We start from the raw sequence: 72089 nt of genomic DNA on the forward strand, positions 1-72089 counted from the left end.
GCTCTTAATTGAACAACTACCTATACAAAAACCCTATAAACAGGGAAAGAAATAAGCAGGACCTTGTATATAAAAAGTATTATATTCTTTATTGCAGCATATACAAATAAATTTGTAGACATAATCATGTAAAATGAATTGGCGCAATGTCCACAAACGCCATACTGAGTATGGATCCCAAAGCACCCACATGCTCCCACAAAAGATGGAAATACATGTACATAACACAAAGGTAGGTAAGCCTGGATCCAAATCAAATATCAGGAAAGGATATCCAATCTACAGACAGTAGCAAACCTAATCTACAGAGGGGATGACGTCAGACCCACGTCAAAGGATTAACCACCCCTAAGGTCACTGTAGGAAAAGGAGAACATAAGGAAAAAGAAAAAAACGAATAAAATAACAAAAACAGAGGCCAGAACAATAACCAACTGGTGGACATATTTGAGGGAGCCGGGTGCAAGAACACACCTTGCCATGGCTTCATCAGGAGGCTTGCACTGGCGCTAAGCCTAATAGACACCACTTCTTGGTCTGTACAGATCCCTTTTCAGCAGTCATGTTTTAATCATCACAGGAAGCATTACAATAACAGACTGGCTGTCTTGTCTACTCTGCTCTGCTCACCTATGCTTATATTTAATGACTCCGATCTCTATTGGGTATTATCTTTGCTTATTTGTATACGATACCAACATCTATTATATTCCCTTTGCCCATCTTCTCCTACACCCCTCCTTGTTGCATAATTGTTCACTTAGTATTGAGTTAAGTATAATCCTTTTAAGTTGAAAATGTGAATTTTGCACCCTCCAGGATACTCTGATGGACCAGTCCGACACTGCAGACTAGGTTAAGCAAGTGCCCAGCAGCGTGATGCAGGTCCAGGGTGAATACAAAAAAGAAAAAATGTCAATACTCTGCTAAAGCCCATAAAAAGTGACTAATTCAACCGTGTACAGGCAGCATTATTTCAGTCCTATTGGAGGACTTTTTCAAGCAGTACGTTACAGGTAGTGACTGGTAAATCTACTTGAACTGTTAACATGAATTAAAGGGGTTGGCCGGCCTTGGATCTTACAACCCATCTCCCGGACCTGTACCCCTGAACATATAAAGCAGACTCATCTACTCATGGTCCAGGAAGGAGCTGGGTCCAAACACAGTCTCAGGCGTCATAACCCTTGAATGTTATGTTACGGCTGTTCAAGTCGATGTGACCATTGAGGGCCTGTGATTGGCCACAGTTGCCACTAACGGAGCAGTGGCGGAACCACGTTTATGTCAGAGGCACAGGTAGGGACAATAGGGGTGATCGGCTACAAATCCGGACAACCCCTTAAAGTAATAATCATATGGAATGCAAGTGAATACATAAATATACAAATTATATACCAGTCATTATAATAAATAATACAGTATTTAAAAAAATATATAATTAGAAGAGATAAAAGACTACATTTTGATATATAGCACACACACACAGAACCAGTGCACTTAATCTTTGGCATTCAAACAGGGATTGACCGAGGGTCAATACAAAATCTTACATTTTGCCATAATCAGAAATCAGGTGGATTTATTCTAGTTATGTTTGTAAAACACATCTATCTAGATGTATACACATTGTGTGTATAATTCTTAATGTAAGCTTTCCCTTTAAAAGGAGTTCTGATGTCTAGCCTCTATTAGTCATCTACCCCTGAGCTGTAAGTGTGGGATAATCATGCAGCTTAGGGACAAAATCAAAGGATGTGTGCCCGGGGTGAATCTATAACTCAGCATGCCATAGCTTGCCCTGAGGCGGGTCAGACAGTGAGAGCAGGCCAGCACCGCTTTATGTCTGATGACTTTTGGCCCTTTCTTTACAATGCCTGTGATTTGCATTATAGTGATCTGTTCATAGTGCTCCAGCTGATCGTCAACGTCTCATTCTCAGGAAGACAATGGTGACCTCCCTCTCTCTCTCCTGCAGCTCATTCCTCCTTGTGTCACTAGCTGCTCAGGTTACTGGAGCGAAGAGAGTAAAGCTTGAACTGCTCTGTCCAGACCTGCGCACTGAGAAAGGATGGAGGCGACGCCGCAGCGCAGGCGTGAGGAGGGGAGAACTGGTGGCAGGAAGTCCAACACAAGCCTTGGCGCTGCCACTCTCTGTGGCCAGGAAGGACTACATAAGATTATTATTCTTTTTGACTATATTTATTTTAATGTATACACACACAAAATCAGAAAATAACGATTTTTTAACACAAACACAATTATTTCTAGTGCCATTGATTAGTTCTATGCTGCAGAGTCTTTTCCTTTGAGGCCAGGTTACTGACAACATAGCAGGCTTGCCACGTATAGGCCCAATCACTATAATAAATAGGTAGGTTACCAGTTTCATAAAATTAGGCACTAAAAAGAAATAAATTCTACAGATAACTAGAAGAATGATTATGCGGGAGTTAGGAATAATCAGTAACAATGTATTTGAATGCACATGTATGAATGTTGTGGTTTCTGCTATATATATATATATATATATACAAATTTTTAGTTTCAGCTATGTATGTTTTGTTACCATGTATGCATGCTGTGGTTACTGCCATATTTGCAAGTTATGTATGTTGTTTGTTTCTGAAGAGAAAAGTCATGTAGAAGAAGTGGTCCTAGAACTGTGTGTGAAATAAATTATTCAGTTGATGTATTACGCCTCCGTTTGTATTTAATATTTATTAGTGTCACCATTCTCCTATGGTGATTTTTATTTTATTTTTTCATGTAGTCTGTTTTAAGAGTTGCACATTGTAGGTATAGATGATATATGTAAATATATATATATATATATATATGTAATCACACACCTTTCTTCAGTTGTAAAGAAAGCACCTGTTTGCTACAAGGACCTGAGTAAAAAAAATGTCCTAAGTAGAGAAAAAGGGAATTTTGACTTTGTTGATTATCAACATGTACTCACTTGTGATGAAAAGTTGTGTGAGTGTAATTCATCAGCATGGAAATGGATGCTTAAGAATTATAGTACATTTAAAATTAGGGGGGGAGAAAAAAATAAATGACCCAAGGACCAGAATGGAATGTGTTTTTATCATGATAAAAAAAACAAACGCACACATACACTCCAATACAACAGATTGTTTGACACATTAACATCATCATTTATTTGCACAATCTTTATTAGACAAAATAGAATCAAATAAAAACGTAAAATATAATTGTCAGGCTACAAATATATTGACTGCTATGCCAGAAACGAAAATCTAATAAAAGCTAGTATCACCTGCTGACGGACGTTACACAAAGTGTATAATACAGTATTTTGGTTTTCACATTCTAGTCAAGTATCTGATAAAATATAAAGTGCATACAATCTTTCGGAAAACAGACATGATGATTTTTTTTTGAAATTAAGAGATGCTTGAAACTAATATCGGTAGTGCTTTCCAGGATGAAAGGTAAAAATAGACCGAAACCACCAGACAGAAGTTTCTATTAAAATTTTATTTTAGTTAGCCACTGGAAAGGTGGGGTGAGCTATAAAACAGCATAAATGGACATATCAGTAGTTGAGTGCATAAAATATAGCAAAATGGCTATAAATACTCAAAACACATACAGAAAATAGGTAACAGGAAATATGTATGGTCTATTTATGGTACTAGGATAGTACTCCAGGATAAAAAGCTACGGCAGCTCGAAATAGTTTCTTCCCATCTATAATACTATTTAAAATAACCTAACAAAAATAAAAGAAATATATCTTAAATTCATGAAGTTATTTTCCAGCTCCATTACTGCTAGCAGTAACACACCCTTGGTAGTGCAAGATTCTCACGTCAGCCTTCCAGAGGATGAACTTTATGCAGAACCTCAAACTTTGGTTTACCCTTGGGTCAACACCTTCCCCCCCATTAAACACTGTCTTCACTATTAGGTCAGATGTTCTGGTAAGGATTTAGAATTGCACTTGGGCGTCTATGCAGCAGAGGAATAATAGGCTATTCTGGAGCTGATGGGGCCAAGACGGTCTTCCACTTATCTCTATGTTCTTCCGCAGGTTTGCAACCATGTAGAAAACGACTATCATGTTTTGACCCCCAACGTTGAAGATGAACTGTTGAAGGAAAACAGTAAATAAAAAACAAATATGAAACAAAAGGGAGAAAAAAAAAAATATATAAATCCAGAGGTCCGAGGTAGCTATGCTATAAAAAGGGGGATGGGAGGAGGAAATTTGGTTTTCACAACACACTCAAAGGCTGAGTAGCAGAGGAGAACTTTAATTATCTCCCTTCAAAAAGAGAGACAGGAAATTTGGACTTTTAATTAGCCATTTGGAGTGTGGTTGGATTTTTTTTTTTCTACCAGATAATTTAAACGCGAATAATTCAAGTCTGACTAAAGAAATTCACATAATCAGAATGCAGATAATTGAATTTCTACTGCATCCATTAATTTCAGTGTGGCGGTGTGCGAGGACTCTTATGAGAAGAGCTGTCACAGCTCAATAAAACTCTAGTCACATATATTTTTTCATTATCAGAAACACCCACAACAGAAATAGACGGGTCTACACACAAGACATGACAGTACCCTCTCACGGAAGTACGTGACAAACTTGTTTGTTCTTCCTCCTCTGCAGGAACCGCCGGATCGACGGTGGCAAACATTCATGAACTGGCTTCGGAAACTGTGTACTTGGTCTGTCCAGAGGCGCAGGCTTCAATTTCTTCCAGAGAGAGTGAGTTTGCAACGGACAAGGAGAGGCGACTGTACCGAGAGGCAACACTGGGCACCTGCATGACCCTGAAAAAACAACAGTGGAAGTCATACGGGGCAAGGGGGCACTTTCTGCCGGGTGGTACTATAATGACTCAAAGCCTGCAGGAAATGAACAAGGCACAGGATACGGGCTTCTTAAGACAGTAATTAGTTCACAAGTATTAAAATAACCAATACGAAGAGGTAAGTAGATTCACACTACAGCGAAAATAATTAGCGCCATGTCTAGAAATCACTAATAAAAAGTTTTTTCCCAATTTGGCCTTTAGTCTAGTTATCATTTCTAACTCTTCATACAGCTACACAGTTCAAGAAGTCATCACCCCCCACAAATTAACACTTTTTCTGCCATGCATTGCAGTTGTTTTTTGTATTTTTTTTTTATTGATCACTCTATAGGTTCACAATTATCCGAATATGAACTAAGTCTTCATGACGAGGACAGAAAGGCCCTACTAGAGTATACAAGTAATATACATAATGGTATCAGCAACTCATGATATTCCACAGTTAACCCAGAGGGCTTATTAGCTGTATATATAACTGGTGGTGGCTGGGTACTTGAAGCCCACGCCATTGTTTAGATATGGCACAGGTTTAAAAGGAATGTTTCATCAGAAAATTATTCTTTGTTCAAATCACGTTTTTATGTTAAACACATTTAAGAATTTTTTATGATATTTTACATTTTTCCATGTCAATATCTATATTTAAACAAAAAATAAATAAAATTGTCCTGCCGTTTTAACACTGGGCACTAGGCCTAATGGGCACCACTTTTTGGTCTGTATAGATCCCTTTACTGCAGTTATCTCCTTATCATTACAGGCAGGATAAGAATGACAGGTAAGACAGGATCCACCATTCACAATAGGTGATTGTCAGAGCTCATCCTTTCTTTCCTTGTACAATGACCTCTGCACAGGTCACTGAGAGAATGCCTAGAAAACTGTCCCATAGAAGTCAATGGGGTCCCTCCTGTCCAATGTGTCTATGGACCATGGGGGCTGCCGTAAAGCAATTTGCTTAATGCTTTCTAAAAGCGGTTAAACTGCTCAGCTCACGTTCTGGAAATAGAATAAACAAATCTGTAATCCGAAAATAAAAACCGAGTTGAAACAACAAGGAGGAGATCGTTTCACTTACTGGTTTTAACTGGCAGAAAAAAAAAAATGTTTAGCGCCACATTCCCTTTAAGCTGTATATTGGGTGCCTTAACAGTCACCCAAGTTCTCCGGGGACCCCGGAGAAAAGGCAGAAGTGTTCTTCCTCCGCTTCTCTCTTTGCTCTCAGGTGCACAGCGCTCCATGTCAATGATCGCTGGGATTAGGGCTGCAGGAGTACTCGATTAAATAGAGTAATTCACCACCAAAAAATTCCTCAATGCAAATTTTTTGCATTGAGGATTCGTTGTGTCACATGACCACGGAGCGGGAGTGAAGCACTTGCTATTATTACTCCCGCTCCGTGGTCTCCCGCAATGCGCTCGGAATACTCCCCTTTCCAGCAGGGGGCCTCCGTACACTCCACAGCATGTCCATGGTCCCGCACTGCACTGACCTGGTGACGTACTCATGCCGTGACCCGACACGCTGTGTGACGTCAGGCCAAGAGCAGCCCGGAACGATGGAGTGTCGGGTGGCGCCCCTGCTGGAAACGTAAGTTGGTGACACCGAGGGATGGGGGTCACGGCCTAAGGCCGGGCGCCCAGAGTGCACAGCCGTCATAGCAACCAATGACGCTGTGCACTCCGGTGGTGTCAGGAGGAGGGCAGGCTGGGCTTTCACGGACGTGTGTCTGCGTCTTAACTTAAGTGTGGCCAGCCTTAGAGAGAGATGGCACAAGGGGGGAGCAGAGACAATGGCACACAGGGGGAGAGCAGAGACAAATGGCACAAGGGGGAGAGCAGAGACAAATGGCACAAGGGGAGAGCAGAGACAAATGGCACTTGGGGAGAGCAAGACCATGGCACCATGGGGAGAGCAGAGACCATGGCACAAGGGGAGAGCAGAGACCATGGCACAAGGGGAGAGCAGAGACCATGGCACAAAGGGCGAGCAGAGCTAAATGGCACTGGGGGGGAACTGATGCACTTGGGCTGATCAAACAGGGGGGAACAAAGGGGTTGGGGGACTGATGGCAGGGGGTCTGAGTTTTATAAAGGAAAACAGTCTATTAATTAATTTTTTCTTATTAGAGTACTCTATTAATCGTAAAAAAATAATAATAATAAAAAAAAAAAGGTAGAATACTCGATTGCTAAAATAATCGTTAGCTGCAGACCTAAGGGTACTTTCATACTAGCGTGTTTTTTTTTTTTTCCGGCACAGAGTTCCGTCATAGGGGCTCAATACCGGAAAAGAACTGATTAGTTTTATCCCCATGCATTCTGAATGGAGAGCAATCCGTTCAGGATGCATCAGGATGTCTTCAGTTCAGTTACTGAACAACCTGCGGATTATCTCCGTCCAAAATTCCAGATCAGTTGCCGAATCCGGCATTAATTTACATTGAAATGTATTAGTGCCAGATCCGGCATTAAAAATACCGCAATGCCGGATCCGTCCTTTCGGTCTGCGCATGCATGTAAAAATGTGAAAATAAATCTTTAGAACGGATCAGTTTCTCCGGATGACATCCGGACAGATGGATCCGTCTTGCAATACATTTGTAAGGACGGATCCGCATCCGAATCAGTCTACATATGCTGTCCGTTTGCATGCAGATTGCCGGATCCGGCAGGCAGTTGCGGCGACAGAACTGCTTACCGGATCACTCTGCCGCAAGTGTGAAAGTACCCTAAACTGGGATGCCGGTAGCAGATGGCTGCCTGCTGAGACTAAAGAGACCGAGCACAGCCCACAGTGACTGTCACTCACTACAACAGGGCAGATGTCTCCTGTTGTGGCATTGCCACTGACTATTCCATACACAGTATTCATTGACATCACAAGTGTGACATCAATCAAGGCAGAAGGATGTGCTAAAAACCCAGGGCACCATGACTACTCCCTCTCCAGCTCAGCCCAGACGACTACTGGAAGCAGCTCGCCGTGGTATTAAAACCTTTTTCTCTCTCCTAGTGAAGCCAACAATGTCAACGGGAGGCTCTCTATAGGGTATTTACAAGCAGCATAGCAGCCAGTTTAATGACAAAAACTCTGCTGACCGGTTCCTTTTAAAGTGCACCTACTATTCCATTCCTTTCATCAGTAATGTTACCATTTTTTGGTACTAATGGCATTTAGCTTCTATTAACATGAATACAAAATGCATTCAGATGAAAGCTCAGGCACTGGAAGTAGCCTTCAGCAATTTTGAGAAAAATACAAGCCATGCTCCCCAATACATTAAAGGTGTCCCAACATATAGCGCTAGTGCTTTTATGCAGATAGTAACGAAACACCAAGAACGCTCACGGGCCGGGATGTTTTGAAGTCGCGAGTTTCCCAGTGCATCAGTTAACCCTCTAGAAGGCAACACACCAGACTCTGCACCCATAGCAGGCCTGGAATTACATAATATGAGGCCTCTAAATCAGGCCAACAAGCGCTAAACCACAGCAAATAATACCGCAATAGAGATTAAATGGGGACAGATTATTATGTAGGAATGCGCAGTCACCTAACATGTCCTGGTGCATGGCTGAATGATCTACTCCATACACTCAGGAGGGTCATTTCCGGAAACAGATGTATATCTGGTGCAGATTTTGTCGCACACCATGTTGCGGAAGGATCAGCTTACACACAGGTCTTAAAAAAAAAAAAAAAAAAGGGGGGGGGGGGGGGGATAGCATGGGCCTCTATATAACTTCAGCAATCCACCGCCAGCATAGGGGCTTATTAAGACTATTGTCTAATAAATGTACCCTAATAATGTAGATCTACAGAACCAAACGTTGTATCCATCATATAGAAGAGGACAAAGCAGCAACCCATCAAATTCCACCTTTTATTTTCCAGATGAGCTCTAAAAATTAAAAAGAGGGAATCTAATTAGTGATACGGGCAACTAAGCCAGTTTTCCTTCATACCGCTTTGATAAATCTCCCCCAAGTGTTTTATCCAATATAGGGCAAAGGGAACCATGAAGCTTTGTTACAGGATACAGTCCAACAGAGGAGCACAAAGCCTACCAGAAAAGTTATGAAAAGCACCAAACTTAAAATGCAGTCTCGAAAGTACAGGTTTCATTACATAACAACGTCAGGGGCTCTCCCATCAGAACAGCCTTGATACAATAAAGCATCCAAGACATAGATGTTCTGATCATATGATGAATTGGGAGCAAAGAGAAAGTTGCCCCATGTGTACAAGAGCCAAGGGAAAAACTGAGATACATGAAGAGCTTGACCTGGTTAATAAGTTCCATGTATCCTGGATTTCATTCTTCAGCATCACCTGCCGCTATATGGTGTCACTGCAGAGCCGGTCAATACACCACATGAACAAATGACTATAAATGATTCTTGCCGTGTAATGGTTCTCTTAAGACATCAAGGGTGATATTTATCATGTAAATTTATACAGGAGCAAATTATCGGAGCTGTAGAGGCTTCTGGTGAATAATACTTCTGTCATCGCAACTACACTGTAATCTATATATCTACTTCAGATAAATAGTGTGCCCCATAATAACAAGCAGTCACTTTAAAAACAAGTATGGGCAAAGCCTGGTCTAAATCATTCTAACAGCCATGTGCGCCAATAAATCGGAGGCAGGACAGCAAGAATTTGGAGCCTGGAGAGTCGGGAATGAGAGGGAGATCATTTACCAGTCACCAATAGCAATCCCCAAGACTCACATATACACCGACAACTGCATGTGGCAAGCTGGAAGCAGAAATGACCATTCATGATGGGAGCGTACCATGGTAAGAGACCACATGTACAAACTGAAATATCCCCTGTAATCCATCCATGTCAGGTCAACAATCCATGATTTCTCCTCCTGGGTCAAGTTTTAATCATTCTATTCAGCAAGTTTCTTAGTTGCTTCCAACTTCTAGAGGTAGGTGGTAATCAATATGGGCACAGGGCCCTCGCCCAGCTTTCCCAGACTCCTTAATAGCAAATCTGCAGGGATACACGCTCCACTCCGCTATCACCGCATAACCATTAGTGTCCAGAAATTCGACAATCCATGTAGAGGCCATAGTGGTTGACAACTACTACAGTGTTTTGGTTATTTTTTGTTTTGTTTTTTAAGAAAACTTCAAAAGCAATAACTAGGATCAAATACTGTTCGAATAGGACTCAATAAGACTTTACACGAACCTCTTTGGGAACCTCAAGTATACTTAAAGGGGTATTTTTATCTGAAACATTCATGGCATATCCACAGGATAGGCTATATATGTCTGATAGATGCACTGCCACCTCTGGAGACCCAACACCCACACAAATTATTCAACTGACCCAAATGAGATCTGAGGGCTCGGCAGACTTCAACCATTATGACCGACTAGGACTTAGATTTTCCAAAGCTTTCTATTTAAAAGGGGTTGACTAGGATTAGAAAAAAATAAAAAAAAAAAGGGCCCATTACAATAACTGGCACTAAAAGAGTGTTCTTATGTTGTCTGTCTGACAGCATGGGTTACCAGTGCTACTCCATGAAGAGGCAGAAAGCGAGCGAGCGAGGCAGAGAGCGAGCGAGCGAGGCAGAGAGCGAGCGAGCGAGGCAGAAAGCGAGCGAGCGAGGCAGAAAGCGAGCGAGCGAGGCAGAAAGCGAGCGAGCGAGCGAGGCAGAAAGCGAGCGAGCGAGCGAGGCAGAAAGCGAGCGAGCGAGAGAGGCAGAAAGCGAGCGAGCGAGAGAGGCAGAAAGCGAGCGAGCGAGGAGAGGCAGAAAGCGAGCGAGCGAGAGAGGCAGAAAGCGAGCGAGCGAGAGAGGCAGAAAGCGAGCGAGCGAGAGAGGCAGAAAGCGAGCGAGCGAGAGAGGCAGAAAGCGAGCGAGCGAGGCAGAAAGCGAGCGAGCGAGGCAGAAAGCGAGCGAGCGAGAGAGGCAGAAAGCGAGCGAGCGAGAGAGGCAGAAAGCGAGCGAGCGAGAGAGGCAGAAAGCGAGCGAGCGAGAGAGGCAGAAAGCGAGCGAGCGAGAGAGGCAGAAAGCGAGCGAGCGAGAGAGGCAGAAAGCGAGCGAGCGAGAGAGGCAGAAAGCGAGCGAGCGAGGCAGAAAGCGAGCGAGCGAGGCAGAAAGCGAGCGAGCGAGGCAGAAAGCGAGCGAGAGAGGCAGAAAGCGAGCGAGCCTATTAGGGACTGACTTCATTCAGCAGCATCCATTTTATGGATGCATTATGGTAAACAAACACAAAAGGTACAACGTGAAAAGAGTAATATGTATACAACATACAATTAACCCCACTCACATCTAGCGCATACTACTGAGCATACCTGACCTACACATTCCAGGAAACTACTCCCGCAACTACACAGAATGGAAACCGCACTAAAATGTCAAAATCAAGTACTGCTTAGTGTAAAGAAACATGTACTTATAAGAATGAATCTGAAATCTATATAATGGCAGTAAAATATTAGGCAGAGCTTCAGGATCGTCCAGGGCATTTACACATTAGACTAATTATATCCTGCCAGACAGCACGGACTGGAAATTATTACTCTTTCCAGGGAGGAGGCCATTGACAATTGCCAGGAAGAATCTATTCACTACTCGTCTGGCAAATGCAGACTACTGCACATTCGAACAAGACCTCTCAGTTTAGGCACCGTGAGGAAATATATAATATGGGAGGAGTTTTAATTTTTTGTAATCCTTTACTGATGAAGTGACATTTTTTTGTACAACAGTCCGGTCACCTGGGGACCTGTTTGTGAGAGAAAGTCCTAATCATGACTTCACCAGCTCTCCACCTCAAGTGAGGTCAATGATTCTTAGTGAATTTGTCCTATGTTGTCCCAGCTGAGGGCTTGGGCTTAAAAGGAGTCTGTCACCTCCAGGATCAGTTTCAAAGTAGGCATACACCAGTCCTCTAAGGGATCATGCACATGACCCTTGTTTTGTGGTACGCAAAACACGGAAACCGGCTGAATGCATTCTGCGGAATCGAACGCCCAGCCCCTAATAGAACAGTCCTACCTATCCTTGCCCATAAAGCATCATGGCTTGCTATGACGCCGTGCGCTCCTGCAATGCCAGTCCAGTATCTCACGGACCGTGTTCCAGGGACATCTGCATGAGGTTTAATGTGGACAATAATAGGACGTTCTATTTTTTTGTGGAGCGGACACGGAATGCACACGGGGTCTTTCTGTTTTTATGCGGCCTTATTGAAGTGAATGGTTCTGCATAGAGGCAGCAAACAAAAAATAAAAATAAAATATGTTCATGTGCATGAGCCCTAACCCTGAGAAATGCTTCATTTTATTTTTATGCAAATACGATTTTGGGGCCGCTCAGTCTGGTGCACCATTGCCGTACTAGTAGTGATGTGCCTCCCCATCTTGTCTGATACAGTCCCTGAGATTTCACAGAAGTAGCCATGATGCAGGGGAAGCAAGGTGCACCAAACAGTAAGAGGATGAAATCAGTGGTGCAGACTGGAAGATGCAGAAGGACCATGACAGCAAAAGGAATGAGGAAGGACAGGCATAAGACCCCAATTTTAATAAAAAGAGACGCTATCGGTCAAGGCACAATGCCATGATAAGTGTACAGAGAAGGGATGACATAGAGTGCACACTGGTAATAGCATTGCGCACAAGAGCTTCATAACCCTAATTCCACTGCCAGAGAACCTCTACAATCCTCTTTTAAGTATGATAATTGGAGTAAAGTAGACAACATGACCGCTGCTTTCTCCTAAAGACAGGGCCACACCTGTGCAGTGGAGCTGAGGTACCAAGAAAGCAGCCATGTCCTTCTAAGGCCTCATGTACACCACCGGATCAGTTTTTACAGTCTACAAAAACACTGAAACTGACCGCAAGCATCCCGCAGGTCCCACAGTGTATTACAAATACCTATTGTTCTATTTATTTATTTTTTTTGCGGGGGCGTGGAATAGACATATGGACACAGACTGCACATGGTACATGGTGTGCTGTCCACACCTTTTGTGGCCCCATTGAAATGAATGGGTCGCATCCAATCCGCCATTAGAAATAGTCCAAAGTCTACATTATGGCCATGCCAGCACATGCTGAATACCGAAAACCTTACTGTAAAAGTAACTGCAGCTGAGCTCGGATCAGTCTTTTTTTTTTTCATCTTTACACTCGCCCTCATTTCTCCACTGTTTACCTGAGAATGTGAACATAAAGGCTCATTCACACGACCGCATGCCTTCCGTATTTTGCGGAATGGAACATCCTTCTCCATGATTGAAATGCCTATTCTTGTCCCAAAATATGGGCAAGAATAGGACATGTTCTATCTTTTTTGTGGGGCCACAGAATGGATATATACGGCTGCGCAGAGCACATCGTGTGCTGCCCACAGCTTTTGCGGCCTTATTGAAATGAATGGGTCCGCATCCAGTAACATAGTTTATAAGGCTGAAAAAAAAAGACATCTGTCCTCCAGTTCAGCCTGGTTATCCTGCAGGTTGATCCAGAAGAAGGCAAAAAATAAATAAATAAAACCCTGTGAGGGTAGAAGCCAATTTCCCCCACTTTAGGCCTCTTTCACACTTGCGTTGTCCGGATCAGTCGTGTACTCCATTTGCCGGAAGTGCCCCGCCGGATTCATAACACCACAAGTGAACTGAAAGCATTGAAGACGGATCAGTCTTCAAAATGCCTTCAGTGTTACTATGGCAGCCAGGACGCTATTAAAGTCCTGGTTGCCATAGTAGTAGTGGGGAGCGGGAATGCAGTATACTTACAGTCCGTGCGGCTCCCGGGGCGCTCCAGAATGACGTCAGAGCACCCCATGCGCATGGATGACGTCATCCATGCGCGTGGGGCGCCCTGACGTCACTCTGAAGCGCCCCGGGAGCCGCACGGACGGTAAGTATACTGCTCCTCCGCTCCCCACTACACTTTACCATGGCAAACAGGACTTTAGCGTCCTTGCAGCCATGGTAACCATTCAGAAAAAGCTAAACGTCGGATCCGGTAATGCGCCGAAACGACATTTAGTTTAAGGCCGGATCCGGATTAATGCCTTTCAATGGGCATTAATTCCGGATCCGGCCTTGCGGCAAGTGTTCAGGATTTTTGGCCAGAGCAAAAAGCGCAGCATGCTGCTGTATTTTATCCGGCCAAAAAACGTTCCGGTCCTGAACTGAAGACATCCTGATGCATCCTGAACGGATTTCTCTCCATTCAGAATGCATTGGGATAATCCTAAACAGGATTTTTCCGGCATAGAGCCCCGACGACGGAACTCTATGCCGGAAAAGAACAACGCAAGTGTGAAAGAGCCCTTAGGGGATACAAATTCCTTTCAGACTCCAATCAGGCCAATCAGAAAAAACTCCCTGGATCCAAAAAATTGCGGAACAGATGCGGACATAAATATACGGTCGTGTAAATGGTCCCGATGGTGAGGAATCCAGGACTTGCCCCTTCTATGCAACGCACGGCCAGTTTTTTGGGCGCAGAGCGGGGCAATGGGACGGGGGGGGGGGGGGAGTATAATAGATAAGAATTACTGATTTCAAAGCCCAGCCCTCTATAGACTATTCATCTTTATGGTCGTTTAGAGGGTGCTCTGAGATGACAGATTGCCTTTAAGGGGCATTCTTCATCAGTACTATGGGGCAGAGCTGCGCCTAGGCCATGTGACCGGTGAATAGCTGCAATGAAGACCGTGGCATTGCTGCGAGCGCCGATGCTTTCTCAAACAGCTGATTGGTGGGGGTCCCTGTTGTCGGAACCCCTGATCAGATACTGAGGACCTAACCCGAGGTTAGGTCAGTTAAAATATATCAGAAAACCCCTTTAGCATGAAAAGATAAAAAGCCGACTTGGAGAATGAACATACACGTTGCTATTCAGAGCCTCAGTTTATCCCAGGCAGTCCTTTCACAGCATTACAAATTGGAGAATAATAGGTGATGTGATTCTAGATCTCTAGGGGGAACAAAACTATATGTGCATTTATTCTCCTTGTAACAGACATGCATACAACACTCTGCAGCATTATCAGCAACCTCGTCTAAAACACATTGTCCAAGGAGCTTAGATGATGTCATCTCTGAGAAAAGACTAGACGTGAGCACAAAGTCAGACAGCCTCTAAATAAACGTGCAGAGTGAACAGGCAGTGTTTGCTGCCCTCTACTGGGCATAAATGTGTATTGACTTGTGCTTCAAACACACCCAGATTTATACTCTTGATATAGACCCCCTGGGGCACTTGATAGAGGGAACACATAAAAAAGTGCCAAAAAATAAATAAAATATATTTTGGAAGCTGCTGAAGCTTCTCGTTTACTTGGAGTATTATAAAGGATTTGTAACATGGCTAAATGTGAAGCGCTTTTTCTAGCAAGTCAATGGGAGGGCGCAAAATATGGAGCACATTTTGCATGTTTCTGCAGTCAAAATGCAAAACTGAAGATGTCCAATAAAAAAGTTTACACCTGAATTTCAGAGGATAACTTCTCTTGCATACAGTAAATAGGATAAACTATATTTACATCTTTCAAGTGCATCTATTTAAGTGCACATACTGAATTATACCAGAATTGAACCAGAAGGGACCAAAGGTTATTACAGACATAGTTAATGCAAACAATGTTTCAATCTTTCATCTTACTCTTCCACTTTTCTTAAACCTCCTGAATTACCCCAACATCTGTTCACCCAGCAAGGAACTATTCATCTCTCCCTCCCATCTTACCTTCTCATCTGACAGCTTGCACAAACCTGTTTGGCAACGTAAAACACTTCCTTCCCAAACACACACACACACACACACACACACACACACACACACACACACAGATACCTCATGCCCTCTCTTATTCTCACCTACTAACACTTTCTCTGCTTCTCCTCATTACTGGTGAAATCTCTCCAAATCCACCCCCCCCCCCTTAAACCTAATAACCATTCCTCTGACCCCCGCTCCTTTGTTTCCTCTTGCAAGAGCATTATGTAATGCACGCTCTGTCCTGTAACAAACTGTCCTACATTCATGTTCTTTTCATCTCTCGAAAACTTTCCTTTCTGGGTCTCACAGAATCATGGCTGACACCTCCTCCCTGCTGCACTCTCATATAGTGGATTTTATTTCACTCACTTACCCTGCCCTGGCTGCAAACATGTTGGAGGAGTTGGTCTTCTATCCGACCCCTGCTCCTACAGCCCAACTCCACTGCCAACTCCATTATGCTCACTTCATTTAAAGTACACTCTGTTCGCATCTACTCTCCCTCCAACCTCCAAGTAGCTGTCATTTACCACCCCCCAGGCCCAGCCACCATCTTTCTTGACCACTTTAACTCCTGGCTATTACACTTTCTTGCTGCCGACATCCCCACTATCATCATGGTGACTTCAACATCCCTATTGACACCTGCCACGCAGCCACCTCTAAGCTCCTATCACTCTCTTCCTCCGTTCGGCCTCTCACAGTGGGCTTCCGCTCCCACCCACAGAGATGGTCACATTCGGGATCTTATCGTTAACCGCCTCTGCGCCCTATCTAACCTTTCTAATGCACCGCTTCCCCTATCCGACCACAACCTACTCACCTTCTCTTCATTGGTTCTCTTCGGCTGCTCCACCGGTCCACACACTAGCTTATAGATGACCCTAGGCCTCAAAGCTACTTGATCAACATGTCCATTCGAACGGGTCCCTCACCTCTCGCCTCCTGCTCCCTCTTTGACCGGGCTACAATCTGGGCTTCCGACCCTACCACTCGACAGACTGTCCTTACCAGAGTCTCCAATGACCGGTCCTCTGCCTTGACATCTGGTGGAACCACTCCCTTCTGTTGCAAACTCTCATCTCTTGGCATCACTGACCTTGCCCTCTCCTGGATCACATCATACCTCACAGACCAGACGTTTAGCGTCTCCCACTCTCACGCCACCTCCTCATCTCATTCCCTCTCTGTTGGTGTCCAACAAGGCTCTGTTCAAGGACCCCTGCTCTTCGTCTATCTACACTTTCGGTCTGGACAGCTCATAGAGTCCCATGGCTTTCAGTATCACTTTTATGCTGACAACACACAAATCTACCTCTCTGGTTCAGACATCACCACCTTATTATCCAGAATCCCACAATGCCTATTTTCCATATCATCCTTCTCCTCTCGCTTTCTAAAATGTAACATGGATAAAACAGAATTCATCATCTTTTTCCCCCATCTTGCTCAACCGCCCCAACAGACCTATAACGATCAATGGCTGCACACACTCCCAGGTTAACCAAGTCCGCTGCCTTTGAGTGACCTTGGATTCTGCCCACTCCTTCCGACCGCACATCCAAGCCCTTTCCATGACCTGCCGCCTCCAACTCAAACATCTCCCGCATCGACGCTTTCCTCAACTTTGAATCTGCGAAAATGCTTGTACATACCCTCATCATCTCCCGCCTAGACTACTGCAACATTCTCCTCTGTGGCCTTCCATCTAGCACTCTCGCACCCTTCCAACCTATCCTCATCTCTGCTGCCCGACTAATCCACCTCTCACCCTGTTTACTCCTCTGCCAATCCTTCACTGGCTCCCCATTGTCCAGCGAATTCAGTTCAAAATACTAACAATTACATACAAGGCCGCCACAACAACCTGTCCTCTCCCTACATCTCTGAGCTACTTTCCCGATACATCCCCACACGCTATCTCCGATCCTCACAAGACCTCCTGCTCTCCTCTTATCACCTCTTCCTACAATCGCCCGCCAAGATTTCTCCCGTGCATCCCCCACACTCTGGAACTCGCTACCCAACATATCAGACTCTCACCTACAGTGGAATCCTTCAAAAGAAACCTAAAAGACACCTCCCCTCTTCAGACAAGCCTACAACCAGTGACCCTGCTGCTCTATACCACCATGGCCAGCTTCACCCTCACCTACTGTGTCCTTCTCCCATTCCATGTAGATTGTAAGCCCTCAAGGGGGCAGGGGCCCTCTCTCCTTCTGTACCTCGTCTTGTTATGCTTAGTGCAATTGTCTGTATTATGCATGTGCACCCCTTTTCATACGTACAGCGCCATGGGAATGAATGGCGCTTTAATAATAAATAATAATTTCCATTCATAACATAAAAAGGCTCAGCGCTGGTTGTGCCCTTGCCGATTCTTTTAGCGCCAGCAGACAAAATCTAAAATATAGGTGAAGGTAAATTTATTGGTCTCAAATACAATGTCTTTCAATGCCCTTTCATAAAGTCCAATGCTACATGTCACCTAACTTTCATCCTTACCTAATACATACATTGTCACTATATTCTGGCCTATGAGTTGCTCTGCTTGTTATTCCCTATTATAGTCTTTTTTTCTTCTTTCCTTTTTGCCACAAATGCAAAAGAACAGATCTCCCAAATGTGATGTGCAAAGAAATAGTCAGTGCCTCTGCATAGAAGTAGATTGTGGGCCTTTTCCTGTCTCCTTAAATACTCTTGTTTGCTTACAAATACGATTTTTATAGTTTTCCATGACCATCTGATAATCTGGCACATACCAGGTCTGAAATTAAAGGAATTTTACTACATACAGCTGCAGAAATTCTAAATGAAAGCAGAGTATAAATACTATAACAAACTACTAAATTCAATACACCTATTAATGAAAATCATCACCCATCACACGGCCTCGTGGACTAAAGGGTGTATTACACACGGAGATTTAACAGACGACTGTCGGGAATGAAGTGTGCCTTCCCGGCAATCTTCTGCTCACTAGCAGAGGACAATGCTGCTATTACATGCAGCAGTCTCCTCCTCAGTATAGGGAGGAGCAATCGTTATACCATCGGCTCTTCCTGTACTAAATCATTGTTCACTAGCTGCAGATTAAGACATCACAATCTGATTTTAATTGGCCCGATGAACGAGCAAACACTCGTCCATTGGGCAACCTGCAAGCGAGCAATACTACGAACGCTCATTTGCGATCATCACCCTCTCTGAATAGGTGTCCTTGCTGCCCATTGTAACCAGAGTTCGGCTTTAATTCCCATTAATAGGATTCCATTGTAATAGCAGAAGGTAAGACTGAATTTTATCAGACAGTCAGCCTGATGGAGTTCAAGCTCCCTAATGGGAATAAAAATAAAACGGTCAAGGATTATTATAAAAAAAATATCCAGAATCCCGAAATAATAAAATGTTTACGAAACCTTATGTAACCCCATGGTACCAAGGAAGATGTCAACTCATCCTGTGAAACAAGCCCTCACAGTTACATTGATGGGGAAGAAAAAAAAAAAGAATTTATAAAAAGTTTTATAAAATGTCCCTAATGCCATGAGTAAAACTTTTTCTAATATAATTTAAGGCATTTTGTATTTTTCATACACTCATACACGTCCGCTTTTAGCTTAGCAAAGCAGGCACAGGCAGGAGCCCGCTCCGCTCAGCTAATTCTGGCATAGCACATGGGTACCCATGTGCTATGCCAGGAGTTAGTAAACCTCCAGGGGGCATGGGCAGGAGCAGCAATACGCGCTCCTGCACGTACTCACTATGCTGTGGCCCCATTCATAAAAGTATCCGTACACCACTGAGCAGTCAGCGGTGTACAGAAATGTCAGTTTTAAGCGCACAGGGAATGGTGCGCTTTAGGAGGGGGGGGGGGGGGCTGGAGTTCATGAAAAATACAATATGTCTTATAGTATATTAGAAAAAGTTTTACTATGGCATTAGGAACAAAAGTTTAGTTACTCTTTAAAGGGTTTCTGTCATCATAAATAACGTTATGTAGGTGACTGACATTAGTGATGGGCTAGTGTCAGCAGTACATAAGTGTGCTTTATAACTCCCTGCCTGCCGCCGTTCTCTTAAAATAAACAGTTTTAAAAAATGCTAATGAGCCTCTAGGTGCTATGAGGGCGTTGCTTCAGCACCTAGAGGCTCGGTCTACTCACCCTTTGGCATGCCCAGGTCCAGTTGATCGTGTGCATGTAGCCTTATACTGATGACTAGTGTTGAGCGAACTTCTGTTTTAAGTTCGGCGTCTAAAGTTCGGTTTCCGGTTAGCGGAGAATCCCGATATGGATTCCGAATTCCGTTGTGGTCCGTGGTAGCAGAATCAATAATGGCCAATTATTGATTCTGCTACCACGGACCACAACGGAATTCGGAATCCATATCGGGATTCTCCGCTAACCGGAAACCGAACTTTAGACGCCGAACTTAAAACAGAAGTTCGCTCAACACTACTGATGACCTATCCCAGGATAGGTCCTCAGCATCTCAATGGTGGCAGTCTGACAACAGGGACCCCTGCCAATCAGCTGTTTGAGGAGGCCGCTGAGCCCCAGTGAGCACAGCTGTGCTTGGTATAGCGCTCAGACCATTCACTTAAGTGGTCCTAGGCCACGTGATGATGAATGTGCCTTCACTGATCTAGGATAAGTTGTGAGCAGAGGGGGTGTCAGTCCGGAGTTGGACCTCCACCAATCAGATAAATCCCTTACAAAAAAAAAAAGCTGATTGATAATAGTTTTGTGGGAAAATATCCGGTGTATGTTGTATTATTTTGCTGCTTATTCTGGGCTTTGGAGTCAAGTAGCGATCCTATCCGTGACTGACAGCCTTCCCTCTGTGGACTGTGTATACAGGGATAGCTGTCAATCACGATAGGACCGCCTCCTAGACATCAACACCCAGAATGAGCAGAAATGTAAATGAATGAAATACAAAATATGCTGAATCTTTTCCCGAAATCTATACATCAGTCTGCTCATCAACTCAACTTTCAACTTTATAAAATCTGCCTGCAGATTACACTGCATTTTCAGTGTAAATAGAAGCAGCACTGCAATACCATCCACGGCCACTACCAGTGTATGGAGCTGTGTTGCCCCGATGCCTGTTCTGGATATGGATGACCTATCCTAAAGACAGGTTATCAATAATAAAGTACGGGAAAAAACTGCACTAATCCCAACTGAGGAAAGTGCAAAAAAACTGAGGAAAGTGCAAAAACTTTAGAGCTCGTTCCCTCTGCGGGATCTCTTTTGGGCAAGAAATGGGACCGCGGGGAAAGCTGACCCATGTATGCGGCTCCCATTCCATTCTTTGGGTTTCAACACATCAAAAGTCTTATAAGCAGTTTAGATTGCAAGGATAATAACCTGAATACTGTTGCTTTTAGATAAAACCAGGTTCACACTGATTTTGGGCCTATTACAAAATTAGTGTTTGAACAAGCGCCAGATCCACCAAGGTTATTCCATCGGTCACAAACCTGTTTATACAGTACAAAGGGAGTGGACAGCTATGGACTCGAGCCTTAAAGTAGTATTCTAACCTAAAATATTAATCACCAATCTAATGTTAGATACAATAGCTAGAACAGTGGTCCTCTGTAGGGTCTATGGCCAGTCTGCCCAGTCCCTGAGCCAAAAAATGCACGCTTGCCCTTGTCACTTACAAGCGACTACGTATTTCTACAAGCAGTAACTGTCAAATGATTTTTCATCTCTAGCAATAAACGTTTGTGTATAGCCCGCATCTTATACGCGTCACTTAATATCCTTGTACTTTGTATCCGGAGGGATGCGGCTTACATAGTAGAAACCCGATCAATAGGACTGCACTGAAAAGAGAACCTGCTTATCTACATATATCTTTCTTTTACATGGGTTTGAAACAAGGACATCGGGTTAAACAAAGGACAGAAAGCACAAGACAAGAAACTGCAGCCCACCTACTATACAGACAGAGGATCCACAGTGAACAATGAGAGAGGAGGGGAGAACAAAGAAAAGCATGACGGCAGCCACTAGATGGCTCTGTTACACAGGACTTGAATTTTCGGTGATCACTTCCCTCAGTACTCACTTATTCAAGAATTCCTGCAAGCCGCGGACGCGCTGCTCCACATTATGTGCATTGCTAATGTTAAAGAAAGGGATTTTGGGTGGCAGTTCTGGTAGTGCACTGGTTAAAAAAATAAAATAAGGGAAAAAAAGAAAACAGTTATTTTTTCCTTATAATACAAAATGAATATGATTAGTTATCAAAACCAGGAAAATATTTATATAGAATGCACCATACCCAAAGGCTTCTATTGTGCAGACCTACGCCAAACCGTGTCTTTTCAAGTTACCAAAAGTGTAGGCTACTATTACTGATGAGTAGATAATATATTTAGAAAAAAATGTAAAATGGATCCAGGGAAGAAGAAAATAAATAAATAAATAAAAGTTAATGGGTTTTACAGGAATTAAATATTGATGACCTATCCTCAGGTGATACTTCTTAGAACAGAGATTAGAGGATGCTCCGATCACAGAGGTCCATGGATTCTGCAAATGCACTCCGCCCGACGGTTGAAGACCTAGTGACCCAACTAGAGACTATAGGACACATCTGCAGTCGGCCCTAGACAAAAGGACCACTGGGCTTCATGTTTAGTAGGCCCGCTGATGGGCAAGCCTTTGTCATGGGTACAGACTAGAGCACAATTTATTCACATACAGGAGTACACTAACACACGTTTAAAATATGTTGATTAAAAAAATAAAAATAAATTATATATATATATATATATATATATATATATATATATATATATATATATATATATATATATATCTATCATATAACATAAAAAAAAAAACAAAAAAAAAAAAACACACACACACACACACACACACACACTTTATGCTGATACATTACATAAAACTTCAAATCCTACAACCCCCCATAAATTACAGTCATTTTACATGCATCTGTTCAAAAATGAATAAAAATAAAATATGCAAAATATTTCAGACCTAGTCATTTAAGGGTTAAGGATTAAAACAAATTCATAAATACAATATATACAGCACACAAGACGCAGTCGCTTACGTTAGGATGGCATTGCTCTGAAATTTTTGGCGCAGCCACACAAACTCTCTAAATCTTCTTCGCACCCGGGAGGTTTTCAAAGTGAAGCACATACTGTTTGTCTGCAGAGAGATTTTAAGTTCTATAAATGGGTGTGTGTGTAATATATATATATATATATCTATCTATCCATCATCTTTCACTAAATGAATACAGTTAAAACCAAGACCCATTCCACAAACAGATCAAAAGAGCTGAATAAAGTACATATTTACTGCAACTTCTTAGCGCATGTATTTGTGTTAAAAATCTTTATCCCAATGCTCACATGTACCACATGAATGTTACAATACAGAAGCCAAGAAGAGTCCAGACAGACTTACATGGATGCAGATTTCATAATCCAGGTAGGAGTGCCAGTCTTCTTTCTGTATTTTAGGGTCTCGCACCCAAACGCTGATGGTCTCCTGTAAGAGCATAATGTAAGATCACAGCACTGCACGACGTAAACCTCACGAGGAGCAGCTCAAAAATGCCAAGTTACAAGAGGAAGTAGACTTCTAGGACTACACCGCACAAGAGGGGGGAAAAAAACCCTCACTGCTGAAATCACCAGACTACACGCGACTTGGAAATTCTGCCTTAAGCTTGGAAAGTCTTCACATGCGGACATGTGTCTTTCCAAGATTGCTTCAGGACTGACCCTATGAACGATGAGCTTTCAGGGAGGAATCTGCGAACACTGGAGAACTGTTTCGGAGAGAGCAGGACTGAGGGCTCATTCACACGGCAGTATTTCACGTTCCGTATTTTGATTCTGTATATGGAAACCATTCACTTCAATGTGTCCGCAAAAGATGCGGGACAGCACTCCGTGTGCTGTCCGCATCAGTTGTTCCGTTCCGTGACCCCGCAAAAATTATGAGACATGTCCTTTTCTTGTCCGTTTTGCGGACAAGAATAGGCATCTCTATAATGGGCCTCCTGTTCCGCCCCGCAAATTGCGGAAGGCACACGGGCGGCATCCGTTTTTTGCGGGTCGCTAATAAAACGCCACGTTCGTGTGCATGAGCCCTTAGTCTACGTTCACACTGCAGCTTATTGCAGACCCATGCTCAGTAAAAACTCAACCAACAGTTTACCATTGATTTCAATGGGAAAATGCGACCATGTGCATATGGTCACATTTTCTTATGCAGCAATTTTCAACTATGCTTGATAAGTCGCAAGTATCCTCTTCAAGCATATTTTAGCTTTGTTCCCTATTGGAGTCAATGGGGAAAAACTAAAATGGCTAGCGTTACTGATCGGCCAATGGTTTTGCTCACACAAATGTGCACCCAGCCAGCAAAACCTTAGGCCACCTGCAGACAAGTGCGGGTGAACGCACATAAGATCCGCACGTAATTCCGTGCGTTTCTGCACCATATCCACACCAAAATCCAATGGGAGTCAGGCTACATGCACAATACAGTAAAAAACAGCCAGGACGTTTATAATAGCAGTTTTTCTGAAAAGAATCAGAGGGAGTTTGGCCGTTATTTTTGTGGTGTGAGTCTTAGCAGTTTTTTTTTTTTTTTTCTATTGTTGGCAATCTGAAAAAAGCGCCCGGCACTGGGATGCATTTTCAAATTAGCTGCTGAAAAAAACTATGGCACCATAACTGCAAGTTGCGTACATGGCAGTTTTTTTTTTTAAGTCAATGGGAAGTTGTTCATGGAGCTTTAAATGTGAATTACGCACCAAAAAAAAGTCCAGTTTCCCCAGCCGCAAATTTGAACCATGTGAAGAAAGACTGCTGTGTTGTGGCCGCTCTTCAATTTAGTACCGTGCAGGCCATACATATTGATGATCTATCCCTAGGAATAGGTCATGAATAACTGATCGGCAGGGGTCAGACACCCACACCGCTCAGCGCTCCATGTGAGCGCCGTTTCCTCTTCATTACAGTACCCTGTGGTGTAATGTATGTAAGCGAGTGACTACCTGTACTTACACTGCAGAGCCAAAATTTTCAACACGACGGGCAGTGTAATGAACAGGAGCGCCGCCTCCTCTTCAGACAGCTGATCGGCAGAGGTGTCAGGTGTAGGACCCCCACCGATCAGATATTGATGACCCATCCTGAGGTCTGGTCATCCATACGTATGGCCTGCACAACCACTTTAATTAAGCTAATGAAGACCACACTGCTTAGTCATTCAGCATGGCTAAACTGCCTGCACACGAGTTCAGGAATGCAAATTTTTGTACGGATTTATGTGCATTTCTGAAGCATATCCGCACCAAAATCTGCAATTTCTAACATCAGTTTTTGGTGTAGATTAGATGCGGTTTCGCCGCAGATCTCACCCTTTATTGGAAGAGGGTGAAATCCGCAGCTTAAACCGCAAACATAATTGACAAATTCTGCAGGGCAGGTCAATTTCCGCTGATACTGTATTATGCTGCCGCGTGTGGTAAAAACACACATATTCCTGTGGCCCTCAGGGCCACGCTGCACCCACGACATCGCCTGGCCATTAACAAGGCAGATCAACTAAACAGTGTGGTCCTATTTTGTTTAATTTGGGTCTGCTGAGACCTGTACGGCAGAGCGGTACGCAACCTCAGCGCGGCAGTGGTGGTCATCTGTGACAGCAAGCATCAGTGTCCCAAATATATGGTCATTGAATAGCTCTTCATTTGTTGACTCATTTCAGTAGATAGGACGGAGACCGGACTTTATGAGGACTGCCCTGCTTTCTAAGGTAACCATGTCTGCTTCTATATCACTCAAGTGATCTCCAGTTCAGCTCCGTACTTAGGCACGTCATTGCTCTTCAACTCAACAAAAGGTAATTTATAGTAGTGTATAAAAGGTAATCATTAATAGTGTCCCGCATGAAATGTGCCACCGCTGCATCTTGTCCCTCCACTTTTTCTAGGAAAAGTAAATTTGTCCTGATTCAGAGACCATATAGCAAGTTCCTGACAAAGGAGTCACGTGCAAGGTACACAGTCCGAAAGTAGACTGTATGTCAATCTCTTGTAGAATCTGTAGGAAAGAAAAAAAAAAACATGGGTGGCACTGGCACATCTACATGCCATGCAATGAGGCACTTTGGGACTATGCATTTTGATACACTAACTCCATCAAGGGAGCTCTTGAGTGGGTACCTACTGTAATTTTGGTGTACCACCACATGGCAACCAGCAATGCTCAACACAGCACCTGAAGGCGGTGAGACCCAGAAGTGCAACACCCTGCTATAAGACTAAGCCCCCGTGGCACAGCATCACATCATCTGCCACCGTGCAATGTGAACAGATCTCAAAAGCTCGCCTTTCCATATGGTCTCAGAAACCAGACTGAGACCATAAAGCTAATCCTTACGAAGTGTCCTGCTAATTTAACCCCTTCAGGACAGAAGGCGCACACAGCAGACACTAATGTCCTTGATTAGCGATAACCCCGATCACAGGCATTTAACATCTTAGAAGCTAGGGTCAATTGTCTTCCCTGAAAGCACTGCGCTAACGGGGCTCAAACAGCTCCCCCTGTGTGGATATCGGGGAAGCAGTTTGTTCCATGGGGTAGCCTCAATCCCCTTGAAGGATCCGAGGCTACCACAGCAATAGTACCTTTGGAACCCTACCTGTGGAACACAGGAACATAGTGTGACGCCTATAAGCTGCAGTGGTAATTCATGGCAGTCTATGGACAAACAATCTAATGACCACATGTTCAAGTCCCTGAGGGGACTTAAAATATGCATAAAAAAAGTAAATAAAAATAAGTTTTTAAAAATAAAATATATAAAAATTCAAAATCGCTCACTTTTTCCATAATAAAAAAAATCAAAACTAAAAAAAATTAAGATCATTTACCCACTGCATCGCAAAACGCCCATACTATTAAAATATAAACGTGATCACGTCTGCCTGGCCTTGACCATCAGAGTGTAGAGGGTGCAGCAGTTGAACAGAGAGTAGAGCCTCTAGGTGTAACGGCAATGCTCATTTGCATACAGTACAGACCAAAAGTTTGGACACACCTTCTCATTCAAAGAGTTTTCTTTATTTTCATGACTATGAAGGCATCAAAACTATGAATTAACACATGTGGAATTATATACATAACAAACAAGTGTGAAACAACTGAAATATGTCATATTCTAGGTTCTTCAAAGTAGCCACCTTTGCTTTGATTACTGCTTTGCACACTCTTGGCATTCTCTTAATGAGCTTCAAGAGGTAGTCCCCTGAAATGGTCTTTCAACAGTCTTGAAGGAGTTCCCAGAGATGCTTAGCACTTGTTGGCCCTTTTGCCTTCACTCTGCGGTCCAGCTCACCCCAAACCATCTCGATTGGGTTCAGGTCCGATGACTGTGGAGGCCAGGTCATCTGGCGCAGCACCCCATCACTCTCCTTCATGGTCAAATAGCCCTTACTTTCAAAGTTTTCCAAATTTTTCGGCTGACTGACCTTCATTTCTTAAAGCAATGATGGCCACTCGTTTTTCTTTACTTAGCTGCTTTTTTCTTGCCATAATACAAATTCTAACAGTCTATTCAGTAGGACTATCAGCTGTGTATCCACCTGACTTCTCCTCAACGCAACTGATGGTCCCAACCCCATTTATAAGGCAAGAAATCCCACTTATTAAACCTGACAGGGCACACCTGTGAATTGAAAACCATTTCAGGGGACTACCTCTTGAAGCTCATCAAGAGAATGCCAAGAGTGTTCAAAGTAGTAATCAAAGCAAAAGGTGGCTACTTTGAAGAACCTAGAATATGACATATTTTCAGTTGTTTCACACTTGTTTGTTATGAATATAATTCCACATGTGTTAATTCATAGTTTTGATGCCTTTCAGTGTGAATCTACAATTTTCATAGTCATGAAAATAAAGAAAACTCTTTGAATGAGAAGGTGTGTCCAAACTTTTGGTCTGTACTGTATATAAAAACATAAATTTATCCAGCAATGTGGGCACATATGAACATAGGACCAACTCCAATGCCTTTAGCTGCCAAGCGCACATGCAACAGGTCAGCCAGTTTCATAGGAACAAATCTGCTGACAGATGCCATTTAGGCAAGTGACCCAGCTCTTTGCTGAGGGATTCCATTACCAATTTATGATGCCTCCAGATAGATAAAAGCAGTGAATATGCCTGTTTTTTTTTTTTTTGTTTTTTTTATAATTTGTGCAAATCTTCTGACATAATTAAAGGGTACTTTCACACTAGCGTTATTCTTTTCCGGTATTGAGTTCCATCCTAGGGGCTCAATACTGGAAATGAACTGATCAGTTTTATCCTAATGCATTCTGAATGGAGAGCAATCCGTTCAGGATGCATCAGGATGTCTTCAGTTCAGTCTTTTTGACTTTTCAGGACGGAGATAACACTGTGCTGGCATTTTTCCCATGGAAATGCATTAATGCCGGATCCGGCCCCCAGTGTTCCGGCAAAACGGATCCGGCATTGCCGTCTGCGTATGCTCAGACCGCAAAAAAAAAAGTGAAAAAAATAAATGCCGGATCCGTTTTTCCGGATGACACCGGAGAGACGGATCTGGCATTTCAATGCATTTGTCATAATGATGTCTGACAAATGCCTTCAGTTTAAATGCTTTTTGACGGATCCGACAGGCAGTTTCAGGCGATGGAACTACCTGCCAAGTTTGAAAGTAGCCTTCTACATAAACGAAAATTACGTCAATGGACACTTAGTCCTTGAAATAAGTGCATATTACAGCCTTAATGGAATACTTTATTCTTAATGGACACTTACCCTTTTCTGGTCCTTAGGCAGCATACTTCACGCAAGTCAAGTGTGACAAAAAAAATAATAACCTAGAGACAAGAAAGCACTGTATAAAGTCATTGAGTGTGACACATTGTACACATACAGAGAATGAAACCTTGTTCCTGCATATCTTATGCAATCCATGAATGAAACAATCAACACTGAAGAAAAATCTACAAAACCAAACCACTCAGAAAGAAATCAGAATGACACACAGACACAGCACGGCTATTCCGTACGGTCACACGATCATGGTCAAATGATCGGGGTCTCGATTAAAGAAGGAACTTAAAATACTGTTACTTGCAGTCAAATCTAGGTGTTCAGCGAATCGAGCTTCAGATGCTTCATCCGAAGTCGCTTCGTTCAAAACTTCGGAATACTGTACGGAGATCAGTCTCTAGTATTAGAATGTATGGGCTCCGATGAGCCGGAGTTAGTTATTCACGAAGTCACGCGTCACTTCATTCAATATCTTCGGCAGTTGATTTTTTAAAACCACTTTAAAAACTTGAAACCGAACTCTGCTTCGGTTCCAAGCTACTGAAAAGTCGCCAACTTGCAGGGGTGCCAGTAGCTGGACCTCCACTGATCAGATATTGACGGCCTATACTAAAGGATAAGCCATTAATGTAAAAGTCCTGGACAATCCTTTTAAACTTTGAGCATTTCTCTTTAAACGTGTTTTCCGAGGTCATCAATATCTAATCGGTGGAGGTCCGACACCAGGGACTCCTGCTGATCAGCTGTTTGAGAGGACAGCGAAGCTCGCAGTAGCGCCGTGGCCTTCTCTCTGCTAACCAAGCACAGTGCTGTAGACTGTAAAGCGGCTGTGCGTTATCGCAGATCAGCCTGATTGACTTCAATGGAGTGGAGCTACACTTGGGCCATGTGACCGATAAAGGTGACATTACATGGCCTAGGAAAAGCTGGAGAATACCATGGCACTATTGCAAGCGTCGCTGACTTGATTGGTGTTGTGCATGGAGGCATTTATTTATTTTTTAACCACTGTAGAAATGTCCGATCCTTGTCCACAAAATGGAGAAGAATATGCGTTCTATTTTTTTGCACGATGTGCTGTCTTGCATCTTTTGCCGCCCAGTTTAAATGAATGGGTCCGCATCCGATCCACAAAAGATAGTCCTGTGCATGAGGCCCTAAGTGGAGGGAGGCCCTAGGGAGAATTTCGCAGATTACCCTGTTCTCAGAAGTGACTGGTTATCAGAAAAAATAGCTTTTTCTCTGAGAACCTATGTTCCCTTTTTCACTTTCAATGTTAAAAAGTGTAAGTGTCGATATTGTGTAAGGACAGAGACGTTAAACATTTTTGTAAAATATTTAATTTGAGATGTTTCTTTCTACTAGCAAGCATGGTGTAAAGGGGCTTCCTAGAAAAGCTCTAACAGCGCTGGTAAGGAAAATCTGTCTTCGGTCTGCAGAAGCTTCCAGCCGCCTCTTGTCATTACCTCAGTCCCTGACTATGGACATGTGGCCTAAATATCACTGCCCATCACCCGCCTATCTGACTTGTTACACACAGGCGTCTTCAGTGCGCAGTAACACGCTGAAGGACTGACTCTTAGTTACAGCTTTGATAGAAAAATCTTTAAACCAGAAACAACAATTACACGTTAACATTCAGGGCATGTATATAGTCTAAGGCTACTTTCACACTAGCGTTTTTTTGCAGGATCCGGCAGGGACTCATCAAAAACGCTTCCGTTACGATAATACAACCATCTGCATCTGTTATGAAACGGATCCGGTTGTATTATCTTTAACATAGCCAAGACGGATCCGTCATGAACTCCACTGAAAGTCAACGGGGGACGGGTCAGTTTTCTATTGTGTCAGAGAAAATGGATCCGTCCCCATTGCCGACTGCCTGCGCCTGTTCTATAATACGGCTCCTGAAGGCAACAGCCTCGATAGTTTCACTGGACTCGGCGCATGCCCAGTGACACTTCTGAGGCTGTTGCCTTCAGGAGCCGTATTATAGAACAGGCGCAGGCAGTCGGCGATACTGCGGCTGCGCAAGATCTCTGGGGAAAGAAAGGAGGACGCAAGGATGGTGGGGTGAATAAATTACATGACGTAGCGGAGGGGGCAGCGCCGTTCAGGAAGGATGTAGGAGTACAGTTTAATATGCTCAAACTAGGTGACAGATTCCCTTTAAATCTTCAACTGCCATCAGCTCTATCTTCTGTTAGAAGCTGTGACAGGACACGTCCCCTGAGCTGCCAATCTGAAATAAATGTAGCAGAAAATTTGGAGCAATGAATTGAGAGATCTCTGGATCCATGGAAGGTACAGGGCTGATTCGAGCTTTGATAGAAAGAAAGATTGTCATGTCCTATATAATGTCTGATTTTAATTATTTACATCAATCACAGCATAGCCCCTTTAAGGCGGGGATTACTTGTATATCTGATATTGCCTTCCTTGGTCAATATTGAAGGAGATACTAGGAAAACTCTGTATAATCATAAAGAGAACAATAAAAGCCACCAAAAATTTTCAAAAGACACATTCAGTCTCCTGCACATCAGAAATAAACAGCCAGCCCTCAGAGACACCAGACGGGCACAGTGGACCAGATCCTCCCCCCTGAAGAGCAGATACACATACACACAAAACCCTAACATACCGAATCAAAAAGCCTAATACGCAACAGAAGATCAAAACTGGTCATTCTACATAGTTCTTCCACCAGTTCATGAAGCAAACTAAAGACTCCAGGGAGGAACATGATGCAAAGAGCACCAAGTCCTCAGAAGGCTCCATTCAGACGTCCGTAGTGCATTGCGGATACGCAATACACCCGGCCGGCACCCCTATAGAAATGCCTATTCTTGTCCGCAATTGCGGACAAGAATAGGACACGCTCTATTTTCTTGCGGAGCTTCGGACCGGAAGATCGGGGCCGCGATCCGGAAATGCGGAGAGAGCACATAGTGTGCTCTCCGCATCCATTACGTCCCCATAGAGAATAAATGGGTCCGCACAATTGCGGAACGGATGCGGACCACACTTGCGGACGTGTGAATGGAGCATAAAAAGGTGTTCACATTACATACCTCAGATAGGAAGAGGCGTCTGTAATCGGTCAGCTTGACCGGCAGCTGCTGCATCTGGTGAATATCGACATACTTCAAGGTTTTACTTCCTCATGCACAAGGAAATGAAAGGGCAGTGTTGCTTCAGATACGGAAATTCCTAAGGGTGTAATGCAATAATTCAGGTGAAGGGAAATCCCTAACTAGTCTGAAAACAAAGGGGAAGAATACGAGCTCAAAGACTGCAGGTGGGTCTGTATGGCTGGCAACATATACGTGCCTGTCGAAACCTGTATGTGTTCAGAGACATTAAATAGGTTTTCATTTAAATAATACTTCATTTGTGCAAAAAAAAAAATAAAAAAAAATTTAATTTCTAGGAAACCCTTTATAAAGAAGTTTATATGGATGATGTTCTTGTGGTTCTGCAGGTATAGCTATAAGGGGTACCAAGGTAAGAGTCACACCCAGGACGTGGTGCCCAAGGGTGACCAAAAGCCCTCGACTTCACATCAGTATTATTAAATATACATGGTAAGTGGCGGGTTCCGTTATGGATTTTGGTTGGTACGCAGGAACTTCAAGGTAATTCCTTTCCCCTCTGCTAACATACAGTACATCCAACCTCGCCTTGTTAGAAATAGGCCATGACAGAAAGGTGATCACAAAGGGGGAGATTTATCAAGACCGGTGCTTTCTGTGCTAGTCTTGATATCCCCTGCCGGAGGATGCGTCTAAACTATCACAAGGCGCACGCCTCGTCATACGTTAACCACATCCTCCAGCAGTCTGTGCACCTAAACAGAAGAACATGGCAGCTCAGAGCGGCCGTAGATTTCCGCCTTCACTTGGCCTAACTGAAGCTACATTTGTCAGGGTGGTTGGTCACTTTCCCCTCCCCGAACTTGTCCCGACTCTTTAGAGAAAGTGGTGTATGCAGAGTAAAATCTGAGAGATGCGACATTTATTACATTTAAAAAAAATATATATATTTATAAGGGTACTTTGACACTTGCGTTGCTGGTATCTGGCAGGCAGTTCTGTCGCCGGAACTGCCTGCCGAATCCGGCGAGCTGTATGCAAACGCATACCATTTGTAGACTGATCTGGATGCGGGTCCGTCTCTCCGGTTGTCATCCGGAAAAACAGATCCGGTATTTATATTTTTCACATTTTTAAAAGGTCTGCACATGCGCAGACCGCAAAACCGGATCAGTTTTTCCGGAACACTTGGGGCCGGATCTGGCATTAATACATTTCAATGGAAAATAATGCCGGCAAGTCTGGCATTCCGGCATGTGTTCCAGAATTTTGGACCGAGAAAATACTGCAGCATGCTGCGGTATTTTCTCCGTCCAAAAACCGTACAGTGACTGAACTGAAGGCATCCTGATGCAAACTGAACGGATTGCTCTCCATTCAAAATGTATTATGATAAAACTGAAGCGTTTTTTTTCCGGTCTTCAGACCCTTGGACGGAACTCAATACCGGAAAAGTTTATTGCAAGTGTAAAAAGTACCCCAAGTTGCAAACACATAGGGCGAGATTGATCATGAGGGGAAAATTTTAAGTCAGTTTTGCTCGAGTCCGCATTGAAGTACTTTATGCCACATTTATCAAATGTCTCATATTACTTGATAAATTTGGATTATCCCTAAACCTAACACTTTTGTCTAGAGAAACTACTCCAGTTTTCCTACTCCATCCTCCTCCTGGAGTGAGATTGAGACTTTTTTTTTTTTTTAAGTCACAATGATAAATCAAGTGAAACTCATCAATATAGCTAACCACACTCACATTACAAAACTGGAGTCGGTAGTATAAAAATGCAAACAAAAAGTCACAAAATTTTGCACAAGCAAGTGCAAAAAGTCGCAAGAGCCCTATTTTTCCGACTTTTGGCACCAAAATTCTGGAGTGAAGGTATGATTAATCAGGGTCATATTTTGTGACTTTTAAATGCCACTTTTCAGGCACATTGGAGATGATAAATCTCCCCCAAAGTGCCTCCCTGCTAGGATCAGCTGTAAACAGTGGGGAAAACCGCCATTACATGGGTAACATATTGATAGGATATGCCATAAACGTCAGATAGGAGTGGGTCCCAAAGTGTGACCTGCACCCATCTCCAGAACAGGACACCAAAGTGAACGGAGCACAAGCCACGCATACCCTCCACCTATGGCAGAAGTGCCAACGTAAAAGTGCTTGCAGTTCCCTGGCCCCTTTAAACAGCAGACTGGCAGAGGCCATCATTAGGCTACATGCACACGACCGTATGTGTTTTGCGGTCCTCAAATTTTGGATCCGAAAAAAAAAAAAAAGACGACATCCGTATGCCATTCGTTTTTTGCCTAAAACGGACAAGAATAGAACATTTTTTCTTTTTGCGGGGCTACGGAACGGACGATGTGGATAGCATACGGTGTGCCGTCCACATTTTTTTGCGGACCCATTGAAATGAATGGGTCTGCATCCTATGCGCAAAAAGAAAAAGGGAACGGACGCAGAAACAAACAACGTTCGAGTGCATGTAGCCTTATTCTGAACCCGGAAACACCATTTAATTTAGAATTGCCAAATAGATTACATGACAATGGGTTTTCCCAAACTGGACAGCCCCTTTAAAGACGGGAAAAGGGTTTTAAAACGTTGCCTGCAATGGCTGGGTCTAAACTTCACTAGCGCCATACTACGGCGATCCGTGACATCAGCATCTCAGTTCATCTGCATGGCCCAGGGAGGACTAACCCACAGGACTAAAACCGTAGAGCATTTTCCTGCATCACTTCTCTGCTGTGCAGGGTGTTTAGCAGGAAGGTGTAAAATGTTATGTTCAAGATTAGAAATCCTCTTTCAATAGCACAGCAAATTACAGCACAAAGAACTAACCTACAGATCAAACAGCTGCACCGAGTATATACGTAGACCACACAAAGTACACCCATTCAGGAAGCACTGTGTGGCGGCACAGATTCCGCAAGTCGATTTCTTTGTAAATTGTATTTTCTCACCATGCAAGATCCAGAGATTATGCTGTAGAGCAGCCTAGCCATTTTTACTTTTGGAGTCAATTATATTAACAGGGGTATTCCAGTGCAATGAAAAGACTGCTCAATGGCCTGCCAATGGTTAACAAATGTAAAACCAGCAAAAAGGGACACGAATATCACCTGTGGTAAGACTCTCCCATCTGACAAATTGATCTGTGAATAACCCCACTGAATTGTGCGGTTCGGCGGGCTATCCATTTAAGGGTACAGTCACACGACCGTATTTTCGGCTCCGCATCTGTTCCGCAATTTTGCGAAACGGGTGCGGACCCATTCATTTCAATGGGGCCGCAAAAGATACGGACAGCACACAATGTGCTGTCCGCATCCGTAGATCCGTTCCGCGGCCCCGCAAAAAAGAGGGAGCACGTCCTATTCTTGTCCGCATTTCTATCATAGGGCCGGCTACTTTCACACGGCCAGTATCTGTGTTTGTCTGATCCGCAATTTGCGGACCGCAAAACACATATGGTCGTGTGAATGTAGGCTAAAAAACAGATAGCACACTGACGAAAAATAGGATTGTGTGCACGAGGAGGCCTTAAAGTGTTGTCTTGTGTGATGCAAGTAGGGATTAGTCATATTTACTGCTATTACTGTATCTGCAAGGGCCATACTCTTTCATAATACTGTACGAGTCATACATAGATAAAAACATGTTGTTGCCCTATACTTCATAGCTAAGGGTTTGCTACATTGTATTCAGTACAGGCTAGTACTGTGAGCGCTAACCTCCGGCACTCTAGCTGTGGTAAAACTATGACTCCCATGATGCTCCCTTGCTTATCTGTTCTCAGAACTCCATAGAAATCAATGGAGAATGCTGGGAGTCGCAGTTTCACCACAGCTGGAGTGCTGGTTAGCCATCACTGTTAAGTAGTTTCCAACCTGTCACAAGCTGTTGAAACAGCTACAACTTGTAAAAAGTCCTGAAAGTCACAAGCTGGAGAGCCAAAGGCTAGTGACCATAGGCTGTAAGGAAAAAAATTCAGGACAGTGCTTAGATATACAACATACTGGAAATTTACAGAACTTTTTATATCGTGAATAAAGGACCCCTAAATTTTCAGAAAAACTTTTGGTATGTCAGAGAGAGATAACAAAGGTTTTGATTGGTGGGGGGCTGAGTGCAGAGAACCCGAGGATCCCTAGGTGAGGAGAGAGAAGTGCTCACATAGCGATCTCTCCTTGCTGCAGAACTATTCCAGCTTAAGAATAAAATAAAAATCTGTCATTAATATTGTGGAATTTATTTATTTACTTTCATATAAATTTAGAAACGCTTAGAAATGTTAATGATAAATATACAGTATTTTATGTTCTACCACTACAAGTCCCTTATTTATCAAAAACAGGGATAAGCAGGGTATTCTAGTGGTGATAGACAATCAGTTCTCATCTCTCCTGTGTTTTCCACTGTCCCTTATACTACAGTTGCAAGAAAAAGTATGTGAACCCTTTGGAATGGCTTAAATAGAAGAAAACACGCATTCTGGAGTGGCCCAGTCATAGTCCTGACCTCAACCCGATTGAGATGCTGTGGCAGGACCTCAAGAAAGTGATTCACACCAGACATTCCAAGAATATTGCTGAACTGAAACAGTTCTGTAAAGAGGAATGGTCAAGAATTACTCCTGACCGTTGTGCACGTCTGATCTGCAACTACAGGAAACGTGTGGTTGAAGTTATTGCTGCCAAAGGAGGTTCAACCAGTTATTAAATCCAAGGGTTCACATACTTTTTCCACCTGCACTGTGAATGTTTACATGGTGTGTTCAATAAAAACATGGTAACATTTAATTCTTTGTGTGTTATTAGTTTAAGCAGACTGTGATTGTCTATTGTTGTGACTTAGATGAAGATCAGATCACATTTTATGACCAATTTGTGCAGAAATCCATATAATTTCAAAGGGTTCACATACTTTCTTGCAACTGTATAAAACAGTGATAAGCATGGGGTTCTGTTGCTGATAAATCATCAGTTTTCACCTCTCCTGTCCCCTGTAATAGGCATCTTCATGCTGCTCCAATGCCTTTAGTTACAATGCCTGAAACTGTGCTGCACCTGCTCAGTAGTAAGTTCCTCTTCTAAAGGCCAGATGCATGCCTGCAGTCATCTCACAACTGTTATACAGAACAGGAAGTTGTCTGGGAATAAGTAACTTTTCACAGGTGCCGACAGCTTGCCTCTGCTATGGATAGAATCATACTTACGACTCATTCTGACGGCCGTATGTTGATTTTCGCATCTGATCCGCAATTTTGCAGATTAGATGCAGACCCATTCACTTCTATGGGGCTGTCCGCATCTTCTTCTGTTCCACAGCCCCGCAAAACAAATAAAACATGTCCCATACTTGTCAGTGAAAATCAGGACGTGGCCCCACTGAAGTCTAAGGGTTCACAAAAATGCGGAATGCAATCCATTTTTTTTGCGGACATGCCGAGCTGTCCGCAAAAAGAAAAAAACACAAAAGACACACGGCCGTCTGAATGAGCCCTTACTGCTCTGGCCCTCTGGCTCCCCAGTGTCCATCTTCCGCGGCTTGTTTACTTCCTCCACAGCACAGGCATGATCATCTGCTCTGCTGCAGCCAATGACTGACTTCAGTGGTTATACATCTCTTGTGGACAGGTCACCGCTGAATCCAATTATTGGCTGCAGCGGAGCAGATGATCATGCCCAAGCCCAGGAGGAAGTATATAAGCTGCGGACCAGAAAGAGAACCAATGGAGCCAGTGCGCAGGACCGATCCTGTGGGTAGCAGGTACCGTAAGTATGAATCTTTCTATAGCGGAGGCAGGCAGTGGGCGCATGGGAAAAGTTTTTTTTATTCCCAGACAACCCTTTATGGTAAGCACTTTAAAAGCCGTAATTAGACTTACCGGTAATTCCATTTCCTTGAATCCACCATGACGGCCACAAGTGAGAGATGACCCTTGACCTCTGTAGAGGCAGGAATAGATAGAGAGAGAGAGAGAGAGAGAGAGAGAGAGAGAGAGAGAGAGAGAGAGAGAGAGAGAGATAGAGAGAGAGATAGAGAGAGAGATAGAGAGAGAGATAGAGAGAGAGATAGAGAGAGAGAGATAGAGAGAGAGATAGAGAGGTAGAGAGATTAAAACCCCCCCACCTCCCTCCGTGTTTGTAAATTACCAAGGCCGGTGGAACAACTGAGCGTTTGTTTGTTTGTTTCCCCTCCCCCCCAAGTATTACGTCATACCCAATAAGTAGGATATATCGACCTTGTCAACATATCCCATTTTTTGGGGGAAATGAATATATACAGGCAGTCATGGTAGATTCAAGGAAACAGAATTACTGGCAAGTCTAATTACAGCTTTCCATTCCATCCACCATGAAGGCCACAAGTGAGAACTAACAGATATTTACATAGGGTGGGTTACCGCCTGCAGTACTTTTTGGCCAAATGCTAGATCTGCAAAATTTCAGATGTTTTTTTTTAAAAGATACTGAGCTTTTGTAAGGGCCATAAGAACTGCATACAGTTCTCTGTAGTTTGAGGATTTGTTCTTCATGACCTCTGACCAATCTCCCTGGAAGTAATGAGTTCCTATTTTTGCCCCCCAACTTGAAGCGCTGGCATTGGTCTAGAGTTGTTGCGAAATTTCAATACCAAATCGATACTTTTGTCCCGGTATCGATACGATACCGCGATTTCCATTTTTTCGATACTGGGCTGCGCTGCTGCGCAGTCTAGTATCACAGATCATGAGCGTGCTGCTGTCAGCGCGCTCATGTTCCCTCAGCAGCACAGGGGAGAAGGAAGCAGTCTCTCCCTCCCCCCTGTGCTGCTGCTGCCACCAATGAACGGAGAGAGGGGCGGAGGAGGGGCGGGCGCACTGAGCCACCAATGATAGGACTTTTCCTACACAGAGCGGCGCCCAGATATATCCCTGCACTTACCATTATTCCTGGGCGCAGCTCCGTTCGCCCGCAGTGCCGCATTACTGTCTCCTCTGCTGCTCCATATGTTAATTACTATCGGAGCAATGGGGAGGAGACATCAGCTTCTCTAGTGGGCGTTCCTTCTCCCTGCGCTGCGATTGGACAGCGCTACAGCCAGGGAGAAGGAACGCCCACTAGAGAAGCTGATGTCTCCTCCCCATTGCTCCGATAGTAATTAGCATGTGGAGCAGGAGAGGAGACAGTAATGGGGCACAACGGGCGAACGGAGTGGCGCCCAGGAATAATAGTAAGTGCAGGGATATCTCTGGGCGCCGCTCTGTGTAGCCTAATACTTAGTCTGGACTCACGTCTTTAACACATAATACAGGAGGCAGGTGCCGGCAGCAGAATCGCATTGCCGGCACCCTGCCCCTGACAGGGAGCTGCGATCAGCTGCAGTTAACCCCTCAGGTGCGGCACCTGAGGGGTTAACTGCCGCTGATCTGCCAGTACCCGCCTCCTGTATTAAGGGGTAAGTATCATTGGTGGCGCAGTGCATGGAATTGCAGACATCATAACAATGGGTGTGTATACTTAACATGGACAACCAATCCACACAACCCCAAGGGGCATACAAGCCACCTCACCTCCAATCACAATGCCTCTGAGTCTGTCTTTCATGATGATCTGCGCGGGGCGCCGCTGCGCCTGAACTTAGTAACCAGTGATAATGGACCCACTGAGGCTGTGTGAGAACTCCGGAGTTTATCTCCTTAGTTTGCTATCTAGTGCACATAACATGCGCTGTTTGCAGATGCGCCGGGACTTAGCCCGGTTACAATCTTTGAGTCCGTACTGGTACCTCCTGCGCAGCCAGTGGATGCGCAGGGACTTAGTCTCAGATCAAGAGGATGAAAACTTAAACCTCAGGCTTACAGCAAAACCTATGTAGCCACATAGCAATGCCATCCAGACACAGGAAAATAGGTAAGTATATGGAGAAGTGGTTGGAAATCGCGAAACGATAGCCATATAAGGCCCACAATGGTAATACAAGGGGCAGAGGAAAAGACTACTACCCTCTATATAATAAACACCCAATAGAGGTATGCTGTATAACCAGATGTTCCAAAGAGCATGATACTGATGGCATTGAATTGTACCCGCCTCCTGTATTAAGGGGTAATCATTGGTGGCACAGTGCGCCCTCCCCCCCCTCAACCCCCCACCCCATTAAAATCATTGGTGGCACAGTGCGCCCGCCCCTCGCAACCCCCCAGTATTAAAATCATTGGTAGCAGTGGCCACAGGGTCCCCTCCGCTCCTCTTCATTGGTGGCAGTGGCAGCTTCTGATCGGAGCCCCAGCAGTGTAATCCTGGGGCTCCGATCGGTTACCATGGCAGCCAGGATGCTACTGAAGCCCTGGCTGCCATGGTAACATCCCTTATGCTGTGTGCACAGAGCACAGGGCAGCAGGGACAGTGTGAAGTCCTATTCACCCTAATAGAGCTCTATCAGGGTGAATAGGACAAGGGATGGGGGAGAAAAAAAAATAAAAAAAAAACACAACAGGTTCTGGCCCCTAAGGGGGGGAAATAGTTATTAAATAAAAAGTGTAAAAAAACAAAAAAACAAAAAAAAAAATATTAAGTATGAATCACCCCCTTTCCCAATTTCACATATAAAATTTATAAACAATAAATAAACATATTACATATCGCCACGTCAGAAAAGTCCAAACTATTAAAATATAAAAAAAAAAATCTATGCAGTGAACGCCGATACAGAAAAAATAAATAAAAACGGCGCGATTCGCCTTTATTTAAAATGTGGAATGCACGTGGCTTTTTTGGTTTATTTTTTCGCGTGGTATCGAGTATCGCAATACTTTTTTATGGTATCGAAACCGAATCAAAAATTTGGTATTGCAACAACTCTACATTGGTCATTATCTGAATTTCTGGAATTTTGATCCAGCTTGTGCCCTGAAGATTCTCCTCTTCCCTCCACTAGTTTAGGTCTATTTTGACTGAAAGTGGAATAGTGATTAGTTTGTCTAGGGATGATTGTCTCCTGTCTTAATTCTGTAAGATCCACGCTTGCATAATTCTGGTGTGGGATTGACTCCATGGGACTGATATTATGCAAGAGGTCAGGAGACCCAAAATACTCATCGCGTTCCGAATAGAGCATCTGAGGAGTCTCTGGAACTTCTTTACCTTCTCTTTGAGGGACTTTGCTTTGTCCTGGGGAATAGAGGTTTTCTGGAATATAGAATCTAACATAACGTCTAAGAATCTTAAATTCGTGGATGGGATGAGTACTGATTTTTTAAAATTTATTAACCAATCGAGATCCGATAGGACGTTTATAAAGTCCTCTGTGACCCTGGAGGCTTCTTCTTCCGAGTCGCCAATTACTAGTAAATCATCCAGATAAGGAACGACATTTGCTCCTTTTCTGCATAGGAAGGCTATCATTTCCACCACAAGTTTGATGAAAATCCTTGGTGCCGATGACATGCCGGAAGAAGAAGCCACCTACTGAAAATGGTGGAGGGAACCCTTTGGATCTCTTATTGCAAACCTTAGATACTTTTGAAAACTCTAAATGTATCGGTATATGATAATAGGCGTCCTTTAAGTCTATTGACGTCATAAAGGCACCTTTTAGGATCAGGGGAACTGTAGAGGAGACTGACACCATCTTGAACTTTCTGTACAATATTGATCTGTTTAAAGGTTTTAGATTTATTATCGTACAGTAAGTTCTGTCTGTTTTTTTTTTACTAAAAAGAGTCTCGAGTAGAACCCTTTCCCTTTTCCGGGGTCTGGAACTTTTATGATGACACCTGAATTGATTAGATCCAGTAGTCCCTGCCAGATTTTTGCCTGGACTCCCAGGTTGTGGGCCGTGATCAGAAATTTCTTTGGAGGGGTTGAAGAGAATTCTATTTCGTATCCCTGGGCTATGATGTTTAAAGTCCATGGATTTGACATAATGAGTTCCCACTGATCTAGAAATCTCTTCAATCTTCCTCCCACTCTGGCATCATTGTTTGCTACTCTGCTTATTTTGGGGATTGAGGAGTAAACCTCTACCTTTGACTCCAACGTCCCATTTTACCCTTCCCCCTGTAAGATCTAGGCTGCGAGGAATAGGGCCAAAAGGATCTCTTTTTAGCCTCTCTCTCTTCAGGGAACCCCCTGTTTTTATCGGCGGCCTTCTCCAATATTTTATCTAACACAGGCCTGAATACGAATTCTCCCGAAAAGGCAATAGAACATAATTTGGCTTTAGAGGCTTTATCCCCAGACCAGGCTTTGATCCACAAAGCCCTTCTGCAAGCATTTGAGAGAGCTGCATCTTTGGCGGCAAACCGTACCGATTCAGCTGAGGAGGATTTTAATAAGGGAATGGAATTAATGATATTCTCTCTAGGGGTTTTGCTTTTTAAAATGTTTGTCCAATTCAGACAACCAGAAATACATTGCCCTGGCAACGGATGTGGCAGCAATATTGGTTTTTACACCAAACATGGATGCTTCCCAAGCTTTCCTCAAGAGGGAGTCCGCTATACGCTCCATCGGATCGTATTATTGTGATGAGTCCTCAAATGGTAAGGCAGTTTTTTTTAAAACTAATTTCACCACCTGAATGTCAATCTTGGGGATCTCGTCAAAGATCTTACATTCTGCAAGATCAAATCGTAGCCTATTCCTGAACTCCCTGGATACCCCTAGTCTCTTCTCAGATTCCATCCATTCGTCTAGGATCATGTCCTTAACATTCTTGTTAATGAGAAAAACCTTAGTTCTCTTGGTGCGTAATCTCCCAAACATTTCATCTTGGACTGCACGGGGCTTAGGAACATCTTCGATACCCATGGTAGATCTATTGGCCCTAAGTAGTTCCTCCATCTGATCTGAGGAAACAAAATACGTTTTCTCATCTTCAAACAATCTCTCCCTCTGAGACAAGGTCTTCAAAAATCGGTCTAGAGGCGGAGGCATACTCCTCAAGGTCTTCTGAATCAGAGGAGGATGGAGCGGATAATCTAGGTTTCTTTGGTGGCGGAATAGAGGGACTAGGGGCTCTCAGGGAGGCTAGGGAAGTTTTCATTTCTTCCTGAATTAATGTTTTTATTTTAGAAAAGATAGATGGTTGCTCCTCCTTTAAAACGTCAGATGCAGACTTCGCATAATTTATTTTTGTAGCCATCAGGAAGTCTCTTGGCGCATGTAGCGCACTTTAGACACCTGGTTTTAGATTTGGCTTCCTTTGCACCCTATGGAACAGAGAAAGAGCAACCAAATATCAGCTATTAGATCTAGGTACCACATAGAAAATATACAAGTATAAGATCTATACTCCCCACAGGGGAACTCACAGAAGGTGCCGCCAGAGAAGGGTCAGGGCCCTCCTGACGGGATGCAGGAGCTTCAGTTGCAGACATGGGAGGGGAGACGCGTTTCTGAGCTGCAGGAGTCCGCTGGTGTCGGACATAATCAGAAAGCGCTCTGATGCGCAAAGCTCCGCCCCTCCCCCCGCATGCAGGACGTAAGGGATGTTATAGCGCAGCCGGCAACAGACTGCGAGCGCCTCCCACGTGGTCCCGGCATCGGCGGCCTGCTTCCGACTCAGAGTGTAAGGAAAACCGTAACAGTTGGTGAAAGGAACGCAGGGCTCCAGCAGAGGCCAGAGAGAGCATCCTCGTTGCCCCCGCTGCCTAGCCTTAGCCCCTTCGGCTGGAAGACTGAGGGGGATGAAGGTAAAAAAAAAAAAAAAAAAAAAAAAAAAAAAAAAGATCATTACGTACCGGTAATGTTGTTTTCCGGAGTGCATGACATCACCAGGAGAGAGGGATCCACCTCCCAGGACAGGAAACCCACAGGTATAAATCTTCAGACGCCCCTCCTCCTCAGTGGTTTTTATAGACAAGACAATTGACATCTTCAGTACATCCGGACCAGCTCCATTCTCATGGTTTCGGTCATTATCCGAGTTTAGTATTATATATATTTTTTTTGTTTTTTTTGCACACCCAGTGATGCAGGATCCAACACCAAAAAAGAACAGAATGGAAGAGTAAGGTGGAAAGGAAACAGGGGGGGGAATTAAAGTGGTGCTGTCATGGACTCCGGAAAACAACATTACCGGTACTTAATGATCATTTATCCCTTCGTCCTATGACGGCACCAGGAGATATCCCAGAGAGTGAAAAATTAGGGGGGGCCCACAGCCTGAAGGACTTTGCGTCCAAAGGAAAGATTAGACACTATAGATTAAACCTGTCAGAAGTGTCTATAGAAGGTAGAACCACTGAGGAGGAGGGGCGTCTGTGAAGAAAATAGCGGTGGAGGGGTTAAAAAAAAAATAAAAAAAATGTTTAACTCACCTTAGTCCACTTGATAGCGCAGCCGGCATCTGCTTCTGTATTCTTTCTTTAGGACCTGGGTAAAGGACCTTTGATGACGTCACTCCGGTCATCACGTCATCAAAGGTTCTGTAACTGTATTTAATGCTCACCATAGGTCCTTCAACAAAGGAGACACAAGGAGATGCTGGGCTACGCGAGCAAGTGGATTAAGGTGAGTTAAATTATTTTTTTTATTTTTTTTTTAACCCCTCCAGCGCTATTTTACTTTGCATTCTGTATTCAGAATGCTATTATTTTCCCTTATAACCATGTTATAAGGGAAAATAATAATGATCGGGTCTCCATCACGATCGTCTCCTAGCAACCGTGCGTGAAAATCGCACCGCATCCGCACTTGCTTGCGGATGCTTGCGATTTTCACGCAACCCCATTCTCTTCTATGGGACCTGCGTTGCGTGAAAAACGCAGAATATAGAGCATGCTGCGATTTTCACGCAACGCAGAAGTGATGCGTGAAAATCACCGCTCGTGTGCACAGCCCCATAGAAATTAATGGGTCGGTATTCAGTGCGGGTGCAATGCGTTCACCTCGCGCATCGCATCCGCGCGGAATACTCGCCCGTGTGAAAGGGGCCTTAACCGGGAGGCCTCTTTGTATGCTGATCCCGTAGGGACAGGAAAACACTGAGGGAGGAGGGGCGGTTTTAACTCTCTCTCTGTGTATTCCCGCCCCTACAGAGGTCAAGGGTCATCTCTCACTTGTGGCCGTCATGGTGGATGGAATGGAAAGTTTATTTTATTCCCATTTAGACTTGCACATGATTCTCTGCATTCCCAGGACATGTACATATAGAGCATTTCTAAACTTTTTCCGAGGACAAATTCCCAGATTTTTCAATTAAGTGTAGAACAGAGTTTTTCAGTTATTACATGCATAGTGCATTGCATATTTATTTACTTACAGGAATTTAGAAAATGTCTATATCAATCTGCTCAGTTCCTCCTGCAGCTCAAAACACCATGTTCAACGTGACAGAATTCCTTTAAAGCGCATCTGTCAGCAGATTTGTACCTATGAAACTGGCTGACCTGTTACATGTGCGCCTGGCAGTTGAAGACATCTGTGTTGGTCCCATGTTCATATGTGCCCACATTGCTGAGAAAAATTATGTTTCAATATATGCAAATGAGCCTCTAAGAGCAATGGGGGCGTTGCCGTTACACCTAGAGGCTCAGGTTTCTCTGCAGCTGCCACGCCCTCTGCACTTTGACAGGGCCAGGCAGTGTAAATGTGATCACACATCCCTGGCCACATCCGAGTGCAGAGGGTGCGACAGTTGCAGATAAGAGCCTCTAGGTGTAAAACATAATTTTTCTCAGCAATGCGGGCACGTCAAAGTGCTGAGGGCGTGGCAGCTGCAGAGAAACCTGAGCCTCTAGGTGTAACAGCAACGCCCCCATTGCTCTTAGAGGCTCACATCATTTTTCTCAGCAATGTGGGCACAAATGAACATGGGACCATGACAGATGCCTTCAGCCGCTAAGTGCACATGCAACAGGTCAGCCAGTTTCATAGGTGCAAATCTGCTGACAGATGCCCTTTAAGTTCTAAGTAGCTTGATTACTTACATGATAAGAAATAGCCCAATATTACCCTTTCACTACAGTAAATTACTAAATGATTGGCCATTTATGAGGGAACAGGAGTCAAAGTGTAATAAAATGCAGGAGTTGGCGTCAGAGCTTTGGCTTACCGACTCCACAGCCCTACTTTCTACGGAATCTGTCTCACTTCCTCTCCTGCAGTGTGGAAAGAGAGCGCGAAACGCAAGCGCTACTCTCTCCTCGTTCTAGTGATCGGTGGGGGTTTCTGCACTCGGACCCCCACCAATCAAAATTTTAGACATGTCTCTATGATATATGAAAAGTTTTTTCAACACTCAGTTATTCCATATAGCCCACAATGTGATTTCATACAATATGCTACCTACCATAGTAGTATGTACAAGTAGGTTACTCATGTTGGTGGTACACGATAACGGCCTCAAGCACGTGACTGGATCTGTTTTGCAAGACCCGGCCTTGTGCATGCTGGCATTTTTTATTAGCCCCTATAGAAATGTCCTATCATTTTCCGCAAAATGGACAAGAATAGAACGTGTTCTAACTTTTTTTGCAGGGCCACAGAATGGAGATACAGATGCAGACAGTACAGAGTGTACTGCCCGTATCTATGGTGGCCCCACTGAAATGAATGGGTCCACATCTGATGCACAAAAAAATGGGGATCAGATGTGGACAAAAATACGGTTGTGTGTATGAGGCCTAACACAAAGAAATCTATCACTGCAGAACTTCTTGCAATCACAGAACAGAGAATTTGCATGCAATCTAATCAATAGGCTGGAAACCCACTAATGCCCAGTACCAGCCCTAATGCCAGCAGAGGATTGATGGCACGCACACACAAGACAGAGCCGCTCTAATGTCATGTCATCCAGGACTGGCCTAGAAGAAAACAGCAGGGCTCCATGTAAAGGTATTATGGTACTCTTCAAGAATGGGAAAGTGTGTGTGTGTGTGTGTGTGTGTTACATAGCTCAATTTCTCAAGTGTTGGCGTTTTTTATGGAGTCACTCTTTAACTTCTATAATTTTGCACATGAAACCGACTTTTGTGGTTTTATGTGCATCAGTCATAAAATAGTGGAAAGTTCTGCAATTGTATTCATATGGTGGGAGCCATATAGCAAATACCAGGTGTTCTTATGATTATGTATAGCGCTTACATAACCACCTCTGATAAGATGAAGGGTTAATTAATGAATACTTCTGTTCAGTTTTTACAAAAGAAAGAGGAGAAGGACCTCCACTAGAAAGAATGACTATTAAATCGTTTGATGCATGTATCTTTACAGAGGAAGATGTTCTAAGTTTGCTGTCTAAGGTGAAGACAGATAAGTCACAGGGGCCTGATGAGATACACCCAAAATTATTAAAAGAGCTTAGTGGTGAGCTGGCAAAACCGTTAACAGATTTATTTAACCAATCATTAGTAACAGGAGTCGTCCCGGAAGATTGGAAATTGGCAAATGTCGTGCCCATTCACAAGAAAGGTAGTAGGGAGGAATCGAGCAACTATAGACCAGTGAGTCTGACATCAATAGTAGGCAAATTAATGGAAACCCTATTAAAGGATAGGATTGTGGAACATCTAAAATCCCATGGATTGCAAGATGAAAAACAACATGGGTTTACTTCAGGGAGATCATGTCAAACAAATCTTATAGATTTTTTTGACTGGGTGAATAAAATAATAGACGGTGGAGGTGCAGTAGACATCGCATATCTAGATTTTAGTAAGGCTTTTGACACTGTCCCACATAGAAGACTTATCAATAAACTGCAGTCATTGAGCATGGACTCCCATATTGTTGAGTGGATTAGGCAGTGGCTGAGTGACAGACAACAGAGGGTTGTAGTCAATGGAGAACATTCAAAACAAGGTAATGTTACCAGTGGGGTTCCACAGGGATCTGTACTGGGACCGATTTTGTTTAATATCTTCATAAGTGATATTGCAAAAGGCCTCGCTGGTAAGGTTTGTCTTTTTGCTGATGACACAAAGATATGTAACAGGGTTGATGTTCCTGGAGGGAAACGCCAAATGGAAAAGGATTTAGGAAAACTAGAAGAATGGTCAGAACTCTGGAAACTGAAATTTAATGTGGATAAGTGCAAGATAATGCACCTGGGGCGTAAAAACCCAAGGGCAGAATATAGAATATTTGACACAGTCCTGACCTCAGTATCTGAGGAAAGGGATTTAGGAGTAATTATTTCAGAAGACTTAAAGGTGGGAAGACAATGTAATAGAGCAGCACGAAATGCCAGCAGAATGCTTGGATGTATAGGGAGAGGTATAAGTAGTAGAAAGAGTGAAGTGCTTATGCCGCTGTACAGAACACTGGTGAGACCTCACTTGGAGTATTGTGCGCAGTACTGGAGGCCATATCTCCAGAAGGATATAGATACTCTAGAGAGAGTTCAGAGAAGAGCTACTAAACTAGTACATGGATTGCAGGATAAAACTTACCAGGAAAGGTTAAAGGACCTTAATATGTATAGCTTGGAAGAAAGAAGAGACAGAGGGGATATGATAGAAACTTTTAAATACATAAAGGGAATCAACTCGGTAAAGGAAGAGAGCATATTTAAAAGAAGAAAAACTACCACAAGAGGACACAGTTTTAAATTAGAGGGGCAAAGGTTTAAAAGTAATATAAGGAAGTATTACTTTACTGAGAGAGTAGTGGATGCATGGAATAGCCTTCCTGCAGAAGTGGTAGCTGCAAATACAGTGAAGGAGTTTAAGCATGCATGGGATAGGCATAAGGCCATCCTTCATATAAGATAGGGCCGGGGGCTATCCATAGTATTCAGTATATTGGGCAGACTAGATGGGCCAAATGGTTCTTATCTGCCGACACATTCTATGGTTCTATGTTTCTAAGGGTGTACAGTGAGTGACTCTTAAAGGGGTATTCCGGTTGTGTGAGGTTATTTCCTATGTGCAGAATAGGGGGTAGCTATTACATCAGTAGAATACTATTGCAGGGACCCTCACCTATCACAAGAATGGGACACCCATACTCCTTGGAGCACCCGAAATTAATTGAGTAGCCGGATGGACGTGTGCAGCCGCTCCATTGATTTTTATGGGAGTTCCGGAGATAGTGAAGCTCTGAACTCTGCCATCTCCGGAACTCCCATAGAAATGAATGGATCTCCAATCATTGCAGAGGAGCTGCAGGAGGTATGGGGCCCATGTGCTCGTGATCAGTGGGGGTCCCAGAGGTAGGACCCCCACTGATATGTTATCCCTTAAGCCTGTGATGGCTAACCTCCGGCACTCCAGCTGTGGTAAAACTACGACTTCCAAGATGTACACTTGCCTGGCTGTTCTCAGAACTTTATAGAAATGAATGGAGCATGCTGAGAGTCGTAGTTTCACCACAGCTGGAGTATATACCGCTAAGTAGCATTAAATAACACTAGAGTATCGGTCAGTGGCAGATCCAGAGCCTGGTCTCGGGAGAGGCACTTCCCGGGAAATAGGAGATTATGGGGCCCGTGTCCCTGCCCACCTTCAAGCCCCACAACATATATCGCACCCATACCTCTTACATCCAGTGACGTCTCCTTTGATGTAGATGTTCTCTTTCTTCATCTTCTCCATTCAGACCAGACCACCATGATGATTTCTTTCAGCCATCTCTCATCTCTGCAGAGTTTGACAGACCGACATCTTAGTTTCCTACTTTTCCTCCCACCTTCTCAACATCCCATTATGCACCCCCAATACTGAGACGCTGTGCCCCCCGAAACTATGCTGTAGAAACAGATAAACCCCCTGAAAATACTAGTTACACACAGATAGCACCCCCTTCAAAAATTATTGAAACACAATGCCCTAAAAAATAACTGTAGCCAGCAAATAGTGCCCCGACACTAATAGTGTAAGCATAATGTTCCCCAAAAATAACTGTGCTAAGCTGATACTGTGCCAGGGCGCCCCCACAGTAATAGTGCTCCCCAAAATCCCAACAATAGTAATGATTCTGTGCCAGGGTGCACTTAGTAGTAATAGTGCTCCTACAGTGCCCCCAACAGTAATTGTGTCCCAGAAGTAATAATGCTCCCATAGTCCCCCAGTTGTAATAAAGACCCTAATAATGTGCCCCAGTACAAAAAAAAAAAAAATGCTCCGTTGTGTGGCAGTAAAAAAAATAAATAATAATAACTCCTCTTAGTGCCCCCAGTCAATGTCCCTAGAATGCCCTCATGTGATCCAATGACCCGTACTGTGTGCCACTACAAAAAACACTTAGTGCCCCCAGTTGAGCTAAGGTGCCCATAGTGCCCCTATAATTTGTGCCAGTATAAAATACTCCTATATAGTGCCCCCAGAAGATGCCCCCATAGTGCTCCTCCCCCGTCCCCTTCCTTATGTGGCAGTATAAAATGCCCCTATAGACTGCCCCACATAGATGCCCCCATAATGCTTCTCTCCCCCCTTCCCCATAGTGGCACCAAAATGGGTGCCAGTATTAAATGCCCCCATAGTTCTCCCCCCCCCTTCTCCATAGTGCCCCCCATAATGTGCCAGTATATAGGGTCCCCAATTAGATGTCCCCATAGTGCTTCCCCCCCCTCCATAGTGCCAGTATATAGGGCCCCACCCCCCTTCTTGCCATACTGTACTAAAAATAATTAAAACAATAAACACTTATACATGCCTCCATGACACTGCGATGCAGGCCTCTTCCGGCCTGTGTCCTGCCCTGTACGGCTCAGGCGGCGGGATGACGTCATCGCGCCGCCTGCAACGGCCTCTGATAGGATGCATGCCTAGTGCCTATAGCCTATCAGAGGAACGGGCAAGGGAGACGCCTCTCCCCTGCTCCTCCGGACCATTCATCTCTATCGCTGTCCTGAGGACGGAGATACAGATGAATATGGAGATTTTTCAGAATTTTCAGACCATCTCCTACCAATGGTCTGTGAAACACAGACCCGTTGACTTCAATGGGCGTGCTGCGTCCACAACACGGACCAAAATGGGCGCACGCCCACTTGGTTTTCATACAGAAAAATTACGGATGTGTGACTACACCCATTAAAAACGTAAAATAAAATGAGCATGTGTGCTGTCCGTAGAGAACATGTTGCGGCAAATTTTGCCAGTTCAGGGCCAAAATGGGCAGGGCTTGCAATAACGTTTCTGGCAGATCTGGGGCGTTCCCCGGGGCAGGGTTTGGGATACCCCGATTTTACCAACCTAAACATTGGTAAGTATGGAATCACTGACGTCTGAATAGGGCCTAACAGGGCAGGAGATTAGTTCACACCCACTGCCACCACCTGAAGGTACGCATGCAAATAGAGAGTTTTATCGGGTTATGCAAATAATTTATATTATGGCACAAAACCCCGTGCCCGTCAGTGACAGCCTGGTCCAACATACGGAAGCCTACGTTCTCCTGACGTGTAGGGCAACAGTGAGAAAATTGTATTCCCTGCAAGGTTTATGACCAGGGGAGTGACACTGATAATATTTTCTGGGATTGGCATTCTTAAAATATCCTGATAATTCGGAAAAAACAGAGGCACAGGACAGCATTATGAGAAGAAGCAGAAGTGCAGCGCTCCGCACATTTTCTCATGTCAACATCCATTAAGCTGGGATCCTCCTGGCCTCCTCGCCTTATGTTTGCTCGTCATGGCTTTTGGTCTCTAGATAATAGACTAATAGGCTGAACGAATGAATGAAGCAACATGGCTTTTTTAAGGCCTCATGCACACGGCCGTTGTTTTGGTCCGCATCCGAGCCGCTGTTTTGGCGGCTCAGATGCGGACCCATTCACTTCAATGGGGCTGCAAAAGATGCTGACTTACTACTGAGCAGGTGCAGCACAGTTTCAGGCATTGTAACTAAAAGCCTTGGAGCAGCATGAAAATGCCTATTACAGGGGACAGGAGAGGTGAGAACTGATGATTTATCACCCATTGTACCCCATGCTTATCACTGTTTTATAGTACAAGGCCTCATGCACACGACCGTTTTTCGGGTCAGCATCCGAGCCGCAGTTTATGCCGTTCGGGTGCGGACCCATTCAAATCAATGGGCCCGCAAAAGATCTGCGTGCTTTCCGCATCCTTTGCCCCACTAAAAAAATATAACATGTCCTATTCTTGTCCGCGCTTTGCGGACAAAAATAGGCATTTATATTAAAGGCTGGCCGTGCTGTTCCGCAAATTGCGGAACGCGCATGGACGCCATCCGTGTTTTGCGGATACGCAATTTGCGGACCGCAAAACACACCACGGTCGTGTGCATGAGGCCTAAAGGGGATGTCCCACAAAAAAAAAAAAAATCTACAGTTTTTAAAAAGGGAGTCTTTCACCTAAAATCACCATTATAGAACACTAACATCAGGATCTCCATTACATTCCCCATATTAGAATGCTACCTTCCATATTGCTGTCCATCGCCGATTTTCTAAGAAAAACGCTTTTATTTAATATAATAATTAGCTTCTATAGGTGTCCAGGGGCAGGGTTCATGTGGCCAGCGACCATGCCCCTCGGCGCTTTTAATACCAAACCTCCTCCCTTTCACCCCTCTGTCCCGCCCTAGGTTCTTCTAATTACCTCCTCCCTTCAGTGAGAAATCCTGCGCCTGCGCTATTCAACAGAATCTCCGCACCTGCGCACAGCATTACCCATTATTGGCAGAGGCACCAGAGCATTTAATGCGCATGCGCCGGCCCGTACATCCCGATCTAGCCGGCGTAAACATCAGAGGGCTGTACTGAAGCCAGAGAAGGACGGGTTGGCGCAGGATTATCTCTCCCCCTTTGCCATTCCTTCGTCCTGACGCTGCTAAGTAGGTGTCCGCTCATTTTTTGTCAAACACATCCCCACTCTTAGTAATCATACTCACATATACACAATGTGATTTGAGCCCCCTGCCAAAATAAATAAGCAGTGAAAGGGTTAATATAGTACACTGCCTGTGCAGGGCGGGATTTCTCACTGAAGGGTGGAGGCAATCAGAAGAACCTAGGGCGGGCCAGAGGGGTTTGGCGTGAAGAGAGCCGAGGGGCATGGGCACCGGCCGCATGAACACTGCCCCTGGGCACCTATAGAAGCTAATTATCATATTGAATAAAAGCGTTTTTTCTGAGAAAAATCGGCGATGGACAGCAATATGGAAGGTAGCATTCTAATATGGGGAATGTAATGGAGATCCTGATGTTAGTGTTCTATAATGGTGATTTTAGGTGAAAGACTCCCTTTAAAGAGGACCTTTCACCGATTCTTACCCTATGAACTAACTATACAGATATGTAGAGCGGCGCCCGGGGATCTCACTGCACTTACTATTATCCCTGGGCACCGCTCCGTTCTCCCGCTATGCCCTCCAGTATCTCCGCTCACTAAGTTATAGTAGGCGGAGATACCAGTCCCTAAGTTATGGTAGGCGGAGTCTGCCCTAGCGCTGGCCAATCGCAGCGCAGAGCTCACAGCCTGGGAGGTTATTTTCTCCCAGGCTGTGAGCTCTGCAATGCGATTGGCCAGCGCTACAGAAGAACAAGGGCAGACTCCGCCTACCATAACTTAGGGAACGGAGATACCGGAGGGCATAGCAGGAGAACGGAGCGGCCCCCAGGGATAATAGTAAGTGCAGTGAGATCCCCGGGCGCCGGTCCACATGTCTCTGAGATGGCCGCACATGCTCCGTTTCATCCTTCAACCGCCCCCTGAGCTGTGATAGGGAGTGCTGAGACACGCCCCCTGAGCTGTGATAGGGAGTGCTGAGACACGCCCCCTGAGCTGTGATAGGGAGTGCTGAGACACGCCCCCTGAGCTGTGATAGGGAGTGCTGAGACACGCCCCCTGAGCTGTGATAGCTGGTTCTAGCTTTGATAGAAAGAGATTGTCATGTACTATATGATGTCTGATTTTCATTTTTTAGAGTAATTATAAGATAACCCATTTAAAGGGGTTGCCAGGTTATAAATATTGATAACCTATTCTAAGGATAGGTAATTAATATCAGATCTGCGGTGTAATGACCGTGCCGGGTTACTGCAGCTCAGCTGCCAAAAATAAATAAATAATAATAATAATAATAATAATAATAATAATAAATTAAAACTGCAGTGTGTGAACCAGAACTTCATTCACACTTTAAATCCAAATTTACTAAAGTGTCTGCATCTAGAACCTATCTAAATGTGACACAAAATGGTGCAGCCGGGGTTTCGGCACTTTTTATTTGCTCACAAGGGGGAGACGGCCATCGATGTGCCGTTCTGCACCACAACTGTAGTGTAAACATCTGTCTCAAAGTGAGCCAACCGTAAGGCTGAGTTCACACGGGCGAGATTTCCGCGCGGGTGCAATGCGGGAGGTGAACGCATTGCACCCGCACTGAATCTGGACCCATTCATTTCTATGGAGCTGTGCACATGAGCTGTGATTTTCACGCATCACTTATGCGTTGCGTGAAAATCGCAGCATGCTCTATATAGTGCGTTTATCACGCAACGCAGGCCCCATAGAAGTGAATGGCGCTGAGTAAAAATCGCAAGCATCCGCAATCAAGTGCGGATGCGGTGCGATTTTCACGCATGGTTGCCAAGATGACAGTCTATTCACCGTATTATTTTCCCTTATAACATGGTTATAAGGGAAAATAATAGCATTCTTTAATACAGAATGCTTAGTAGGTGGTCAATTGAGGGTTAAAAAATAATTAACTCACCGTCTCCTCTTGATCGCGTAGCTGCCGGTCTCTTCTTACTTCTTTAATCATGAGCTGCCGGCTAAAGGACCTGTGGTGACGTCAGATCACATGGTCCAATCACATGGTCCATCACCACGGTGATGGACCATGTGATCTGACGTCCCCACAGGTCCTTTAGTCGGCAGCTCATGATTAAAGAAGTAAGAAGAGACCGGCAGCTACGCGATCAAGAGGAGACGGTGAGTTAATTATTTTTTAACCCTCAATTGACCACCTACTAAGCATTCTGTATTAAAGAAAGCTATTATTTTCCCTTATAACCATGTTATAAGGGAAAATAATAACATCTACACCGAACCCAAACCTGATCTTCAGTGAAGAAGTTCGGGTCTGGGTACCACAGTCAGTTTTTTATCACGCGCGTGCAAAACGCATTGCACCCGCGCGATAAGAACTGAACGGAACGCAATCGCAGTCAAAACTGACTGCAATTGGGTACCTACTCGCGCGGGTTTTCCGCAACGCATCCGGACACGCTCGTGTGAACTCAGCCTAAGTAGAGTCAGGGAAAGTGTCTGTTGCTGGCACAGAAATGTACTCTGCCATGTTGGAAATTTATGGCCGTTAACGACCAAAACTGCAAGTTTATGAAATGATCGGTCAAGTTTGGCCGATTATTCGCCACTGAGCTCAAGGACCATGGAATAAGTTTTTAACCCCTGACTGGCCACATTAGTCTGGCATCTTGCTGGTGGGATCACTGGTACAAACAATCAAATAGAAAAAGAATTGGCCACAATGCGGCCGACCGTTGTCTCAGCCGCACCTGAGGGGTTAATTGCCTCTAAACGCAGCTCCCGGTCATATAGGCCGGGTGTTGGCTATGTGATTCTGCCGCCGGCACCCACCTCCTGTATTTGTATTAATGGTTTAGTTATCTTCATTGGTGGCGCAGTGGCCACAGCCCCCCCCCCCCTCCTCCAACCCTAGGACGTACCACATGGATGACACATGCTGTGGCCAGTGAATGGCTGCAGTGGTCACGTGCCCCCCCTCCCCCAACAGGATGTTCATTCCCAAAGACTGGGACCTGCGGCAGGGACCAGGGAAGTATGAACCCCACCACGGGTCCGCCACTTTGATGGGGTCTGTTAAAAGTAGTTTCAATTTGGATAACCCCTTTAATATGGTTGTTTCGGGTATCGAATTTTCGATACTTTTGTCCGGTGTCGACCTCGATTTCACTTTTTTCCGATACTGGGATGCGCTACTGCCCAGTCTAGTATCACAGAGCATGGAACACAGGGGACGGAGTCAGCACAGGGGAGAAGGAGTCACTCTCTCCCTCCCCCTGTGCCGCTGCTGCCACCAATGAGGAGAGAAAGGGACGGAGGAGGGGCGGGTGCACTGCGCCACCAATGAGGAGAGAAAGGGGCGGGTGCACTGCGCCAGCAATGAACGTTTATTACAAATACAGGAGGCTGGGTGCAGAATCACATAGCCTTCGCCCAGCCTCTATGAAAGGAAGCTGCGATCAGCGGCAGTTAACCCCGGGGGTTAACTGCCCCTGATTGCAGTTTCCTGTCTTAGACGCTGGGTGACGGCTATGTGATTCTGCTGCCCGCACCCGCCTCCTGTATTAAACGCTAATCATCATTGGTGGCGCAGTGTGCCCCCCCGTATTAAAATCACTGGTGGCGCAGTGCGCCAGCCCTTCTCCTCAACCCCCCAGTATTAAAATCTCTGGTGGCAATCGCCACAGGGTCCCCTCTCCCCCCTACTCATTGGTGGCAGTGGCAGCGTCTGATCAGAGCCCCAGCAGTGTAATCCTGGGGCAACGATCGGTTACCATGGCAGCCAGGACGCTACTGAAGCCCTGGCTGCCATTGTAATCTCCCTGCTGCTGTGTGTACTATGCACAGGGCAGCAGGGACAGTGTGAAGTCCTCTTCACCCTGATAGAGCTCTATTAGGCTCAATTCACACCTGAGCGTTCTGAAAGGAGCGCTCTGTATGCGCGATTGTACGGACGTTTACAAGCGCGCATACAGAGACAAGTGTGCACACAGTGTCGCGCGTTCCCGAAAGTCTATGTACGGGAACGCGCGACAAGCGCCCAAAAAAACGCTCCTGTACTTGTGTGAGCGTCGGGCGTTTTACAGCGCGATCGTACGCGCTGTAAAACGCCCAGGTGAGAACCATTCCCATAGGGAAGCATTGGTTTCTCCTTGTTGAGCGTTTTACAGCGCGTAGGAACGCGCTGTAAAACGCTCAGGTGTGAATTGAGCCTTAGGGTGAATAGGACAAGGGATTAAAAGATCCCAGGTTCTAGACCCTAAGGGGGGAAATGGTTATTAAATAAACAGTAAAACTTAAAAAAACTAAATATTAAGTATAAATCACCCCCTTTCCCAATTTTACATATGAAATATATAAATAAACATATTACATATAGCCACGTCCGAAAAGTCCAAATTATTAAAATGTTTAAAAAAAAAAAAATCACCTATGCGGTGAACGCTGTAACAGAAAAAAAAAAAAAAAGAAAAAAAAAAAAAAGAAAAAAAAACTGCATGATTTGCCTTTTTTTTTTTTTTGTCGCCTTGTCCCCCCCCAAAAAAATAAGATAGGACTGTTGGATTATGGGCCGGACGTTCCATAAAATGCAGAACGCACTCTGCTTTTTTTGGGCGTTTTTATTTTTTTCGCGTGGTATCGAGTATCGCAATACTTTTTTATGGTATCGAAACCGAATTAAAATTTTGGTATCGAAACAACCACACCCTTTAATGCGTGTGGGGTATGTCCCAACTCTTCCCAGATGGCGATTGGGGGGGGGGGGGGGGTTCAGGCATGCTGGATAGCCGTGTCAGCCGACAAGCGTTCACAATGGCCGACAGCAGACTTCTCTTTGCCAAAAACCATTCAACCAGGTTAAAAATGTGGTCAAAATGCCATGTGTACGGTATGATCGGCTGAGTTTGGCAAATCATTGTTCTGATGGACCAGGGAGTCAGTTTAAAGGGTTTGTCCAAGAAACATGGCTGCATTCTTCCAAAAACAGCGCCAGCCCTGTCTGTGGGCTGTGCCTTAGGGCTCGTGTACACAAACAGATTTTTTTATCCGTGTCCACTCAGTTTTTTTGCGGCCCATTTGCAGAACCATTCATTTCAACGGGGCTGCAAATAAACAAACAGAAATGAGTCCATGTGCATTCCGTATGTCCACAAGTCCGTTCCGCAAAAATAAAAATAGAACATGTGCTATTGTTGTCCATTTTGCGTACAAGGTCAGGAATTATCACAATGGATCTGCAAAAAACGGAAGTAACACAGACGTGTTTGTTTTTTTGTGGATCCATGTTTTGTAGACCGCAAAATACATACAATTGTGTGCATGAGCCCTTAGATTGCAGTTCAGCTCCATTGGAGTCAATGGGATAGAGCTGCAATACTGCTCACAACCTGTGGACAGGGGTGGTGCTGTTTGTTAAAGAAAGCAGACGCATTTTTCTAAAAGCTGGATAACCCTGACCCCCTGGTTGGCCAGTTTAGTGGCACATTTCTAGTGGGATCGTTCCCACTGATGAGATCATTCTCTCCCTAGGGGCTGCTTTCACATACAGCAGGTCAATCAGTGCTGTCAGGGAATGTGAACAGAGCTTTATCTGAACCTATACCAGGCAGCAAACTATCAGGAGAGGGGAGAGCTTCCAGCTGCTGACAGTCTCACACAGAACTGGCTACAACTGTAGCAAACACTCAGCTGTGAGAAAGCATCTACATGAACTAAGGGAAGACTACAAACAGCCGTACAGTGTGCGGTTTACCATGTGCACACAGAAATAACTCACAGGTCTCACCACTGAGCACAAGAAATGGGGAAGTGCCCTCCTAGCCATTGCCCGCCACACACAGCACACCCTGCCCCGTATCCGCAACATGTACTCACAGCGAAGAGCGGCTCCCCCTGCTCCCCTACAGCTGGAGCGGCCACTGACACTGTCACGTGACGACACAGGGGGCTCAGTGCAGCCTTACGAGAACACGCCCACTCATCAGCGGCCACACCCTCCCGGAAGGAATTTGCAGGTCGTCGGGTTAAACCACAGACAAGAGATTGAGGGGGTGGACGAGATGCGGGAAGGGCCTGTCAAATGATTCGCGATGACTCATAGATGGCTTTAAGCAGCACTTGGGTTACTTTTTTGTTTCCCTTTTTTGGGGGTGATCTTAGGATGCAGCTTTTTTGTGCGTTTTGAGACTCATGTATTAAAACCTTGAAAATTAAGCTTATTTGGCCATAGCAACCAATCACAGCTTCCCAAAAAAAAAAATGTAGATAATAAAAGCTGAGCAACATGATTTTTTTTTTTTTTGCTTTTTTTTTTTAATTAGGCAGTTTTGAAAAATGGGCCCTTTTAGGTTGTGCTTTGTTCCCCTTAACCACCTCAGCCCCCAGTGCTTAAACACCCTTAATGACCAGACCACTTTTTACACTTCTGACCTACACTACTTTCACCGTTTATTGCTCGGTCATGCAACTTACCACCCAAATGAATTTTACCTCCTTTTCTTCTCACTAATAGAGCTTTCATTTGGTGGTATTTCATTGCTGCTGACATTTTTACTTTTTTTGTTATTAATCGAAATTTAACGATTTTTTTGCAAAAAAATTACATTTTTCACTTTCAGTTGTAAAATTTTGCAAAAAAAAACGACATCCATATAGAAATTTTTCTCTAAATTTATTGTTCTACATGTCTTTGATAAAAAAAAAATGGGTAAAAAAAAAATGGTTTGGGTAAAAGTTATAGCGTTTACAAACTATGGTACAAAAATGTGAATTTCCGCTTTTTGAAGCAGCTCTGACATGTTTCCTGAGGTTCTACAATGGCCAGACAGTAGAAAAAACCCACAATTGACCCCATTTCGGAAAGTAGACACCCCAAGGTATTCCGTGAGGGGCATAGTGAGTTCATAGAACTTTTTATTTTTTGTCACAAGTTAGTGGAAAATGATGATTTTTATTTTTTCTTACAAAGTCTCATATTCCACTAACTTGTGACAAAAAATTAAAACGTCTATGAACTCACTATGCCCATCAGTGAATACCTTGGGGTGTCTTCTTTCCAAAATGGGGTCACTTATGGGGTAGTTATACTGCCCTGGCATTCTAGGGGCCCAAATGTGTGGTAAGTAGTTTGAAATCAAAATGTGTAAAAAATGGCCGGTGAAATCCGAAAGGTGCTCTTTGGAATGTGGCCCCTTTGCCCACCTTGGCTGCAAAAAAGTGTCACACATCTAGTATCTCCGTACTCAGGAGAAGTTGGGCAATGTGTTTTGGGGTGTCATTTTACATATACCCATGCTGGGTGAGATAAATATCTTGGTCAAATGCCAACTTTGTATAAAAAAATGGGAAAAGTTGTCTTTTGCCAAGATATTTCTCTCACCCAGCATGGGTATATGTAAAATGACACGCCAAAACACATTGCCCAACTTCTCCTGAGTACGGAGATACCAGATGTGTGACACTTTTTTGCAGCCTAGGTGGGCAAAGGGGCCCACATTCCAAAGAGCACCTTTCGGATTTCACCGGTCATTTTTTACACATTTTGATTTCAAACTTCTTACCACACATTTGGGCCCCTAGAATGCCAGGGCAGTATAACTACCCCACAAGTGACCCCATTTTGGAAAGAAGACACCCCAAGGTATTCGCTGATGGGCATAGTGAGTTCATAGAAGTTTTTATTTTTTGTCACAAGTTAGTGGAATATGAGACTTTGTAAGAAAAAATAAAAAATCATCATTTTCCACTAACTTGTGACAAAAAATAAAAAATTCTAGGAACTCGCCATGCCCCTCACAGAATACCTTGGGGTGTCTTCTTTCCAAAATGGGGTCACTTGTGGGGTAGTTATATTGCCCTGGCATTCTAGGGGCCCAAATGTGTGGTAAGTAGTTTGAAATCAAAATCTGTAAAAAATGGCCGGTGAAATCCGAAAGGTGCTCTTTGGAATGTGGCCCCCTTTGCCCACCTAGGCTGCAAAAAAGTGTCACACATGTGGTATCTCCGTACTCAGGAGAAGTTGGGCAATGTGTTTTGGGGTGTCATTTTACATATTGAGAAAAGGTGGTTGAGCGGCACTCCTGTAGCTAGTTGGCGGTGCTCAGTGGTAAAGGTGCATATAATTTATATAAAAAAAACACGGCACTTTATAGCTGCTTTTAAGTTGCTTGTTTTTTTTCATTTTTTCATTATATATCTTTTTTCATTTTTGTATCCATCCAAAAATAAGCCACTGGCCAACGTTTCGGTCTAGTCTTAGACCTTGTTCACGGCCTTAGTCTGCATAGTAGGGAAGTCTCTGGGAAATATCTCGGCAAAAGACAACTTTTCCCATTTTTTTATACAAAGTTGGCATTTGACCAAGATATTTCTCTCACCCAGCATGGGTATATGTAAAATGACACCCCAAAACACATTCCCCAACTTCTCCTGAGTACGGCGATACCACATGTGTGACACTTTTTTGCAGCCTAGATGCGCAAAGGTGCCCAAATTCCTTTTAGGAGGGCATTTTTAGACATTTGGATCCCAGACTTCTTCTCATGCTTTAGGGTCCCTAAAAAGCCAGGGCAGTATAAATACCCCACATGTGACCCCATTTTGGAAAGAAGACACCCCAAGGTATTTAATGAGGGGCATGGCGAGTTCATAGAAAAAAAATTTTTGGGCACAAGTTAGCGGAAATTTATATTTTTGGGTTTTTTCTCACAAAGTCTCCCTTTCCGCTAACTTGAGACAAAAATTTCAATCTTTCATGGACTCAATATGCCCCTCAGCGAATACCTTGGGGTGTCTTCTTTCCAAAATGGTGTTATTTGTGGGGTGTTTGTACTGCCCTGGCATTTGAGGGTCTCCGCAATCATTACATGTATGGCCAGCATTAGGAGTTTCTGCTATTCTCCTTATATTGAGCATACGGGTAATGAGATTTTTTTTTTCCGTTCAGCCTCTGGGCTGAAAGGAAAAAATGAACGGCACAGATTTCTTCATTCGCATCGATCAATGTGGATGAAAAAATCTCTGCCAAAAAAAGAAAAAGGAGGGGAAAGGCGTCTGCCAGGACATAGGAGCTCCGCCCAACATCCATACCCACTTAGCTCGTATGCCCTGGCAAACCAGATTTATCCATTCACATCAATCGATGTGGATGAATAAATCATTGCCGGGATTTATTTATTTTTTATATATATATATATATATATACAAAGTGTTTGCCAAAGCATATGAACACCGCCACCTCCTCAGCTCATATGCCTCGGCAAACGTATCTTTTACTGCAGAGGAGAAATCTTGTCTTGCAGCGCCGCATACACCGACTTGTGTGTAATCTGACAGCAGCCCAATGCTTCTGTCAGAATGCACATCAGTGCTGCAGCTAGTCGATCGGTTGGTCCACCTGGAAGGTAAAAAAAACAAAACAAAAAAGAAAAAACCAGGCCGCAACGCAATAAATTTTATTAACTTTATAATAACTTTGGAACAGAACATATAAACTTTTTTTTAACTTTTTGAACTGAAGTTAACTTTTTTGCTTACCTTTTTTTTTTTTTTTTTTTTTTTTAACCTTTTATAGGACAAACCTCTCCTTCCCCATGGGACAATGTGCAAAGCGCAAATCGCCCAAAGATGTGGCGAAGTACATTATGCACTTTATCCCAGGTGAAAGGAGAGGTTTGCAGTAGCTGTGAGTGTAAGGGCCCTAATAGCCCTGTGTGCCTGTCCTGTGAGATGCAATCCCTATGCTAAGTGTACCTGTGTGTGGTACTTCCGGAAACACTCTCCAAAGCATAGGGCAGGGTGGTCAGGACAGTCAGGACAGAAATAGCGGGTGTCACGCCTTATTCCACTCCTGCTACAGACACGACATCTTTTTCGGGGTGGCGGTTGGGTTGAGGTACCAGGAACGACACTAGGGAAATGTCGCTCGTGTAGACGGCTAACTACACTGGTGGATGGGGCCACTGAACCTTCTGGATACAGGAGGTTCTCGATGATCTCTTCCTGAAATTTGAGGAAGGATCGTGTTCTCTCAGCCTTACTGTAGAGAACAAAACTATTGTACAGAGCCAATTGAATTAAATATACAGACACCTTCTTATACCAGCGTCTGGTGCGTCGGGAAACTAAATACGGAGACAACATCTGGTCATTGAAGTCCACCCCTCCCATGAGCAAATTATAGTCGTGGACACAGAGGGGCTTTTCAATTACACGGGTTGCTCGCTCAATTTGGATTGTCGTGTCTGCGTGAATGGAGGAGAGCATGTAAACGTCACGCTTGTCTCTCCATTTCACCACGAGCAGTTCTTCGTTACACAAGGCAGCCCTCTCCCCCCTTGCAAGACGGGTGGTAACGAGCCGTTGGGGGCAGCCCACGCGACTAGTTCGCGCGGTGCCACAGGCGCCAATCTGTTCTAGAAACAAATGCCTAAAGAGGGCCACACTTGTGTAGAAATTGTCCACATAAAGATGGTACCCCTTGCCAAATAAGGGTGACACCAAGTCCCAGACTGTCTTCCCACTGCTCCCCAGGTAGTCAGGGCAACCGACCGGCTCCAGGGTCTGATCTTTTCCCTCATAGATCCGAAATTTGTGGGTATAGCCTGTGGCCCTTTCACAGAGCTTATACAATTTGACCCCATACCGGGCACGCTTGCTTGGGATGTATTGTTTGAAGCCAAGGCGCCCGGTAAAATGTATTAGGGACTCGTCTACGCAGATGTTTTGCTCTGGGGTATACAAATCTGCAAATTTCTGGTTGAAGTGGTCTATGAGGGGCCGAATTTTGTGGAGCCGGTCAAAAGCTGGGTGGCCTCTGGGACGGGAGGTGGTGTTGTCGCTAAAGTGCAGGAATCGCAGGATGGCCTCAAATCGTGCCCTGGACATAGCAGCAGAGAACATGGGCATGTGATGAATCGGGTTCGTGGACCAATATGACCGCAATTCATGCTTTTTGGTTAGACCCATGTTGAGGAGAAGGCCCAGAAAAATTTTAATTTCGGAAACTTGGACTGGTTTCCACCGGAAAGGCTGGGCATAAAAGCTTCCCGGGTTGGCGGATATAAATTGTGTGGCATACCGATTTGTTTCTGCCACGACTAAGTCCAAGAGCTCCACAGTCAAGAACAGCTCAAAAAATCCCAGGGCCGAACCGATCTGAGCTGTCTCAACCCGAACTCCAGACTGGGCGGTGAAAGGGGGAACTAATGGTGCGGCTGAAGTTGGTGACTGCCAATCAGGATTTGCCAGCACCTCAGGGACTCTAGGGGCTCTACGGGCCTGTCTGTGCGGTGTCTGCGACGGTGTAACTACTGCACGTGCCACCGTACCAGCTTCAACTGCCCTTCTGGTGCTCGCCACTTCACCATGTTGTACGGCAGTGCTGGTACTAGGTCCAGGGAGGGCTGCGCTGCTGGTGTATGCCTCACCACGTGATCCGACAGCGCCAGCCCCACTCTGCTGCTCTTGAAGCGGATCCTGCGCAACCTGTGGTCTAGCGACACGGGGCCGGGTACGCCTGGTTCTATCAGGGACCTCCACCTCCTCGTCCGAACTTTGGGTCAGACTGCCACTGCTTTCTACAGGTTCATATTCTGACCCGCTAGATTCGTCAGATGAGGGTTCCCATTCCTCATCCGACTGGGTCAGAATCCTGTAGGCCTCTTCAGAAGAATACCCCCTGTTTGACATTTGGACTACTAGATTTAGGGGTATTCCCTGAGACTACCCAAGAAAAAAAGCAAGCCTGTCTTACAAAGGGGAGGCTAGCGAAGTACCGGAGGCCGCTGCGGTTGATAAAAAATATCAAAACTGATTTTTTTATCGCCGCAGCGCTTGGGAAGTGATTGTGCAGTGATCAAAAAAATATATATTTTTTGTCACTGCGGTGGGGCGGGCGTGGGTGAACGCACGTGTGGGCGACCGATCAGGCCTGATCGGGCAAACACTGCGTTTTGGGTGGAGGGCGAGCTAAGGTGACACTAATACAATTATAGATCTGACTGTGATCAGTTCTGATCACTTACAGATACTATAAAAGTACAAATGCTGATTAGCAATACGCTAATCAGCGAATCAGTGACTGCGGTGCGGGGGGCTGGGCGCTAACCGACGCTAAACTACCTAACCAAGGGGCCTAACCTATCCTAAAACCTAACAGTCAATACCAGTGGGGAAAAAAAGTGACAGTTTACACTGATCACTTTTTTCCTTTCACTAGGTGATTGACAGGGGCGATCAAGGGGTTAATTCAGGTGATGGGGGGTGATCTGGGGCTAAGTGCAGTGTTTGGTGGGTACTCACAGTGATCTCTGCTCCTCTGCTGGAACCAACCGACGAAAAGGACCAGCAGAGGAGCAGACAAGCCATTTAACACGTGTAAAGGCCGATTCATTGGCCTGTATTTGTGGGAGGGGCTTGGCCACCTATTTCAACGGCCGGCGCCCTCCCACATGCGTACGACGTGCAGAGTTCTGGCGCTCGTACCTGGCAGTCCTTGGTCGGCAGGCGAGGTGAGTGGACGTCCGTGCGGTGGTCGGGCCTTTGGTAAGCAGGGGCCGCCATACGCCGGACCACTGCGTTCTACATTAGGCAGCAGGGGGTGGGGCCTCTACAGGATGGGGGACCCCTCCTGCCCGTTCGTACAGCGGTACCTCTTCAGCCTCCGGCGGGGGGGGTGGAGCCCCACGGCGACAGCGCTCCCCTCCTCCGCCGCCCAGGTCCGAGCACGGCATTACTCTCCGGCGGGGGGCAGGGCCCATGGTCGTCAGAGGACCTCCCCCCGCCCGCCTTCTCCGCCTGCCTCCGCCCCCAAACGTACAGCCAGTGCTGCCCCACTCCCTCACGTGGTGGGCATGCGCAGTCAGCGGTGGGCCGGCCCCCTAGCTAGGGGAGGCACCCCTGTAACGAGCGCCCTGCCAGGGAGTGGGGCAGCGCCACGTGGCTCCTCCCATTTCAACGTGGAGGCGGGGCTGAGCCACACTGGCTTCCCCCTGTCCCAGGTTTGCCAGGGGGCAGCACCGTTTCCCCACGTGGTGGAGGTGCCCAGCCGGCGGTGGGTCGGCCCCTCATGGAAGGGGGGCACCCCCGCATTGGGCACCCCATCAGGGAACAGTGGGCCCCCCACGTGGCACATCCTCAGTTAAGAGAGGGGGGGGGGGCTATGTCTGATAAAAGCCTCCCCCTATCCCAGTTCATGCCAGGGGGCAGCGCCGTTTCCCCACGCGGTGGAGATGCCCAGCCGGCGGTGGGTAGGCCCCTCAAACGGGGGGGCTCCCCCGCACTGAGCACTCCATCAGGGTCGGTGAGGCCCCCCACGCGGCATTTCTAGTTTTGGCAAGGTAGGGCCCTCGACGCTGGGGGCCCCCCTGCGTCGACTTCATGCCAGAGGGCTGCGCTGCTCCCCACGCGGTAGGAGTGCTCAGCCGGCGAGCGGGCCAGCCCAGGGACGGAGGGGGCCCCCCGCACTTCGCACCCTGCCAGGGACACGCGTTGGCTCTCCACGTGGCACCCAAATCGTGTTTGCGTGGGGCGTCAGCCGTTGCCCAAAGGTCCACCCCCACTTGGTTCACGGTGCCAGGGAACTCCGCGCTCCCCACGTGGTTGCCGTGGAGCACGGTGGGGGACGCAACGGCCCGCTCCTCGCTCACACCTAAAGTCTGGCACGGTCCCCCGTACCGCTTAGATAGGTAGGGGTTTCATCACTGACGCCAGGTAGAGCCAAGGGGTGGTCAACGTCGATCAAAACACCTACTCCCATCCATCGGTCATACCTTCTGCTCTCAGCTCACGTTCTATTAATTGAGCCTTACGCGTTGACTGGTTCCTTTGTGTTGTTCTGTTGTTGTTTTCCAGGTTCAAAATAATTGTTGACCAGAGAGAAGTTGGTTGGATCTCAATTGATTTTCCTTGTCAACCAAGGTAGTGGGGGTACACGTGGGGGGACGGAGAGGTGCTGCCTTTTACAGGGTTGTGTCTCATGCACTATTTTACGTACAGGTTGTTCTATTTTTCATTAAAACTTCCGTGGGAGTCAGAGTATAGTGTTTCTCAGTTGGTAAGTACGTCAGGCCTCCTTGCATGGACTTCCGGGTTGCGGTTACTGGCCACTCCTTCACGGCCCTTCTGGTGTTAGTGTGCGTACCTCACGGGGACAGTGCACCCTTTTCATTACGTTGTTTAAACAGCTTCACGGATACCGGTGGTCATCTAGGTTAGTCGATCACCTTACGTTACTGTTTTCACAGCTGCGATGTCACACGCGTCAGACATTGTCGAAGCGTCAGTGGACGAGAACGTAGCGGGGACATCCGAAGGGGGCAGTATACCATCCCTGCGTGCTTGGACCATCCCCAGGCTTATGACGGAGCTGACAAAGCGGGGCGTCCCTTTCCCGGCATCTGCCAGAAAAGCGGAGCTATATCGGCTATGGAAAGACTCCCTGGTTCCCAGTAGCAATGATCCCCCTGCGACCACGATGCAAACATCACTGACTCAGATACACGTCATGCTGAACAGTCTGACGTCTGCCGTCACGTCCATGCAGGCGAGATTGGAGTCTATCGAGGCTCGCAGCTCAGTATTACCAGTTTCCTCCCCCGAGGTTCCGGTCGCCTCCACCTCTGCCATAGCGGACATTTGTTCTGTCCAGTCCGTCCCCAACGTGACTCCATCCCACTTTATCCCGATCAACATCAGGAAAGACATCCTAGAGGGTAGGGATGTCAATCTCGCGTCTCTACTGATTGCCTCCAGGGACCTATCTGACAATAAGGTTATAGCTTGCGGGGAAGTGTCAGTGGTACTAAGAAGCCGCGACCACCGGCTCAACCGCAAATTAACCATCCCGGAGTTCGTCATGGCCTTTAGCCTTTTCAGGGATGTTATCTGTACTGCCAGGCCGGACAGGAGGGAGGAACTAGACCTGTATCTCTTTCGGGTCACAGAATTGGGTCATAGGTATGGAGGGAACGCATTCTATGATTACCACTGTTCATTTTCAGCTAAGGCGGCAGCGGCTCTCTCCCAGTTCCAACACGTCACAGACTGGTCCAACCTAGACACCGAGCTATTCTGCAGACACTTTGCAGGCCTGAAAGCTCCCTCCTGTTCCGCCTGTCAGTCTATCTTCCACTCTGTCGAGTGGTGCCATAAGTCCGCTGTCAGCACGCCGTCTTACCCCTCCAGCTCTGCAGCTGGACCACTCGACGTCTTCAGACCCCCCAATTCAGTAGATAAGCTGGGCCGGCCCATCGTTCAGCTAGGGAGGGCACAGATATGTAACAATTTTAATTACGCGTCTTGAAGTTTTGGGCAATGCCGTCTGTTACATATCTGTACCAACTGTTTCAGGGCCCACCCCCGAGTAGCATGCTCATTAAAGTCGGTGAAGAATTACATGAGTGTGGTCAATATTAGCCGTTTACAAGAGTACTTGCAAGGTCACCACAATCCAGGGTTTGTACAGTTCCTGGTGTCAGGATTTCACGAGGGCTTCCATACGGGGTTGATCACGACTCCAGAGTTCACATATGAGTGCAGGAACCTTCAGTCAGCCGAAAGAAATCCCGGTTCAGTAGACCTACTAATAGAGGCCGAGTTAAACAAAGGGTTCTTAATCGGTCCTTTTGGAGTGCCCCCTTTTCATCGGTGGAGGGTCAGTCCCGTGGGGGTAGTCACAGGCAAGTTCAGCAAAAAGGAGAGACTCATTATTGACTTGTCGGCCCCACACGGCTCCCAGGTCCCCAGCCTTAACTCCCTCATTCCTTCGGAGGAAGTGGGCATGAGATATTCTTCGATCGACCAGGCTATCGCCATCATCATCAAAACGGGTCCAGGGTCCATGTTGTCCAAAGCCGACATATCGGATGCCTTTAAGTTGCTTCCCATCAGGCCAGCTCCCTGGCAGTGGCACGGCATCAAGTGGAAAGGCCTGTATTATTTCTCCACCAAACTCACCTTCGGTTCCAAGAGCAGCCCCTGGCTCTTCGATCAGTTGGCTCAGGCCCTCCACTGGGTTTTGGTACACAAGGTCCACTGTGAATTAGTCATCCACTACTTGGATGACTTCCTGCTGATTGAGAGGCCAGGGGCAGTCCCCCTAGGGCTGGGGAAGTTGCTGAGGTGTTTTTCCCAGTTAGGTGTCCCGGTTTCCCCCAAGAAAGTAAAGTAAGGCCCGGCCACAGTCATCACCTTTTTGGGCATCGAGTTAGACTCCCAGCACATGTTAGCTAGGTTGCCTGCGGATAAGTTAACAAGAAATAGAGAAGTCATCCATAGGTTCACAGTCACAAACGTGGTCACTAAGGCGGACCTTCAGTCTCTACTGGGCATGTTAAACTTCGCCATGCGCATCATTCCGCAGGGCAGAGCGTTCATATCCCGCCTGCTGGCGCTCTTAAGTTCCGCGCCGGAACAGGACAGCCCAGTGCGCCTGGAAAGTCAGGCCTTAGCGGATCTCCACATGTGGGACCATTTTTTGAGCCAGTGGAACGGGGTGTCCTTGTTTGTACCCGAGCTGTCGTGTCAGTCTCCTATAGTCTTTTCAGATGCGGCTGCGAGCTCAGGGTTTGCCGCCATTTTCGGCACCCACTGGGTTGCAGACGAATGGCCTGCCGAGGTGGGACAAATCCCGGGGTTCCTCCAAACCTCGGCACTGTTCGAGCTGTACCCCATTGTGGTGGCCGCCCACATATGGGGCAGTCTTTGGGCGAATCAGTCTGTTCTGTTTGTGACTGACAATACAGCCGTGGTAGACATTGTTAACAGTGGGCTGTCGAAATCAAGCCACGTCATGTGTTTCCTCAGACGGCTAGTACAGCTCTCCCTACGTCACCATTTCCATGTTTTCAGTGCGCATGTGCCAGGCGCACCAAACGGGGCTGCTGACGCCTTGTCGAGGGCTAACTTCTCCCGTTTCTTACAGATCATGCCAGAGGCAGATGCGACAGGCGCCACCGTCCCTCCTCACGAGTCCTTAATGCTAATGTAACCAACCACCTTGAGACGGCCCACGCTCTGATACGCAATTCCCTCTCGCCTAACACAACCAGAGCATACAACACCGGGTGGAAGACGTTCTGCAGGTTCCGAGGGGAATGTCCTCAAGGGGACTCCAGTTTTCCAGAGTACATCCTGGCGTTCATTGGTTACTGCCACTCAGTGCGCAAGCTCTCCCACAGTACAGTGAGGTCATACCTGGCGGGAGTGCAACATTTCCTCTCTGTTAGTCATCCCGAACAAGCGTCAGTGTTCACTATGCATGCTGTCAAAGCCGCACTCAAGGGTTTGAGCAAGTGCGGACCTCAAGGCCAAGTACGCAGGCAAGCGGTCACCGGCCCTCTTTTCCGTAAACTGTCCGACGTCCTGGACGGTAATCCTTTCGGGGTTTTGCCCAGCTTGGTACTTAAATCCGCCATCTATCTAGCCTTTTACGGCTTCCTGAGACCTGGGGAGTTCACTTGTTCTCCTGGCAGTAGCAGGTTCCTCACGGTCAGCCAGCTGGTCCAGAACTCCGACGGGTTCATACTACTGCTCAAGACGTCTAAGACCTCCCAGGTGGGCCCCCCTGTCCCGGTATCCTTCTTTCCCACAGCGCACCAATGGTGCCCCGTCACGGTGCTTCGTCAGCTACGGTCTGCCTTGTCAGGGGCCGGACCAAACAGTCCATTGTTACCCTTCAGGGTGGTTCCGCTCACCACCCACCAGTTCATATCCCATGTAAGGTCACTGGTGACCAGCGCGGGCGGTGACCCTGCCACAATTTCGGGACACTCGTTCCGCATAGGTGCTGCGTCCGCGGCATCCAAAATCAAGTGCCTGCGCACGTCATTCAGAAACTGGGGCGTTGGCACTCGTCATGTTTCAACCGTTATATACCTCACCCCGAAACTGAAATGTCAGCAGCCTTTCAGATTTTAGCTTTGTAATGACTTTGTAATAAATTACTTCTGCCTATCAGTATGTCTTTTGCCCTCTTTCAGGCGTCCCTCCACGACGCGGTTGCGGCACAACTCTGACCGCTTAGGGGTAGGGTATCCTAGGTAGGGTAGGTACGTACTTGGTTGCCACGACCACAAGTGTAAAGGCCGATTCATTGGCCTGTATTTGTGGGAGGGGCTTGGCCACCTATTTCAACGGCCGGCGCCCTCCCACATGCGTACGACGTGCAGAGTTCTCCCTCCCACCCACCCTTTTTACCTGTTACTCTCAAAGGGGATGCCCTCTTTCAGGCGTCCCTCCACGACGCGGTTGCGGCACAACTCTGACCGCTTAGGGGTAGGGTATCCTAGGTAGGGTAGGTACGTACTTGGTTGCCACGACCACAAATCATATTTACTAATATGATGTGTTATCTGGCTTGTGATTCGTTTTTTTGAAAATCGCCAGCCTGCCAGCCAATGATCGTGGCTGGCAGGCTGGTGACGAACTTGTCCTCTAACTTTTGCCGGCCCGCGATGCGCATGCGCGGGCCGGCTTTGAGCGAAATCTCGCATCTCGCTAGATGACGCGTATATGCGTGACTGTGCGCAGCGCTGTCGCCTCCGGAACGCGATCCTGCGTTAGGCGGTCCGGAGGCGGTTAAAGGGATTCTCCGAGACCAAAACCCCTTTTTGTAAATGGCCGGGCAGGGTGCAGGAGCTGAAAAAAAAAAAAGACCCCCCCCCTCCTCCGTGATACCATGCCATCTACAACATACAATCAGTGACGTGCAGGAGCGGCGTGCGACCACAGCCCCTGCTGTCGCTATTGATTGGCCAGCAGTGGTGGTGCATGTAGATGGCATCATGGCACACTTCCGGTCCAGCAGGGAAGGGAGCTCCCGGTAGAATAGAAATGCCAGTGACAGGTCTTGCACCGTGCCTGGGCACCCCTAGTCAAAATTGCTGTAATGTCTCATTCACACGTCAGTGTTTGGTCAGTGATTTCCATCAGTGATTTTGAGCCAAAACCAGGTGCGGCTCTAAACACAGAACAGGGGCAGATCTTTCCCGTATACCTTATGTCTGTGAAGGCTCCACTCCTGGTTTTGGCTCACAATCACTGATGGAAATCACTGACTGACGTGTGAATGAGGCTTTAAACAAGTTGAAGATGAAATGATCTCCAAAAGGCAGAAAGTTAAAGACAGAACACACTTGTCAACTGTTGTGGAAAAATTATTGTTCGCCGTATGGTCGTCATCTATCTGATGGAGATGTGCAGATTCGTTCGCATCTGCGCAGAGACTTTCGCATGATGGTCTGGTCATCCCGACCTGTAGCTGATTTGTGCCCGGCCTGGTATTACTGCAGGATACCAGTGTCATGGCGCCGGCTGAGGCGGAAGGGATGGGGACTGTCGAACAAAGGTTTCTTCATCCACGAGGATAAGCGCGGCAACGGAAAGGGCGCGAATAAGTGCACGAACAAAAGTTTGCGCGATCATTCACATCTTCGACAGCCAATCACTTCATACCATAACCTGTCTCCCTATTGGTCATGATTGTAAGACCGCCTTCCAGCCAATCACTTCATACCATAACCTGTCTCCTTATTGGTCATGATTGTAAGACCGCCTTCCAGCCAATCACTTCATACCATAACCTGTCTCCCTATTGGTCATGATTGTAAGACCGCCTTCCAGCCAATCACTTCATACCATAACCTGTCTCCTCATTGGTCATGATTGTAAGACCGCCTTCCAGCCAATCACTTCATACCATAACCTGTCTCCCTATTGGTCATGATTGTAAGACCGCCTCCCATCTTCTGGTATAAATAAACCACGCCTAGCCGTTGGAAGGAGGCACATTA

The 72089-nt window shown here is 45.5% G+C and overlaps 1 protein-coding gene across 3 annotated transcripts; it reads right to left on the minus strand.

The window, feature by feature from the left end:
* Nucleotides 1–4607: 4607 nt before the first annotated feature.
* On the minus strand, nucleotides 4608–58282 carry SNX10 (sorting nexin 10). 3 transcript variants are annotated; one of them, XM_040433606.1, is made up of 7 exons: nucleotides 58174–58282; nucleotides 28492–28553; nucleotides 25666–25746; nucleotides 23093–23176; nucleotides 22731–22831; nucleotides 21717–21815; nucleotides 4608–4812 (listed from the first exon to the last, which is right to left on the minus strand). In XM_040433606.1, exons 2-7 carry the CDS (start codon nucleotides 28513–28515, stop codon nucleotides 4677–4679), a joined length of 525 nt encoding a protein of 174 aa, XP_040289540.1. In that variant the 5' UTR covers nucleotides 28516–28553; nucleotides 58174–58282; the 3' UTR covers nucleotides 4608–4676. The 3 variants fall into 3 exon arrangements, with proteins under 3 accessions (XP_040289540.1, XP_040289542.1, XP_040289541.1); XM_040433608.1 differs by lacking the exons at nucleotides 25666–25746; nucleotides 58174–58282 and adding exons at nucleotides 32934–32938; nucleotides 38515–38526; XM_040433607.1 differs by lacking the exon at nucleotides 58174–58282 and adding an exon at nucleotides 31587–31725.
* Nucleotides 58283–72089: the final 13807 nt, after the last annotated feature.

This window comes from Bufo bufo, chromosome 5 (assembly GCF_905171765.1).
Source record: "Bufo bufo chromosome 5, aBufBuf1.1, whole genome shotgun sequence".
NCBI classification, from domain to species: domain Eukaryota; kingdom Metazoa; phylum Chordata; class Amphibia; order Anura; family Bufonidae; genus Bufo; species Bufo bufo.

Excerpts from the sequence above, each read along its gene's own strand:
- SNX10 (XM_040433606.1), bottom strand. The coding sequence starts at position 28,515 with ATGCTGCCTAAGGACCAGAAAAGG. Across the intron at positions 22,832-23,092 it reads ATTATGAAATCTGCATCCAT|ACAAACAGTATGTGCTTCAC; the intron begins GTAAGTCTGTCT and ends ATCTCTCTGCAG. Across the intron at positions 21,816-22,730 it reads CAGAGCAATGCCATCCTAAC|TGCACTACCAGAACTGCCAC; the intron begins GTAAGCGACTGC and ends TTTTTTAACCAG.